Here is a 72,089-nt window from a genome sequence, read left to right on the forward strand (position 1 = left end):
AAAAGCAGAGGACGCTTATCCTACAGGTGCACCTACTCCATGTTCCCAGTTTCTAGTGGAGTCCGAGTTGTCCATGTACTGTTGTTACTTTGTATTTATCATTCTGGCTATTTTATGTTCTTTGTTGTGTGAGTCTGTTTTTCCTGTCTGACCTTAGTCCCTTCTTTCTTTTGAATTCCGCTAAAAACTTGTTTTCCTAGATTACCCTTTCATAGTCGCTGGTGAATTTAGAGTTGGATTTATGGAAAATAGATCAAAAGAGCAGTTTTTAGTTTATAAATGATAGACACTGACACATTCATCTGTAGGAATCATCCAATAATTCAAAAGAAGGAGTAATACTTTTCTAGTAAGTTTCTTTTGAGTCATATGGATACAAAATGGTTCGACTAAATTAAAAAAAAAACGTATAAATACCCATACGCACATTCAGCAGAATATGTCTGTTATTAAAAGTGGCAATCATTTACTGTCAGGACAGAAAATGTCTACTATTAGCAAATAAGATTTGTATATAAAACGATTTAGAGAAAGAGAAAATGAAGACAAAAATACCATTATAATGAATAATAGTGAAGAAAAGGTGGACAAACCATTATCTAGAAAACATTATGTAGCCACACTTTCCGCGGCCTATTGAGATATAAATACTGCCGATCATCTACAAGAGTACAACAACAGAGTATTTTTGGAAGGAATAATAGTGAAGAAAAGCTGGAAAAACTAAAATCTACAAGCATTATGCACGCTTTCGGCGACCTTTGAGGTATAAATACAACTATTACAAGAGTACAAACAGAGGGCAACAATTCGGGCGAAAATTAAATGAATAGTTTCCAATGATAAAGACTAGGCACGGCAAAGAGACTAACAAATTATAGAACATAAAATAAACAAAAATACACGCACAAAAAACACAGGAGCTATTCAACACATCTAACTCCATAAAAAGAACGGGAGCATGGACCATCCATACCGCTAGTGTAAACATCCCCTGTTTCTTTTTCTAAAAAACCCGCCGAGTTGCTCATAAAATGTCAATTGTCATGAAATTTATCCTTGACATTTTAATCCATATATTTACAGAGTTCCAAGTTTTCCATTTGAATTGATGATTGAAACTTTCGAAAATTTTAACTCAGTAAAATTTTACAGACAATAGCGGTCAGTGATCTAATATGAGGAACAATACTTACGATACAAAAAGAAGTTGGTCAATAGCTAGGAAAACATGATTAAATCTTAAACTACTTATAACAATGCCATAATTCTTGTTCTTCAATAGCAGAGCACACATAATTAAGTCAAAGGCTACAAATCATTGACGCAGTTCTAATATAGAAAATGTTAAAAACCCTACCGAAGTAGTTTAAACCAATTATCCAAAATAATCCACTATAAAAGAGGCATTTTGTATTTTGTACTTCAAGTTTTACAAACCCATTCATAACTGATTGCTACCAAATAGTAAGTCTTCATAAAGGTTAATGCTTTATTGTTGTAGTCTGCGAAACATCCGTTTTTCTTCTTTTTTGATTATTTTGAAAGCTCTCTGAACTGGAGTAATTATCCTAATTTAACAAGTGATTTTCGCAATGCGACGAGAAGGGTTTGGAGAAGTGATACTCAATTACGCCCCGTCCAAGCTTGTCTTTTTATTCTAAATTAAAATGAGACTCTCGAAATCAATTCAAATCTGATTTGTTAAAAAGCTGTGTCCTAATGGCCTAATGCTGGATAATATTTTAATATAATTACTAGACTAATAGATATTTCGGGTGCATTAATTTTGTGACACAAATCAAGGACAAAATACTTGATTGGCTAATTTCATAATTTATTATCATTTTAACATTAGTTTATCTTGTACCATAGTCAGCTATATCGTCTATTGGGTCTAATAACTAGCGAAGTAATATAGCAGAACCTTAACACACAACACACTGAAGAATTGATTTCCTATTACTTTCCGTTTACCGGAAATAACTTGTTTGATTTTTTTTTATAAAACCCTCGAAGTGTGTTCTACGTGTGTTTCTTGCTTGTACGAGAACGGGAAGTTTACATGAAATGATTACCTTTGAACATTACCCATTTTTCGATTCAGGCACAGGGGTTCGTTACAAGACCAATAGTGCATATACATTAGCAGGGTCCGATATCCATCAATATTCATTGCTAGTTGTTTAATGATGCACATGTCGAGGTATGTTTTTGCTTGTATGAGAACGGTAGTTTACATTAAACTATGAAATGATTGGTTGAATTTAGGTAACATTACCAAGTTTCCGGTTCAAAAACAGAGGCTCGTTAAAATTGACCATATTGGACATAAACATTATTAGGGCCCCGATATCTATATATAGCCATTGTTTAATCTGGTTCCTGGCACTCTACACGTTGACGTACTCCCAAAGTGTTGGATTGGGGAAACGCTCTCGGACCCACGTGGAGTCTGGGATTAGGCCAGAGCTTCAAAACAGCAGCCCAGCCTCTAGTAAGACATACTCTGATCACGTTCTTCGGTCAGGTCCCGAAGGCTCTCCCACCAACACCAGTTGGATCTACTAAACTACTTACATCGACCATGAGAGGACTGTATTGGTATTCAAGGTCGTTAAAAAAACCATCATCTGGTTCCTATAAACAGTAATCAGTTGTTTTGATTGAAAACATTCGGGTCATCACGGTTACTAAAAAGTAATCGTATCAAGAGATGTCAGGATAAGCAATAGCATAGCAAAGCACAGGATTCATGTAAAACGCGCTATTGAAAGGTTTTCAAACGGCACGATTCAATTGAAAATCAAATCATGTGTTAATCAAATTGTGGAAGTATGTGCCTTCTTCTGCAACTGATTGAAGCCACTCTTAGAAAATAATACTTCAATTCAGTACATTTCATCAACAAATTAGGTCTTATGAAATCTACAAATAAGTATAATCTTATTAATAGTTAATGTCCGGATTTTGGAATTTTGAAAAGCTATGAATCTTCATTAAATTTTGAATAGAAGTCTTTTTTTTTAAATCTATATTAGCATTTTTGGTACTATTTTATGAAAGCTTTGAAGATATTATAATATACAAAATTACAAAACATTATAGTAATCATACTTAATGTTAATATGTGTTGTAATTAACTCCTTCGGCCTTTACCACTTCTGGGATTTATGTTATGTAGGTGAAACATACAAGTTCACCATGATAAGTTACACGTCATGTGTACCCTTTTTCCGCTAAGATGATATTTACTTTGGATTTATTAAAACTCAAAGAAATCACAGTCTGGATTTTTAAACTACCATTCTGAGTAACAGAATTTAGAAGATAAATAAAAAGTCATTTGAAGAAATCTTTTAAATTTTATTTTTTTGCAATCTTTTTTAATGTCTGAAAAAAAACCCACTTTAATTCCGTTTTGATCAGGTTTGATCAAATTTACTTGAGTATCCAACATGGGGTCTCTTAAGTTAAGGTAGTACAATACAATTAGGTCATTTCTGAAAATTTGGTCTCATTTTGTTGAAATAAAGCTGTTTTGAGGCAGTATGCACAGAAATTTCTAGTGTTTTGTCATAAAAAAGTGCATATTTTTTTTAAATCCTTGTGTGTGGAGGTTCAAGTCATTTAAAAATAATTTAGTGATTGTTGTTATAAAATCAAGTAGCCATAGTAACATACTAAAAAAAAATTTATTACTGAGTTTTAGTACAAATCAGGGGTGTATTTTCAAAACTAACAGTCAAATACTATGTTTTATAAAATATCAGGCACTTAGACACTACAACAGGATGAAAGCATACATGGAGTAGGTGGAAAAAGGGTGAAAATAAAAAGAACCTTTTCGATTCATTCTCTCACAATTTTAGTTCCAAAAGTTCGTGGGAAATAAGGTATTTTGAAAATCAGCCATCTGATGCTGAGGAGAGAATCTAATACGACAGGGGACTGAAACGTTCCGGATACCATTATTCATTTAAATTACACCTGTTTACCATTACATATATTACATCTGTCTATGTATAAATACTTAACTACATTTAAACAATATAACCACCAAATTCAACTTTTAATTTTAAATTTTACAAAATTTGACGGGGGTAACTTGGTGTGCGAAATAGTGCGCCTTAATGAAACTGTATTGTGCACCCTTACCTGAATATGCAAAAGAAAGTTATCAATTTTTTATTTGTAATGCATTTCATAAATATATCAATTTCATTCATATCCCAACTAGCATCATAAGAAGATACTTTTAGCTACATGTGTCTATATTTGGCTGGGTAAGTGTTAGGTTTAGATAGAAATGTATACCAACAACTTCCCTTCAAAAATAATAGCGGTAGGAGGTCTACGGTCACTACGTGTACTTTCTAAATTTTCCTTAAGGTTCCCCAATATACTAACAAAAAAAAGTCATGTCCCGAAAGTAACAAAAAGTGACTGACCTTACGGAGAAAATTCATCATCATTTCAAATATAGGTTAAGATTATGTTTCAGTAAAAATAAATTCATCTTTTCTGATAGTTTCCAAGACTTTTTCCATTTTTTTGCTTATTTAAAGAAGTGAATGTTATGTTTTTAAAAACTTCGGGAAACACGTGGAAGTGTACGTACGTGTATCTCCGCTGTTCCACTGTTGCTGTTTTCAAGAACCTAACCCGCCTTGAAAAAAATATAACTCCGATTGAATTATCAAAGTCGAAGCATACCTTTTCTAAGATAGGAAAGGCAATCATTTTCTTGTTTAGAATTTGCAGCTATCGTCTGCATTTTGTTTACGTCACATAATATGTGTAAAATATTCCCACCATCCACTGTGAACTATATCTGTACAGATTGATCTGACAGGCCAAAACTGAAATGGATATTGCTAGAGATGCCCTTAATGGATAAAAAATGTACAGTATTGGGAAGTGCTATAAACTTATCGACCATCTTGAGAGTGAGGGGAAAGGGGGTATGGGGTTGGAATTTTGGGAAGAAAATTGTACAAATTATACATTTATTAAAAAAGATTCTCAAATAGAAATATTGATTTTGCTTGCTGCTTAAATATATACAAAAATATTGCCCTTGCGAAACAAAAATTTTCGTCCGGGTTGACCCCCCTTCACCTCTATGTAATTTCTGTGTATGCCTACCCCATATTAATACATGTAGTCATGATAGTGTAGTACGTACATGTAAGTTATTATCTATGTATGATCAATTACTATTACGATGCAGGGTGTTGTAATGATTTTGCTTTTGGGCAGAGAGCAAGAGAAAAATGAGTTTTCTAAAATCATAAAATGGCTTTTTTTAATATAACAAATTTGATTTCTAATTTTACAAAACCCCTTTATATTATTAGAAAATTCATTTTCTAATATCACAAACCATTTTTTAATATAAGAAATAATTGAATATATATTATTGAAAAAAAAACAATTTTTTCATATTATAAATTAAAATATTAGAAAATGGATTTGTTTATTCAGTTACGATTTTTTAATATAAGAAATCATTTTGTTATGTCAAAAATGTTACTGATTTTGCAATAAGCAGTTTTTAATATTAGAAATTCATTTTTCTAATATTACAAATTCAATTTGTGATATTTCAAAATTTGTGATATTTTATAATATTACTAAATAAATGAAATTTTAATATTACAAAATCAATTTCTAATAGTACAAAATCAATTTCTAATATTACAAAATGAATTTCTAATACTACAAAATGAATTCCAATATTAAAAAATGAATTTCTAATATTAAAAATATTTTGTAACATTAAAATAATGATTTTGTAATATTAAACATTTAATTTCTGATATTACAAAATGTTGATTTGTGTCCAATTTGACTTGCCATATATTGCAAAATATTACTATAATTCGATCCCTTATTGTTGACAAAAGTAGGGAAAAGGGACGGGGAATGGTATATTGTTCTGTATTGTGTTAATCTTATGTTTTACTCGGTCTTAGATCAGTAAAATGGTTAAAGTGAATTTCTTATATAGTTTAACAAGTTAACACGAACATTCTTACACAACACACGAACTACCTGCAGAAACAACACTGCCCGACTTCTCAATTATCAGCCGTACTGTGTAATGGTCTGCATTTTGTCTTGTCACTGGAACACATGATGCTAATTAAATAACACTATAACAATAAAGTTGAAAATGATAGCATTTTCCATATATCCGTAACATCCTTCATTTCGTGCATTATAAAACTGAAACATCGTTGCTTCTATGGGATAATTTAACCGTCTTTGTAGATATTAACCACTAAAATCTCCAAACATCTTTCGTAACACAGTGTTAGCTAATCATTTGCACGATATTAGTGACGGTGACAATCAGCTGACTGTTCCTATACTTGGTTTAATTTTCATTTTCGTGCTAACAAATCAACTCAATAGTGATAGACCCGGTTTGCACTCATATGTGTAATACATGACGGACTGAGGTGTTTTTTTAACATCCTTGGCTATCGTATGGGTCTCTCATGGACGATGTAGAGCTTCAGAGCGTTTACACAGCCCCTGGACATAGTGAAACTCGTGAATGTGGGTTATTGTGTATTCTGGGAAATTAGTTGTCATGTGACCACGTTCATTCTTTATTTTCATTAAAATAAGTGCATTATCACGTGATTTAATGCCGATCGGTGAGCTAGTGATTCAATTTGTAATATGCACGCTATGTATAGCGTTGCATATCCTACAAAAGCATTTGCTGAATCTTTGACCCAGCAATATATTTTTTGGGATATAATATATGCATGTAAGACAGATATTTGTGCTTGCCATTTATTTTCGTTTGATATATTTTGAAAGGAAATAAGTCATAAAGGTACAATGAAAACCAAATATGCAAAGACTAAACTTTAATAGACTTAGTCCACTGCCTAATCCCATTTGTGATCCGGCACTTGAGTACTTTTTTTGTATTGACGGAGGTGGTAAAAAAACCAACAAAAAAAAAAAAAAAAAAAAAAAATATCTCAAGTGCCGGATTTCAAAAAGGAATTATCCATGACCAAGAACACACTCATGGCATGTGTACTTTCAATTTTCTTCTTTTTTTCCTGAAGACAATTGGCAGAATTTTTACGTTATTTCTTTTTTTCTTACTCTAGTAGTGCTAGGGATTGTCTGGCAGGCTTTTTGTCTAACTTGACTTGGTTATGAAGTGCTGAATGTACATACACGTTATGTTGGTTCTGAAACCAAATGATACTGGGAGTGCCTCTTGATATATTTTATACAACTGCAAAACAAGTAAAATTTTTTTTTGTTCGAGGAAATATTTTCAGGCTACAAATGTATGTGACTATTTAGAATTAGATAAAATAGCTTGATACAAGATTTAGTTGAAATATTGGTTTTTGAAGTGGTACTTGTGAGTCAGTACCGATGGGTTTAGCCTTAAAGTCCTTTAGATACCAGTATTGTATTTTTGTTTCATAAGAATTTCGAATGCTCCCATTTTTAAGTGGAGTTTTTCATTTACTTTTGTTACTTTGTATGTAATATGTTTGTTACTTCATGTTCATTGTTGCGTTTGTCTGTTTCCCATGTCTGGTCTTTGTTCCTTGATTACATTCTTTTCATTTCCGGTAGAATCTTGTTTCCATTGGTTACTTTTTCAAGACAAAACGTATATATGTTCAAATTTGCTTTTTGGGCAATACCAGTCTGTGTCAATACTTGCCCCTCGATCAATACCAGTCTGTGTCCACACTTGTACATAATAAAAATAATGTGTACCAGGTATAAGAGACAGCTTCACATCAGACACATGACCGGAACAAAACAAAGCATATCCATTGTCGTTTTCTTGTAAAATTTAAGACGTTCGTGCTTCCAATCACATTTCTTCAGTAGGTATATGATATCACATTGTTCAACATCTGGAAACAGTTTTAAGTCGGTAGTCCACGCTGACACCTGCCCGATCTCACAAACAACCTGTGTAATACCATCTTCCGTTATTGTTCTCCTGTTAACTTGTGAGAGTTCGTAGGCATTTGTTGACGTTATTTTCTCCAAATCTAAGTCATGGGCAAGTTCACACAATTTAACCAAGTCAGGTATCTATACAAGAGTAATCAAGGGAACCAAGGTTATAGCGGTAATCAAAGGAATGTAATCCAGGGACAAAGAACAGACACGGAAAACAGATATACACAACAAAGAACATAAAGTAACTAAAGTCATACATACAAAGTAACAAAAGTAAATGAGCAACTCGGACTCCACTAAAAATGGGAGCATCGACCAAGTGCACCGGTAGGGTAAGCGTCCTCTGCTTTTTTAGAACACCTGCCGAGTTGCTCATAAAAAGTCAAGTCCGGGGTAGACAAACGAGGAAAGGAAAACTATGACCCGTTGAATAAATCAGTTTTCATGGTGTTGATGGATACACCATAACGATCCACGAGTTCATGATGACGACCATAAAACTTCTGTAGTGATGACTTCAATCTTGTAGCAATATAACCCTGTCCCAGAAGCCTATTTGTTAGAGTTCTAGCGCGATACAAAAAGTCTGCGTAGTTTCGGCAAGCTCTGGCATAACGCATGAGTTGTGATATGAACACTCCATACGTAGGAGCCGAAGGGATGTTGCCACAGATGAAAGGAAAGTTGACAATTCTGAATGAAAAGTCATCACGTTTGTCGTAAAGTTTGGTCAATTGTTTTCCTTTACTATAGATTTCTAAGTGTAGGTCAAGATATGAGGCTGACTTAGGTACTGTTTATGTTAAATTAAGTGTTTTTACCTCCTTTAATTTATAATTGAGAATTTAATTTTTTTAAATCAAACTTAGCAAATTTGGTAGCAAAGACTCATTTTTTTAACGAAAAACAAACTGCTGCTACTGTATGTTTATTATGGACTTGTATGCATTTTTTGGTCTGTAATGAGCACCCATTATGGGGATATTAGTTAGTAGATGTAGGCGGAGCAAGCCTTCGTGAGACCTTGTCAAAGAACTGTCCATATGACAAAATATGACTTATCCTACTACATGTTCAGGTGCGATCACTTCTCACCTCTCTTCGACTTGCGATCACTTCTAACCTCTCTTCGACTCTGTCAGGATTCGCTGTCATAGAACAGTTCTAAACTGTCAGAAACTGTTCTGACCCGCGACACTCATTGTCAGAGTCTGTCAGGGTTCAGGACAAGCTCTGTCATGGGTCATGACACTCTCCTGTCAGGAACTGTTCTTGGTAGAACAGACACGTATATTAGAAGAGTTCCTGACAGATTCTGACAGTCACTTGCTTGAGAATACTTCTCTGACTGAATTACATTCAGAACATGTACTCGATTCCGAAAAAAAGTCGTAGCACCCGAATCCCAATTCGTACGACGGGAAGGAAGCATTGCTATGTTTGATCTTGACTTTTTTCATTTTTTGAACTGACTTAATTTTGTCGGGTAAGAGTCATCTGGTAAAGAGATGCTATATTGTTAAGCACTTTTTAATAGTAAAATGAAACTTTCTTTGTCTAACTCCGCAAAATAGAAAAAAGAAACAGATATAGATATGGTGAAACGCAACAAAAGCACCATCATATAACCCCTATAAAGAGTAACCAAGGGAACTTAAATAAAAACAAATCTAATTCAGGGGCAGAGATCAGACAAGGGAAAAAGACACACACAACAAAGAACATAAAATAATCCAAATAATACAAAGTCACGAAAAATAAATCAGCAACTCGGACTCCAGTAAAAACTGGGAAAAAAGGGTATTCAAATGCATAACTTTAGAAGTATTTTTTGAAATCAGTCCATGCAATTATTTCACACATATCGTTTTAATCACTTATTTCTTGCTTGTATTATGTGTGAGTTGACATATAACAGCGACTTAATTTTTTTTGTTTTTGAGAAAATATGCAGAATGTGATACTTCATGAGCAACTCAAAGTATTTCTAGACAAAAAGTAGAGGACTCTTACTCTACTTACTTTACCTGTTCAATGATCCCAGGTTTAAGTGGAGTCGGGTTACTCATTCACTTATGCTCCTATGTGCGCTTAATGTAGATTTTTTTCGAGTTCTTACTTGTATGTATTTTTTCTTCGTAATGTCGTTATTCCTGGAAGTTGTTCTTTCCAATAACCTTTTGGATCTTTGATTTTTCTTTCAAAAAGCATTGACGCAACTTATTTACTTTAAAATTGTTTTTTGTGGCTGCTCAAAGAAGAATACAATTTGCTCAATCCATTTCTGTTTTTTTAATTGCTTTATGAAAGAATTCCATTATTTCTGTTTATTTTGTACTAAATATAATTTCTTTTAATGCATATACAATGTTTCTTGATCTTCTGTATTGGATATTTTCACGAGTGACTTAAGTTTAAACAAATAAACTCTTTGTGTGAACTATTTTGTATATAGGAAAAATGAAATGATAGGTAGTTCGAACTGCGTTTTCATGCTAAACATATTGTTAATAATTGTTCTTTTTGTAATAATATAATTGAAATAAATGAACTTTTATAACATTTCATTTTTCAAATAAATCACTTGAATGGAACTAGTAGTTTTGTTGTTGTTGTTGTTTTTGAGCGAACATCTACTAACAAACAATATGAATAGAAAAAACGTTTTGAGTCCGAGTTGCTCATTTATTTTTGTTACTTTGTATGTATGATTTTAGTTACTTTATGTTCTTTGTTGTGTATGTCTGTTTTCCATGTCTGGTCTTTGTCCCTGGATTACATTCTTTTGATTACCACTATAACCTTGGTTCCCTTGATTACTCTTTGATAACCCCTGTAAAACGATCACAGAACATTGTTTCCAAGTTTTTGGCAATTTGTTTGTATTTGTCGAATTTTTACGTACAAAGTTTTTTACGTTCGAAACGAATTGCAACGATCTTTAACAAATGACAATAAATAAGAACAAACGCAGAACGGATGTTCGCATTGGATTGTGTGTACCATTGACGTTCTCTGACGTCTAACAAAATTGCAGTTTGTCGGCCAATTCGTTATAGTGTAAAAGCTCCTTAAAACCAGATACTCGATTATTAAAAAAAACCATTATTTACATTTTGATGAATGATTAATATAGGGGCAATCCTGACATGGTTTGCATCTTTAACTCAAGTCAAATAAGTTTGTCTTATACATTCGCCAATATATCTACATTTCGTTTTTTGTTTACAATAATTGTGTGTAAATAAATAATTAATCTTGTAAAATTAGTCAACCGAGCTGACGCTTAGAAATGACCTAATACGTGATTTTGATATGTTTGTGGATAGAAAAAGTTTCATGTCATCACAATTATTTAACACTTATATTATACTTGTGGGTTGGTGTCTACTACCTTCATGAAGTGAAACAGTGAACAATACTCTTAAATATGTTGAAGTACACTGGAATTCTTAAAATCAGTATATCAATTGCAGATCATCTGAATACGTGATTAGACCTTTGTGAGATTCCGTATGAAATACTGATTCCTTTCCAAACATTTCATGCTATAAAATTTGATTTCTCCAACCCCTACTTAATATCCTAATGGTTCCGACGAGCGAATAACACGAACTTCGAATTTAGGGTACCATCTTGAATCTATACGGTTGTCGGAAACGAATAAGCACTCAGTTGAAATTTACTTAAAAATTGATTGAGGACATTTAAAATTCTGGAACTAGCAAATATCAGTAATTGTGCTGTAGTTAATTAAATAATTAATTTGATAAATGCAATAATAAAGTACAGTAGCGTTTTAAAAATTTTGTTTAGATTGTTAAGTGTTGTGGACAAATGACTCAGTCCTGTCTCTTTTATGTTATAACAATGTCGTGCAAATATATCGGCCACTAGTGATTGAAAATGAAACCGAAACGGAAAATAGAAAGGGGGCTTTAAATGTTGCAAGTATACGGGACTTTATTTTCTTTCATTAAACATTTATTTCCGTCTTATTGAAAAAAGGTAGGATAGGATTAAATGCCAGTATTAACTATGGATTAGAACGTGAAGCTTAGTAAGATAAATTCGGGCACAAATAAATTATTGTATCAGTAAAATTGGAAAGAGATCTGAGCTTTTTGCATGGTATAATTGTGTTGTATTGGTTTTGTATGTCCCAATATTCTCATTGTATGAATATATTGTCCCTGTATGGGATAAATTTCCCACTTACCCCATAGTGTATGTTCCAAAAATTCAGGGGTCTGTTGTTCAACTTGCCATTAAAAATATCGGGTAATTAATTTTAATAAGTCATTAAGACTTTATTGAGTGATTAGAAATCAAATGATTAAATTTTGTTGTTCAATTTAATTTAATCATTGTTAATAAAAATTTTGGTTAATCATTTTGTTAATAATTGTTTTAAATTTTAATTGCATGATTAAAATGCAAGTGCATCTCATAATGCACTTTAAATAGCAACATCTGATTTTGTTAAAAGTCTGCGTAGTTTTGGCATGCTCTGGCATAACGTTTGAGTTGTGATATGAACACTCCATACGCAGGTGACGAAGGAATGTTGTCACTGATGAAAGGAAAGTTGCCAATTCTGAATGAAAAGTCATCGCGTTTGTCGTAAAGTTTGGTCAATAGTTTTTCTTTACCATCGATTTCTAAGTGTAGGTCAAGATATGAGGCTGACTTCACAGTGTCTGTAGTATCCTTTATCTCAAGTTCTTTTTGGTAGATGCGATATATCAAATCCCCGAAATTAGGAATAAGACAATAGCATATCATATTGTGGCTCAGTACATGTAATTGAGATTACATTCACTTTAACTTATTAAAAGTAAAATTATAACTTTTCAAACTTTATTCACATTGTTTCAAGGCCAATGGGAGATTGTTGGTTGGTTGTTGGGGTTTAACGCCCGAGCAGCAATATTTCAGCTATATTCAGGGGATGAACATGAAATGGATGATAAAATGAACATGAAAAATAGGGGTGGGGCACAAGGATAATAGGGTCGAAAAATTTTGATAGCCACAAGATAAAAGGAAGGGTTGGGTAGCGTCGGGCAATTTAGCCTTCTGTGGCGGAGCGCGAAGGTTCCTACTCCTATTGAATACCACAGCATCTTTCTCAACACGGTGCACAACTATGGTTTGCGGTAAGGTTTTCCGTATTATAGCCTGACATCCCCAGCAAGTATCACGCCAGGGGTACCCCATTCCACCACCTAGGGCACATATCCCAGTTGTTCTGTGGGCAGAGCGATTTGCCCCCGGCTACGTTTCTGAGCACTATTTAGTCGCCATTACGGAAAGCTTAGCGCTGCTGCAGGCCAATTCTTTTGATACCCGGACCTGCTCGGGGCTCATTGGGAGATAACTCTTTATCCAGGTTCTCCTAGAAAACATGACTTTGACCCTGATTTATTATCACTCAGGTCCAGTGAGTGAATTAAATTTAAAGACATGATTAGCTTTTTTAACGATGCATTAAAATTAATGACAAGTTCAACAACAAGTTAAGTACATAATTTATTTTAACCAATTGATTAAGATATTTTTATTCCTAATTAAGATTAATAACAAGTTGAAGAAGAGACCCCAGGAAAATTATAAATTCTCTGAAAAAATGTTTAAGAGTTGAGGGCAAAAACGGAAATAGATAAGTAACAATAAACAAAAACTGTTTAATCAAGGGATGGTTTTGTTTTAAGGCATTACATAACAAAATTTGCCTCTTGGCGGGTGATTACAAGATAAAACAGAAAGATTTTATTACTAATTGTTATTCTTGATAAAAACTAGTTTTTTTTCATCAATGACGAAAATGCTCACAAATCATAAGTATAGCTGTTTTTTTTTTCTGTAGGCCTGTATAATCTTGTTCGCATCAAAATTCATGATATCATTTTTATACAATGCTGTATAACATGTATGGACACATGTTAATAGTCACGTTATAGACAATATTTGAAATTTGGAGAAGAAAAATCATTAATTAATATAATGAGGGTCAAATATACGTAGCAGCAACAAGGACTTGGCACACAGTGAGAAACAGAAACAGCAAGAAAGGATATGTGTCTATACATGATTATGCTTTCGACTGCTACCCTGACTATTTATGTGGAGGCGCAATTATAATGACACCGGATGTCATCAAAGAAATATCGTTTGTATTCTCCTATATAAAATCATTTCACATCGATGATGCATACATAGCGTTATTTCAAATTTGACGGATATGAAACTTATAAATGAAAACCGTATAACATCATTCTATATTTATTACAAAACAAACAGTTGAATCAATATTTATGTGTTCATCTATATAATGATACAAGCTTTTTGATTGTATGTCGGTTTATATCAGGTTCTTGAGATCTTGAGAATGTTATGCCAAAAAACAAAAGAATGGTCTTAAATTTAACATTGAAGTATTTTAAATGCAAATTAATTGCTGAAAGCCCGGGTAATATTTTCGTTCCACAAGTTTCTCTGTGGGGTCGCTTATGATACTTACCAGGGAACCAGATTGGAAAAGGGGGGGGGGTGTTGTTGGAAAAGACAACAAAAACCTTCATGATTTATTTGCATAAATATTTGATTCGTTGAGATATGAACTTACTTTTAATTAATGTGAAATCATATGTATTGATAATGGATTCTGACTATGTCCTGAAATAATATTGGTTTATAAAAGTATCAATGCATGACATTTTCCATATTTGCCCTTTCACATGCCATAGGTATTAAGATTGTCCTCGGATGGCTGTAATTGCCCTCGGCGTTGCCTCGGTCCTACAGTCATCCTTGGCCATTATTAATACTAAGGGCATTGAAAAAATGTCAGCTCAAAGTATGTGAATCAAAATTCCCTTTTTTGTAAACATGAACATTCTGGATCTATGGACATTTACTATCTGTCTAATTACGTATAACTCATCATTATGTATGAGCCAATTTGTTTTTAACACATAATTAACAACCTCGAAGCGTGATTTTATTGTATTGCGTTTCCATGGAAAGGCATTTTTGCACAAAAGAAAGCAAACGTTTCTGATGATATATCTGTATTATATATGTATCACTAATAAATAAAAAAAAACAAACCTTGTCCATTCAAATGATCCTTTTTTATCAATCTAAAATATTTGAAACATTTTATTAGGTTTATAATCATGGGTCTTCTGAAAGACATTGAGTGCTTTGTTTACATTTAGTAGTAGCATATAATTAATACTAGATATTATGTTCTATAATTTCTTTTGGTGAATTGGAATACATTGGACGTGTGTTTTCAGCAACAACAATGGATCCCATTTCTTTTACTACACCCCGTTCTAAAATCCAGAAGGCACCCAATAGCAGATTAGTATTAAAGATTCAGCGCTCGCAAATATGATTTCACCAAACGAAATTAATAAAAACACACGTTGCTCATAAAAAGTCAAGTCAGGGATAGACAAACGAGCAAAGGAAAACTATGACCCGTTGAATAAATCAGTTTTCACGGTGCAGATGGATACACCATAACGATCCACGAGTTCATGATGACGACCATAAAGCGTCTGTATTGATGACTTCAATTTTGTAGCAACATAACCCTGTTTCAGAAACCTATATGAAAGAGTAATCAAGGGAACCAATGTTATAGCGGTAATCAAAAGAGTGTAATCCAGGGACAAAGGCAAGACATGGAAAACAGATATACACAACAAAGAACATGAAGTAACTGAAATCATATATACAAAGTAACAAAATCAAAAGAGCAAATAGGACTCCACTAAAAACTGGGAGCATGGACCAGGCGCACCTGTAGGGTAAGCGTCCTCTACTTTTCTAGAAACACCCGTCGAGTTGCTCATAAAAAGTCAAGTACGGGATAGACGAAAGAGGAAAGGAAAACTATGACACGTTGAACAAATCAGTATTCGTGGCGCAGATGGCCACACCGTAACCATGAATTCTTGATGACGACCATAAAACTTCTGTAGTGATGACTTCAATCTTGTATCAACATAACGCTGTCCAAGAAGCCTATTTGTTAGAAATCTAGCGCGATACAAAAAGTCTACGTAGTTTCGGCAAGCTCTGTCACAACGTATGAGGTACGGGTTGTGATATGTAATATTATCTATTTAAAATTGTTATTTCATTTAATGTGAATTTTATACTTTACTTTGTAAATTATGTACATAATGGAGGACCATATTGTCAAGTAGTTTTCGGACTAAATGTATAATTCTGAGGAAATAAAGGACTTTATTATTATTATTATTAAATTGACCTACTTAAAACTTTTCGTTTCAAAATTAAAGACCTCACGGGCTTTCACTTCTCTGACAGAGGATTAATGTATTTTTGTTTTTGTTTTATACATTTTCTTGCTTAGTCCTCCACGGCATCCATAAGAACTAAAAATCATAAGAAGTTATAATTCCAATTTAAGAAGCGCGGTTCACGGTACTTAGGACATTTAGAAAGGATATTACGCTTTCGTTTTCGATGATGGACAAATCTCCCGAAACGACGTGACCGGAAGGACAATTTTTGAATGGAGATTTTTTTTGCAAGAACAGTCGTGTGGTTTAGCCTTGAAGTCCTCAATTTCGATGTTCTTCTATAGCCTTTTGTAACTGAAAATTTCGGATGCAATTGGTGAAGTATAGGAATATGAAATAATGGGTATGGATTTATCTTTATAATATTGGGGAATTGTGTTGGTAACGTTTTTGTGATGGAAGATGTTAGTCAGATTAATTACATCTATATCTTTGTTGATAAACGGTACAAACTGTTCAAAGACCAGACATGGAAAACAGACATACACAACATAGAACATAAAGTAACTAAAATCATACGTACAAAGTAACAAAAGCAAATGAGCAACTCGGACTCCACTAAAAACTGGGAGCATGGACCAGGTGCACCGGCAGGGTAAGCGTCCTCTGCTTTTATGGAAAAAGATCAAAAGAGCAGTTTTGTTTATTAAATAATTTTTCATTTATATATGATAGACACTGACACAGTCATCTGTAGGAAGCATCCAATAATTCAAAAGAAGGGGTAAAAGTTTTCTAGTAAGTTTCTTTTGAATCATATGGATACAAAATAGTTCGACTAAATTAAATAAACCGGATAAATATCTATACGTTCATTCAGCAGAACATGTCTGTTATTAAAAGTTGCAATCATTAACTGTCAATACAGAAAATGTCTATTAATATCAAATAAGATTTTGTTTTTTTATTAAAGATAAAGAGATAGAAAAAGTAAAGACAAAGATACCATTATATTGAATAATAGTGAAGAAAAGGTGGACAAACCATTATATAGAAAACATTATGTAGCAACGCTTTCCGCGGCCTATTGAGATATAAATAATGCCGATCCTTTACATGACTACAAAAACATTTTTTTTGGTATTTTTGGAATAATAGTGAAGAAAAGCTGGAAAAACTATTATCTATAAAACATTACGTACGCTTTCGGCGACCTTTGAGGTATATACACTACCTATTACAAGAGTACAAACAGAGGGCAACAATTCGGGTGAAAATTAAGAGAATATTTCCCAATGATAAAGACTAAGCACGGCAAACAGACTAATAAATTATAGGACATAAAATAAACAAAAATACACGCACAAAACAAAGGAGCAACTATACAAACTTAACTCCATATAAAGAACGGAAGCATAGACCAGCTATAACGCTAGTGTAAGCATCCCATGTTTCTTTTTTTTTTAAACCCGCCGAGTTGCTCATAAAATGTCAATTGTCATGAAATGTATCCTTGATATTTACATTTTGATCCATATTTTTACAGAGTTCCAAGTTTTCCATTTGAATTGATGATTGAAATTTTCGAAAATGTTAACTTAGTAAAATTTTACAGACAATAGCGGTCAGTGATCTAATATGAGGAACAATATTTACGATACAAAACAGAAGTTGGTGAAAGCCAAGAATAATTAAGTCTTAAACTACTTATAACAATACCATAATTCTTGCTCTTCAATAGCAGAGCACACATAATTAAGTGATAGACTACAAATCATTAACGCAGTTCTAATATAGAAAATGTTAAAAACCGAAGTAGTTTAAACCAATTATCCAAAATGATCCACTATAAATGGGGCGTTTTGTATTTTGTAGTTCATGTTTTACAAACTCATTCATAACTGATTTCTACCAAAGAGTAAGTCTTCATAAAGATCAATGCTTCATTGTTGTTGTCTGCCAAACATCAGTTTTTCTTCTTTCTTTTTTTTTTGATTATTTTGAAAGCTCTGTGAACTGGAGTAATTATCCTAATTTAACAAGTGATTTTCGCAATGCGACTAGAAGGGTTCGGAGAAGTGATACTCAATTACGCCCCGTCAACGCTTGTCTTTTATTCTATTTTAAAATAAAACTCTCGAAATCAATTTAGATCTGATTTATTAAAAAGCTGTATCCTAATGCTGGATATATTTAAATATAATTACTTGACTAATAAATATTTCTGGTGCGTTAATTTGGGACAAATCAATTACAAAATACTTGATTGACAAAATTCATAATTTATTATCATATTAACATTAGTTTATCTTATACCATAGTCACCTATATCGCCTATTGGATCAAATAAGAAGTCAAGTAATATAGGAGAATCTTAACACACAACACTCTGCATAATGGATTCCCATTACTTTCCGTTTACCTGCAATAACTTGTTTGATTTTTTTGTATAAAACCTTCGAAGTGTGTTTTACGTGTGTTTCTTGCTTGTACGAGAACGGGCAGTTTACATGAAATGATCGGTTAGCTTTGAACATTACCCAGTTTCCGATTCAGGCACAGGGGCTCGTTACAAGACAAATAGTTCATATACATAAGCAGGACCTGATATCTATCAATATCCATTGCTAGTTGTTTAATCTGGTTCCTAATCTGGTTCCCTGCATGGTCAATATCATAAGCGACCCAAAGATGTAGAATGTACATCTTTTTTTTTTTAAAAATATACATGTCTATGTATGTTTTTGCTTGTATGAGAACAGTATTTTACATTCAAGATGTAATTAATATCGGTTAGCATTGAATTTATGTACTATTACCAAGTTTCCGATTCAAAAACAGAGGCTCGTTATAATTGATTATATAGGACATAAACATTATTAGGTCAGGTATCCCGAAGGCTGGACTCCACCACCACCACCAGTTGGTTCTACTAACCCACTAACATCGACCGTGAGAGGCCTGTATTGGTATTAAAGGTCGTTAAAAAACCCCAATCATCATCTGGTTCCAAATATTGGAGACCAAAAGAGGATAGCACAGATTTATGGTTTTCCACAATCTCCTCTTTGGAGAGAGTGGTATTAGTATATGTCTTATCATTTCTATTATTTTCTACGGGTACCTCTGATAATAAACATTGGAAGTAAAACGTTTTGAAGACAAAAACATTGTTGCTTTGGGCTTTGTCTTCTTGTACATATTTGTCTTGTATAGTAGACAATGTTTTTGCTACATAGTGGTCTTTGGAAACTAATGTAGCATTGGCACTCATTGTCGACCAATAACTAGACGTTATGTAGTGAATTCCTATCATATACATGTAATATTATCTATTTAAAATAGTTATTTCACTTAATGTATATCTTATACTTTATGTTGTAAATTATGTATATAATGCAGGACCATGTTGTAAACTAGTTTTCGGACTAAATATTTAATTCCGTTGAAATAAAGGACTTTATTATTATTATATTGACCTATTTAAAACTTTCATTCGTTTCAAAATTAAAGACCTCACGGCCTTTAACTACTTTGACAGAAAATCAATGTCCTCTTGTTTCCGTTTGATCCATTTTCTTGCGTAATCTTCCATGGCATCCATAAGAATTTTAAAGTTATAATTCCAATTCATGGAGCGTGGTTCACGGTACTTAGACCCTTTAGAAAGGATGTTGCGCAGAGATTCGTTTTCGATGATGGACAAATCTCCCGAAATGACATGACCGGAAGGACAATATTTGAGTGGAGAATTTTTGCAAGAACAGTCAGGTGGTTTAGCCTTGAAGTCCTCAATCTCGAGGTTCTTCTATGGCCTTTTATAATTGAAAATTTTGGATGCAATCGGTGAAGTATAGGAGTATGAAATAGGTGGTATGGTTTTTCTTTAAAATATTGGGAAATTTTGTTGGTAACGTTTTTGTGATGGAGGATGTACGCCAAATTAATTACATCTATATCTTTGTTGATAAACGGTAGTGGAACAAATCATCTTTCTTCTTCATCTTGACTTTTCACACAAACTGGTTTAAAGAGTCTGTGGAAACCAATATCTAAAATGATGGCAAAAAGTCTGTATAATGATGAGGTACCGTCAGAAACAGGAGTGTCAAGACTTGTTTTGTAAAGGGAGTGTAGTAGAGTGAGAGGTATAGAATTGAGTTTGGTTCTAATGTGATGAAGTCCAAGAGGATTTTGTATGAAAGGAGGAAGACCATCTATTGAGACACCATGTAACTTAGGTGACATATAACGGCAATGGTCATGACTCCTTTCCCGTCTTGGAGTTTTATCAAATAAATTCATCACATTTATGATATTGTTCTAATGGCTTGAAAGGTTTCCTATACTTTTGATGTTGTCATTGCATTCGTAAGGTATTGCAGTGCCTGATCTGCGTATCCAGTACTCCTCTCTGTCACTATGATAGTTTTTACGTAGAACGAGACTGTTTGTAGGACGATATTTTTTTTAAATACGAAATTTCATGGAGAGGATTGAATGATCTTGTTGATTAAAATGTTGATAAACTGTCGGGAATTTCGTGGTATTTATTCCCGAACGATGACCGCACATTCTTTGAACAGACTCACACAAAAAAGAACATAAAATAGTTAAAATGATAAATACAAAGTACATGGACAACTAGGACTCCACTAGAAACCAGCAACATGTAGTAAGTATACCGGTAGGGTAAGCGTTCTCTGCTTTTCTAGAAACACCCACCGGGTTGTTCATAAATAGTCAAGTCCGGGGTAGACGAAAGTGGAAAGAAAAACTATGTCACATTGAGCAAATAAGTTCTCATGGCGCAGATGAATACAACATTCTACGAGTTCATGATGACGACCATGAAACTTCTGTAGTGATAACTTCAATCTTGAAGCAGCATGACCCTGTTCCAGAAGCCTAATAGTAGGTCTGGTATAACGCATAAGTTATGATATAAAAACCTCCATGCATTGGTGCTGAAGGGATGTTGCCACAGATGAAAGGGAAGTTGACAATACGGAATGAAAAGTCGTTGCGTTTGTCGTATAGTTTGGTTAATTGTTTTCCTTTACCGTCGATCTCTGAGTGAAGGTCAAAGAATAAGGCTGACTTCATAGTGTCTGTAGTATCCTTCATCTCAAGTTCTTTGTGTATTTTGTGACATATAAAATCCTTTTAATCTGAACTAAACATTTGAACAAATTTTCTGAAATAACCAAATTTTGTATAATCGGCAATTGTTTATTTGATTTCGTACATTCGACAAAACGTAATCAAGGGAACCCAAATCCCAAGAATAACTACTATATGAGGACCAGACTAACACATCAAAACTTGAAATTACATGAAATAAATAAACTAATACCTACAAAACCATAAGGATCCTTCAGAACAAAATTAATCTCCACCTGTAAATTGTATGGTCTGTCAATTGACCACCACTATGATAGTTTATCAATTAAATATTAAGTACTTTAATTCCTTTCACAAGCGAATTGTACTGATACTTTAGCTATGTTTTGTAAAGGCTTTGAGAGAAACTCTTTGTACCCAATGACTCTTGATTTTCGTATAAATAGTTTTGAACCAAAACCACGTCTTAACATACGCCCTTTACACATTATCTAACTGTCAAACTGTTTTAATTATTATAACTCCAATACAACAAGTACTTTCATTAAATGAAGGAAAGACCTAACAATACGCTACTTTTCTATTCAATCAAGGCCTTTTGTAAATAAGTTTGTTTCGATGAACAAAAACGTAGCGATGAAATGTCATTCATCAGGGATGTCTTTTGAATCATGAGAAAAATCCGTCTAATATTAAAGGCATTCTATAATTTGTTATCATAACATTTTTACTAATTGAGAAGTACTTCATGTTAAAAATGCTTGTGTAATGACACTTTCAATACGTTGCAAATTTCGATAAACTGTTGAAAAAATACAATGGGCCACCGTGTGCTTGAAGCTACCGTTGAATCGTTGGATTATGGAATGGATGGTTACGAATGCCATTGGTATTATCTAATCGGTGCTCTGCATGACGGAGACGTAAGCGTAGGCGTGACTATGTTATTGGTAGGTAAACAATTCAATTTGAACACGTTAAATGTACAAAATCCGAAAAATACCTGCATTTCAACGTTACTTTTAAAACTGTGCACTGTGATTTTCCTTGTGTTCAAAGTTGCTTCAGAATTATATTAAGATTTGTATACAGGTAAGTTCAACTTTTTGTTTTGTCCATTTTGTCACATAACACTAAAAATCATTACATTTCAAATTTTAACTGAAAAATTTATAATGTGACGAAATATTTTAATGTGACTAGAAATTACAGAGACGACTACTGATATAATATAAGACTTTCATCTCAAATTGGACGACAGTAGTTATTTCAGTTCAAAAAATATATGACCAAAGGGTCGATTTCGACCTGAACATTATAAATGTTCTTGTGTAGTAAATACCACCTTGCCCTAGCGCCTGTATATGGTGTTTTTTTTATAATGTCTACAAATACATATTTTGAATTTTTAAAAAATTTTTTATATTTTTTTCTTGAACTTGACACATATTCCACACACAGTCCAAGACATTCTGAAACTACTGGCTTGAATTTACATAATTTTTATCATACTTACTTCTTTTTATTTTCACGTATTTATTGCTCATATCTTTTGTAATGCTTTGACTACTGGTTTAATGACTTTGACTGGTGGATATTCTATACTGCCCTTTTATGCCCTTTTGTGTTGATATATACCAGTGGGATGTGTAGCGCAAATATAAATCCTTGCCTATTCCACTTTTCATTTTGATTAAGGTAGATTCATTTTTTTGTTTTCTGTTTTGTTTTTACCCTGAAATTGCCATTTCTTATACCGTTCTACCGTTTAGACTTTTCAATTTAACTACTGCCTAGCTCATTTCAGTTCGGTAATTTTGTTATTACACTTAAACAAGTGACTTACTGACACTGGTGTAAGCAACTTTGGAACTAATACCGTTCTCAGTCACTTACTTACTATCACTGGGCAATAGGTGACTTACTTACTATCATTGGGCCAGGCGACATACTTTAATTAGGCTAGGCGACTTACTTACTTTCATTGGGCTAGGCGACTTGACCTAGATGACTTTGTGACTATAATTGGCCTCTGTGACTTAGTGACCATCAATAGTTTAGATGACTTATCTGTTATCATCGGCCTAGGTGACTCAATGACTACCATTGGCTAGGTGATTATCCAAGTGGCTATCGTTGGTGCAGGCCTTCTTGGTTACCTTCAAGATTTTCATGCATTAATTCTAAGCAGTAGTTTTCTATTTGTTTTAGAAATTGTAATTGCTATCTATAAAAAGGGAAAACGAAGTGTGGTTTAGTCTGCAAAATAGTAAACAAGGGAACCAAGATTCTAGCAAAATTCAAACGAATGTTATCCAGGAACAAATAACAGATAGAGAAAAAAGGCACTGCAAAGAACATAAAATAACCAAAATAAAACGTACAACGAAACAGAAGTAAATGAGCAACACTGACTCCACTAAAAACTGGGTACAAGGATCGGGTGCACCGCTAGGATAAGCTTCCTCTGCTCTTCTAGAAACACTTGCCGAGTTGCTCACAAAAAGTCAGGGCCGGGGTTAGCGAAAGTTGAAAAGAAAACTATGACACATTGAACAAATCGATTATCATGGTACAGATCGATACTCCGTAACGATTTACGAATGCATGATCCAGAAGCCCAATTCTCTTGTGCGGTACAAAAGATCTTCGTATTTTAGGGCAAACTAGGGCAGAACGTTTGAGTTGTGATAAGAAAATTACTAACGCAGGTGCTGAAAGTATGTTGCCGCAGGTTGTTTTTAATATATTTTGTAAAGAATACGGTAGAGTCAAGCACATATTAGGCCCCTGTACGACTGGGTATTAGATTTCTCTGTTATTTAGAATGTTAAATGAATGAACCACATTCATAAGCATATCATATCTCAATGATTGAAAACATGATATGCCAAATTTGTAAATATGCAGAATGCTGTTAAATATTCGACAATTCGTCACTACATTTTTGCAGTTTTTGAGTGCTTCAACCAATCTGACCCCAAATTAGTGCTTATGATTTCTAAATGCCACTATGATAGGATTCAAAATAAGTCAAAGTATCCATGGGCCACTTTGGTGGAGATCTTTGAAAGAGTAATCAAGGGAACCAAGTTTATAGCGGTAATCAAAAGAATGTAATCCAGGGTCAAAGACCAGACATGGAAAACAGACATTCACAACAAAGAACATAAAGTAACTAAAATCATACATACAAAGTAACAAAAGTAAATGAGCAACTCGGACTCCACTAAAAACTGGGAGCATGGACCAGGTGCACCGGTAGAGTAAGCGTCCTCTGCTTTTCTATAAACACCCGCCGAGTTGCTCATAAAAAGTTAAGTCCGGGGTAGACAAACGAGGAAAGGAAAACTATGAACCGTTGAATACATCAGTTTTCATGGTGCTGATGGATACACCATAACGATCCACGAGTTCATGATGACGACTATAAAAAATAACAATAGTAGCATTGAAAATTGGCATTTTCCCATTTTTGTTTTTGGCAGAAATCAGGTTTTAATACTACTGACAATTAATATAACTGTTAAAATTTAAAACTATTTAATCATCAATTAATCAATGCTTATCGGGTTTTGTCATTTACTTCAAACTTATAGTTTCTGAAAATGGGCCTAATATGGTCCTTATCTACCTTATTCAATAATAATAGGACAATAATAATAATAAAAACAATAATAATAATAATATAAACCATTGTTCTGCAAATATTACTAATTATCAAATTTACCATTAGGTGAATCGGATAATCAGGTCTAATATTGCTCTTTTTGTGTTGGATTGATCGATTTCAGGCGTAATTTAATAAAAAGACTGAACAAATAAAGAATACCTTCTATAACTGGAATTAATCCACATTATAATCAGATCTTAGTTGATTTTATGAATCAAAACATATAAAACCATTTTATTTTTTTGCTTAATATTTTTATAAGATAAGATAGAAATCTTCAACATCATTACATATAAAATACCCTTTGTGTACCAGTCTGGATAAAAAAAAACAGATCTGTTACCAACTTTCACTTTTTCGTTAAACCATATAGGGCTACTTTAAAAATATCCCCGAATGTAGCCCATCTCTTTCTCAATTACAGTTTCCCAAACCTTGAATACATCTTGCCAAAATTTGTAAACAGTGTTTGAATTAAGAAAATTTGTACACCCAGCTCCAAAATTAAAAAGTTTCTCCTTTTCTAAACCTGCACTGGCATATAAAACATTTTGCCATGTGTAATTTTGTCTAAATATTTTTTCGAATCCAAGCGGTTTTTAATTCCAAAATAAATGCAGACAAGTTGATCATTTTCATACCTCCATCAATATGAGAATTTTGTAATACTTCCTTCTTTACTCTGTGAACAGTTGAATTCCAAATAAAGAGTAGATAAGGTTGTCAATCTTTTTTTATCATATCATTAGTGGGATTCGGCAATGTCAAAATTAGATTAGGTTAACAATCGGTAGAATAAGGGTTTTAACAACTGATATTCGCCCAATAGCTGTCAAATTCCTCTTTGACCAAGTATTGATCATTTTTTTTATCTGGCCCTGTTTTTTTCTGAATATCTATCATATTATCAAGATCAACATCAAAATTGATTCCAAGAAGTTTAAACTTTGTAGTTCCCCATCATAGAAATCTATCATGACAAAGATTGTCATTTCTGAATAGTTGATATCTATCATATTATCAAGATCAACATCAAAATTGATTCCAAGAAGTTTAAACTTTGTAGTTCCCCATCATAGAAATCTATCATGACAAAGATTGTCATTTCTGAATAGTTGATATCTATCATATTATCAAGATCAACACCAAAATTGATTCCAAGAAGTTTAAACTTTGTAGTTCCCCATCATAGAAATCTATCATGACAAAGATTGTCATTTCTGAATGGTTGATATCTATCATATTATCAAGATCAACACCAAAATTGATTCCAAGAAGTTTAAACTTTGTAGTTCCCCATGATAGATTTCTATCATGACAAAGATTGTCATTTCTGAATAGTTGATATCTATCATATTATCAAGATCAACACCAAAATTGATTCCAAGAAGTTTAAACTTTGTAGTTCCCCATGATAGATTTCTATCATGACAAAGATTGTCATTTCTGAATAGTTGATATCTATCATATTATCAAGATCAACACCAAAATTGATTCCAAGAAGTTTAAACTTTGTAGTTCCCCATGATAGATTTCTATCATGACAAAGATTGTCATTTCTGAATAGTTGATATCTATCATATTATCAAGATCAACACCAAAATTGATTCCAAGAAGTTTAAACTTTGTAGTTCCCCATGATAGATTTCTATCATGACAAAGATTGTCATTACTATACTTCTTGATTCCAATCCAAACCACATGGGTTTTAGAAAAAATAATTTTTAATCCAGAAATAATTGCATACTAGTCTAGGAGTAATCAAGGGAACCAAGGTTATAGCGGTAATCAAAAGAATGTAATCCAGGGACAACGACCAGACATGGAAAACAAACATACACAACAAAGGACATAAAGTAACTAAAATCATACATACAAAGTAACAAAAGTAAATGAGCAACTCGGACTCCATAATTCTATAAGTGTCTCTCTAAGTAATGTTTAACTTCCATCTAAAATTAACGATGTTTCTTCTGCAAACTGTGATAACTTATGTTCAACATTATTGTGATATTAATACCACTTATATTCTCATTGCCTCTAACTTTGATTGCCAGAATATCTGCACATGAAATAAAACAGATAGGTATCTCCTTGTCTACATCCTCTCTCAATGTTAAAAAAAATTTGGATAAATTGCCCCTTGTATTATAGCAGAGGTAATGTTGGTACAAAAATGTTTACCCAATTGATACAGGATTCTCCAAAAATTGAAGAACTTTAAAGCACTAGTAGGAAAGTCCCATGAAATAGAATCAAAGGCTAGCATAATGCTTGCTCATAGTGTTGGTCTCTCTTGGTTGGTCGTCAATTTAACTAGAATACTTACTGTTTTTTTATGTATAAGTTATTGGATCCTTACAAGCAGGAAAAGTAAAAAAAGGTAAGTCCGTAAATAAATGACCACATTTTCCTGACATGGTACAGGCCATTTTCACTTGGTACAAGTGTTATTCACTTGGTACTCATGGAACAGAAACGACATAAAAAACTGATAATAAGGAAAACACTTTTACTTTAGCAATATGAACTCAATCAGATGTCCAAGAAGGGTAGCATGTCCTTCTCAGTCAAAGACATCCGCCATAATGCAATTCTTCCACAAGTCTCAATGGCATTAGCGTGTTATCATTTATTTTTACTTGTAGTATCATGTTGTAAGCGTAATAGATATTTGGTAAAGTGGACAAATATCCGAAATGGACACAAAATAACCATAAAACATTCGCTTTTATCAGTAATTTTTTTTTAAATTTGAGAAATCGATTTGAACTTGATATAAAAATCAATGAATCATGCAATGAAAGTTAACATAGAGCCAAAAATTTACAAAACAGATTTCAAAATAAATGAAATGTTTATCTCTCAACCGGTCAATAATCATAAGCAATTTAAACATTTAATTTTACTTTTAACAGTGTCATCCAAGAGAATTGTATGTTAAAATAAAGAAGTCCATATTCGGTTGAATATGATATATTTGAGTTAGTATCGACTGATGCAATGTTTACATTGTTTTTGACGCTTAGAATATAATTGTGTTTCCCTTTAAACAACTATGTAGAGTAGCATGATAACAGAAGGTAAGACCGTACACTAAATGGCGACATCAAGATAAAAGCCGTAAAGTTTGAAACTATCACATTTTCCTGACTCGGTACAGGCCGTTTTCACTTGGTACAGGTGATATTCACTTGGTACTCATGAAACAGAAACAACATAAAAACTGATAATAAGGACAGGAGTGACATCAGATGTCCAAGAAGGGTAGCATGTCCTTCTCAGTCAAAGGCATCCGCCATAATGCAATTCTTCCACAAGTCTCAATGGCATTAGCGTGTTATCATTTATTTTTACTTAATTAAAGAATAATCATAATACATACGCATTTATCAGTTATTTTTTTAAATTGGAGAGATTGATTTTGAACTCGATATCATAAAGCAATGAATCATGCAATGTAAGTTAACATACAGCCAAAAATAAAAAAAAATTAAAAATAAATGAAATGTGTATCGCTCAACCGGTCAATAATCATTCTGATGCCGTTTCTTGTATCAATTACGTATCTTAATATAACAATATAACAATAGCATAAATGTGATGAATTTATTTGACAAAAATCCAAGACGGGAAAGGAGTCATGGCCATCGCCACTATACGTCACCTAAGTAAATGATGTCTCCATAGACGGTCTCCTTCCTTTCATACAAAAACCTCTTGGACTTCATCATTACAACCAAACTTTATTCTATACCTCTCACTCTACTACAATCCCTTTACAAAACAAGTCTTGACACTCCTGTTTCTGACCTTACCTCAGCTCAGCATTATACAGACTTGTTGCCATCATTTTGGATATTGGTTTTCACAGACACTTTTAAAAAAAGTTTGTGTGAAAAGTCAAGATGAAGAAAAACGATCATTTCTTCCACAACCGTTTGTCAACAAAGGTATAGATGCAATTAATTTGGCTAACATCCTCCATCACAAAAACGTTACCAACAAAATTCCCCAATATTTCAAAGACAAATCCATAACATTTTTCTTATATTCCTATACTTGACCCATTGTAAGATTGTGAAAAACCATAAATATGTGCTTTCCTCTTTTGGTCTCTCTACCAAGGACGATGATTGTGATTCACCGTCTATGTACTGGATCACAAACTCCACAAGAATTCATACAAACAACGTTTCATAGCTTGATCTACAAAATATACCACCAAACCTTTTTCAAAACCTTTAACATCTATACTCGCAACTGTCAAAGGAGGTATACAGTCCTACCACAAGACTTGTTACTCCCGTAGTGGTATTAATTCAATGTGGATCCTAAAAAATTCGAAAGATCTTTTGGAGACAATCAATTCAAGACTATTATCTGAATATAATAGCATTAAAACGTACGGTTTTTCGACACTGTATACTTCTATTCTCCATATTCAGTTAAAATCCTGACTTAAAAAAAGTTATACATCGTTGTTTTTCCAAACATGATCGTACACCCAGATACCAATATATAGTTCTTGGTAGAGATTTCTCATAATTTGCGAGAAATAATTCCAAATCATCTTCCAAATATACAGAGGAGGATGTTTACAAAATGCTGGAATTTTTAATCGACAACTTATTTGTCCAGTGTGGTGGACGTGTTTTGCAACAAACGGTCGGCATTCCAATGGGAACAAATTGTGCTCCTTTACTTGCTGACCTATTCCTTCACTCTCATGAAGCTGATTTTATAGCTGATCTGATCCGAAAAAAAGAATATCGTTTGGCTAGATCCTTTAATCTCAGTTTCCACTATATAGATGACGTATTATCTTTAAACAATCCTAATTTCGGGGATTCGATACATCGCATCTACCCAAAAGAACTTGAGATAAAGGATACTACAGATACTGTGAGGTTAGCCTCATATCTTGACCTACACTTAGAAAAAGATGGTAAAGATAAACTATTGACCAAATTTTACGACAAACGTGATGACTTTTCATTCAAAATTGTCAACTTTCCTTCCATCTGTGGCAACATCCCTTCAGCACCTGCGTATGGTGTGTTCATATCACAACTCATACATTTGTGCCAGACTTGCCGAAATTACGCAGACTTTTTGTATCGCGATAGAACTCTAACAAATAGGCTCTGGTAGAGGGGTATGTTGCTACAAGATTGAAGTCATCACCACAGAAGTTTAATGGTCGTCATCATGAACTCGTGAATCGTTATGGTGTATCCATCTGCACCATGAAAACTGATTTATTCAACGAGTCATAGTTTTCCTTTCCTCGTTTGTCTTCCCCGGTTTGGCTTTTTATGAGCAAGTCGGCGGGTATTTCTAGAACAGCAGAAGACGCTTACCCTACCGGTGCACCTGGTCGATGCTCCCAGTTTTTTTTTTGAGTCGGAGTTGCTCATTTACTTTTGTTACTTTTGCTTTCTTTTGATTACCGCTATAACATCTCCGGTACGATCAACATATCGTACATTGAATTCAATTCGGTAAAAGCTTGTTGATTATTTTGCTGAGAGTATTTACATTCAGTTTAATTGTTATTACATTTTAGAACTATCATTACCCTAAAAACTAAAAATGTAAATAAATGGAATGATTCATCAATAGGTATAAGTGGTGTCTAGATCATCAAGATACTGTATATATCTAAAAATGTAGATTAAGAAATTCAAATAATCATAGCAGTGAAGTGTGTGTGCCATATGTTGATTGATATGTGAAGGCACATAAGAATTTCAAAAGGATTTTTTTATTCACATAACACCGTATTCAATTATCATTTGTATAATGTAAACTTGATTCAAAATGCTACATGTGGAAGTAGGCTTGACTCTATTCTGATTTGATAAAATAATGTTATACTTGAAAAGATATAGATGTATATAATACACCGAATTATTCACTTTTTGTACTGTTTACGTATTCTCATTATAAAGTGGTGTACATAAAATTGAATAATGCCCACGTTGCCTTTTCCACGAGAGGTTGTGGTCAATTCTTGTTGTAAATATATTAATTATATCTAACAAAGGATCATTTTGTTCTAGTAGAAACGGTAACACAAACTACTTCTTAATTATACAACTGACCATTCGAGAGGAGTTTAGGATCCATGGAAGGTATTTATTTTTTTCACAACGTCGACTTACTTCGGAAAATGATTTTGCTTCTATTTAGTTGTAATTTATCAAATCCATATATTTAATGTTTTAACGGAGATGACGACACAATACTTGTAGTTAATCCATTCTTTGTGAACTATCTCAATGAAATACAAACTCTTGTGAAACAATTCGAAGTCTTTCAATATTGTTATCTTGGTGGGATTATTAGCAAATCAATTGATTTATGCTGATGCATTTTTCCAAAAAGCTTTTTCAAGGGTCTTCAGCACATTGTAATAGAGTTTAACACATTATTCTTAAGCATTACTTTATATTGATATTTTTTTTGTAGATAATGTTTCTGCTATCTCTTGAAGAAAACAATGGATGGAAAAGTCGATATTCCATCATCGTATACAAGTCTTTGAATATTATGTCTGTTGTGCTATAAATGAATGTTCGAGGAAAACAATCGTTATGATTGTTTTACTGTTTGTGCGTGTTGATTGTGAAGTTAAACGCCATAGTAGTGAAATAAATTAATTGGTGCGTTCAATTAATAAGGTGTGAATATATGAGTTATTCCCTATCTTATTCTTGTGCCAGTATTCAAACTTTGTAGTGAAATGCCAGCATGTGAACCGTTCAAACTAATTAGGAAAAAAATGTTAGACATAAGACATTCTTCTGAATACAAGATCATTTTTGTTCGCTCGCTTAACGTTGGTGTTTGCAGCTAACTGAAAAGTAAAAATGAATAATATTGTTTTTGTTGGTGTGTAAATGTGCGCTATCATCAATATGTTTTTATTTGAATTCGGAAATGGATCAGAAACCAATTAAGCGATCCAACTAAATAGATAAATCAGACTTGCTACAGATACAAGGCAATTTCCTCCTTGCACCATATCAGTTTATAAAGATACAAAGAAGGTAAATATAATTAGTGTAGTCAGAAACTAAAATTCTTCTGAATATGATTATTCTTAAGTTATCAACATTAATTTTAAAAAAATGTTGCGCGATATGTCTGGCGCTTTTGAGATTGGCGTACATCTTGAAGATACGATTGCTCTTTTTAGAGGGCGCAATCACAAAAAAATGCAAAATCATTCTGATTTTATGGAAATAAATGCTACTTTATGACTATTAATTACTATCCGATAGCTGAAAAAGCAGAGCTTACTATTTAAAACGGTTCAAAAAGATTCGAGGTTTCCGTGTTTATACAATTTTGGTGGCTAAAACAACGATGTTGGTTGGTAATTGAAGCTTCCAATCTGTTTGAACCGTTAAAAGCGGTTCGTAGAACGTTATTTTCATCCCAATAAAATGATTGAGTCGTAGGTAACAAAATTCTTGCATATGGAGTTTTTGAAACAAGGCTTACAAATAACGATTTTGCAGTATTTTACTTGTTTAAGTCGACAGGATACGTACAAGAATATTATTTAATTCCTGATTCCAAATATTTAAAAACTGAATGATTTAGTTCAAAGAGTAATTAAGTTTTTGTGTTTATCACTGAATTCTTATATTGTTGCTGACTATGACAAATTATTCGAATGGTCTTCTTACAGAATGAAATTCAATGGATGTATTGAAATATGGTTGGACAAGTAACTGTCATGGATACAAAACAATAAGTATATATTAAGGGACATTAGCATATTTTGTAATTAATTGCTATAATATACAGCTCATCATATGCATGAAGAAAAGGTACACGTAAAAAAATATTGCATACATACAATTGATAAAAGTAGTGTGTTCAGCAGCCAATCATGAATTCCTCCCATTTTTTTGTTTAAAACCTCACAGGCTGGTCTGCACGTTTTCGAAAATATTTTTCGTCTAATTTTCATAATTGGACACACAGTAGTCTACATAAAATCATTTCATAATGATATCTAAATAAAACTCTTTAATGGATTTTTTTTATCAACACCTAAATTGTATTCATATTTTTTGAAAGCATTAGTGACTAATGTGCACTTAATTAATATAGGGGAATATAAACTAACTGTTCTTCTCATACCAATTTAATCAGTATGAATTAGTTTATATTATCACCTTTTAACATATTTTGTATTTAGTTCATTTTTACTTCTGTAAATGTGGTTATTATTCACTTATCTATTTTTCATCTGTGTGCTCAACTAAGTCACCTTGCATGTTATATTTTTCATTCACTTGTGGCCGATTGTATATCTTAATATACATGAAACACAATTTCAGAATCTGTTTGCATCTGTGACGTTTTTTCATAAAATTACCTTCTAGTACACTAAATGCCCTAATTGGTGACTTTTACCTCTTATTTCATCACAAATGGATACAAACATAGACTCTAATGTCCTTTAGATATCTTTTTTCCTACGATACTTAAAAGTTCTACCTTTGTATATCAGAACATTTTAATTGGTGATTTACACACAAACCTACAATTTATGCAATAGATTGTCTTTCTTTGGTAAATTATGTTTTCTATTGAAAGACATCCACTCAGAACAACAGAAAGTGAAATATATTTTAGGGAAATCTTCAATGAACAGCCTTCCGTTTACTAGATGAGTCCTTACATAAGGATTGATGTTGCTCATTTACATTTGTTACTTTATATGTACTATTATTTTTTTTTTTCATGTTCTTTGTTTTGTTGGTCGGTTTTCCATGACTCGTTTTTGTCCCTGGATTACATTCTTTTGATTTCCGTTGAAATCTTGGTTCCCTTGATTACTCTTTAATTAAATTGATCGATGAAGTGAAAACGTAATTAAAAAAATACAAACAAACAAACAAAACGAAACAAAACAAAACAAAACAAAACAAAAACAAAAAAGGAAACTAAAAATCAATCATATAAATTTTGCAAGAGTAATCAAGGGAACCACGGTTATAGCGGTAATCAAAGTAATGCAATCCAGGGACAAAGGCCAGACATGGAAAACAGACATACACAACAAAGAACATAAAGTAACTAAAATCATACATACAAAGTAACAAAAGTAAATGAGCAAAAACTTAAAACTGTTGCGAAATGCTGTAAGTGACTTCTCATTAGGAGCATTAGTAAAAAATACTTCGAAATTCACGACAAGAAATAAAAATGTAAGCGATTAGAATATTTGTCCTAATTAGGAATAGCGTTAGGTATCTGCCTACAATTAACATTTTTAAGGAAAACTGTCAAGATATAAACTGTCGTAAAGTCATGCTAGATGATACTAAGTTATTCGATGTAATAAACAATATTTTTTATTTTGTATCCCTTGTTTAATCTGTGAGTTCTTTTTTTCAGCGTCAAAGAAATCAGATTGACACAGATAGCAAATGGCTAGAACAGAAACAAACAAACAAGACAAAAACACACACAAAGAAAAAAACAAAAAAAAAAAAAAAACGCAAAAAGCACCGTATAAAAAAAAAAAAGAAAATGCAAATAACAATAGTTATAAAAAAAGAAAATTTGACACCGAGGCTGAAAAGCCATTTTATACATCCCTTTTGATTTAAACATTGACATCAACGACATATCTCAATATGTTGATAATACAGTATCAGTTATGTATGAATACTGGTACATATACCATAATATTAACACAGCTATATTATAATATGGCCATTTATTACATAAAAATGTTAAATATCACATCCATGTACACACACGAATATTTACAACATAAGTTTTGAAAAGACTACAAAAATAACTTTTGGATAATAAAAAGAAACAGTCGATCTAACACAAACCATATTACTAAGATGTGTATTTGAACGGGGCATAGTTTGTCCCTGGATTACATTCTTTTGATTACCACTATAACCTTGGTGCCCTTGATTACTCTTAAATATGCTCCATTACGCCATAGCAAGAGAGTTGAACTTAATATGTTAATATGTGAATTACTGATTAGCTTTGAAATGTAAGATGTAGCCATATTACTTTCAAATTATGATTGAACAATAAATAAACAAAAGTCAAAGACAAATTATAATTGTAATAAAAAGTACCGACACGCTATGATACTCAGGAATCACGAAGAATATTTAAATCATTTAATAAATAGTATTATCAACTAAAAACACAACTTAATTGCAGCATCTTGTTTTTGTTGAATGACCACATTGTATACATTAATACAACACCGGTGTGTGTTTAGAAACAAAGAGTTTTCAATTCTATATCCTGAAAAGATGAGTTGTTGTAAAATCGGTAAAATTCTTAATAATCTTTAATTATTGTTTCAGAAGGTTTAAAGGTACTTACTTAGATTATATTTTCTATCAATACGAAGTAACCTTTAAGTATGCACATCGTATTTGTGTATTTATCTGCTGATGAATGCAAAAATGTAAACAAATAAACACATTTTTTTTGCTATTTCAACAATAAAGTGAGTAACGATAAATCTCTTTTTTGCAATCATGTCGAATAAATTATGTTCACTCTTGTTTATAATATCCATATGTTCCTATTTCTGAACACTGAAATCTTATATACGAAATATCATATGTACGGACATTCGACTCGAATTGAAAACTTGCATCAAAGTCCATATTCAAATCCTGAATTGAACACTTGATTTTTAAACAGTAATGTTCAGGTCGGTATCAGTCGGAACAAGCAATTAATTGTGTACTTTTGTGTGGCTCTACCATAAAGCATAACTCATTGGAGATTAGTGGTAAGGCAGTATTGTTTCCTTTGTTATCCAAAGTGATTGCTGTAGCTTCCTTACCAACAATGTTGTTAATATTCGTCAATTTACATGGATGTTTTGTGTGTTTATTAAAGATTACCTAAATTTTCCCCAAATGATCTAATCAAATGGTTTGAAGTTGTAACGATGTGTTAAAGAAACATCTGATCATTATTTCAAGGAACTCATTTTAGTGCGTTATATTTCATTAGGAAGCTTATAATCTTTGCATCCATTTGCAGACCAATATCAATAACATAAAATAACATGCTCTAATTAAAATGAAACTTCTTCAGATACATCAACATTCTTGCTTTCTTCAAATTTTTGAATTAAAAAAAAAGATAAATTCAAAAGAAAATATGAATAAGATAAAGGTTAGACTAGGGATTCTTGAACGAAAAAAAACTCTTGACACTATATGTGTATATGATAAATAACACCATATGTTAAGTGTATCATAATTGATATTCCATTTTTTTATGTGAATAAAAAAAAAACACAATTCATGAAAGAAATAGAAATTGATATGGTGGATTTCAACAAATGCACCAGAGTTTAACCTTCATAAAAATAGTTAATACTTACAACGATTACCAAAAGGTCTAAAGAGCTTTTAAGCTCTAAAAGGCTCCGACAACAAAAGTAATAAAATCGATGTTAACAGAACGATGACACCTCTGCTTTTTCTTTAAACGTCAGGTTAGGACACGAAGACAAATTAATAACAAACATAATCAAACAATATTGACATTAGGGCGAAATAATTCATTTCTAATCAAGTATCATGCTGCAAGCGCAGCAGACAACTTAAGATGGCGACAGTAGACAAACATCCGAAATCGATAAAAATTATATTAAGGCAACGAAAAATCACTATAAAACACGCGTAATTTATCAATAATTTGTTGAAAACTAAATTTGATCTTGAACTTGATATCACAAGTGATAAAAAGAACGCTGACCTAAAACTTTACCTGAAGGTTTTAAAAGAAACAGAATGTATTTCTCGGTGAAAGAACTAATACGATAGCACGACGTTTCCAAATTATAGAAAAAATGAGTTAAATCGAAAAAAGTAACTTTTAATATAGCCTATAAGTCATATAAGCATAAGCATATTGAAGTCTGTTATGATTAGAAAAAAAGAAAATATCAACGCACCTCGTATTGGGCCTTTCAGAGCTAACTTGAAGGTGTTTTCACTTATTGTAGACCTTTTGGTGAATTCTGTAAGAATAAACTATTTTTATGAAGGTTAAACGCTGGTGCATTTGTTGCAATTCACCATATCTATTATTTTTCTACCATGAATGGTGTTTTTTCTTCACGCCACAAAATGGAACATCAATTAAAATACACATAGCATATGGTGTAATTTATCATATAAACATATAGTGCCAAGAGTTTTGTTTCTTTCAAGAAGCCCTAGTCTAATCAACATAATATTTACATTTTCTTTTTAATTTAACTTAATTTGATGAAAGCTGTAATGTTGCTTAATCTCAGGAAGTTTCATTTTAATTTAGAGCATGTTATTTTATGATATTGATATGGGTCTGCAAATGGATGCAAAGATTATAAGCTTCCTAATGAAATATAACGCACTAAAATGAGCTCCTGGAAAAAAACGATCAGATGTTTCTTTAACACATCGTTACAGCTTTAACCAATTTGATTAGATCAACTGGGGAAAATCTAGATAGTGTTCAATAATCACATAAAACATCCATGTTAATTAACGAATAGTAACAACATTATTGATAAGGAAAGCTACAACAATCACTTTGTATTACAAAAGGAAACAGTAGTTCTAACATTCCCTTACCACTAATCTCTAATTAGTCATGCTTTATGGTAGAGTCACATAAAAATTACACGATTAATAGTTGTCCTGTTTTTTCCGACTAATACAGAGCTGAACATAACTGTTAAAAAATCATGTGTTAAATTCATCATCTGAATATGGACTTTGCTGAAGTTTCGATTCGAATCAAATGTCCGTAAATACGATATTTCATATATAAAATTTCAGCGTTCAGGAGTAGGAACATTTGGATATATAAGAAACAAGAGTGGACATAATTTATTCGACATGATTGTCACAAAGAGATGTATTTTCACTATCTTTAATGATTTTGCTATTTACACAGGGTTGTCGTTGTCCTCAGATGCACTTCCATTGAAATTGAAATAGCAAAAATGCGTTTATTTTTTAACATTTTTGCATTCACCAGCAGCAGAATAAACAAATACGATGTGCATACTTAAAAGTTACTTCGTATTGTTAGAAAGAGTAATCAAGGTTATAGCGGTAATCAAAAGAATGCAATCCAGGGACAAAGACCAGACATGGAAAACAGACATTCACAACAAAGAACATAAAGTAACCAAAATCATAAATACAAAGTAATAAAAAGCAAATGAGCAACTTGGACTCCACTAAAAACTGGGAGTAGGGACAAGGCGCACTGGTAGGGTAAGCGTCCTCTGTTTTTCTAGAAACAACCGCCGAGTTGCTCATAAAAAGTCAAGTCTGGGGTAGACAAACGAGGAAAGGAAAACCATGACCCGTTGAATAAATCAGTTTTCATGGTGCTGATGGATACACCACAACAATCCATGAGTTTATGATGACGACCATAAAACTTCTGTAGTGATGATATCAATCTTGTAGCAACATAACCCTGTTCCAGAAGCCTATTTGTTAGAGTTCTAGCGCGATACAAAAAAGTACAAAAGTAGTTTCGGCAAGCTCTGGCATAACGTATGAGTTGTAAAAAAAGTACATCTATTTCCATCTACATGCTGTATGAATACAATTAATGTCCTAAGGTGATATTCTGACATATTAAGTCGACTCAAAACATGTAATTATGTATGTTTTTGTGGCTCTACTACCATAAGACTAACTAATTAGTGGTTCAGACTTTAGTGGTATATATATATACTATTTTTTCATAATGTTGGGATTATGAGCTTTGTGAAAATTTCAGTCAACAAATGACCTTCTTCAGTGCCTTAAATAAACTGAGTATGTATGAAAGTAAATTGTCTGTGAACGCAACTCAAAGTTTTGATATAAATTAAAGCTGAATGATGAATTGTTTAGGTCATACAATAAGTCTTAAATGACTTGTTTTTATATGAGTTAATTTGATTGTTAATTGTTTGTTTGTTTGTTGGGGTTTAACGTCCGAGCAGCAATATTTCAGCTATATTCAGACGATGAACATGAAATTGATGATAAAATGAACATGAAATGATGATGAAATGAAAAAAAGGATGGGACACAAGGACAATGGGGTCGACAAAGTTTGATTGCCACTGGAAATAGGGAGAGATGGGTATGGTTGGGCAATTTAGCCTCCTGTGGCGGAACCCTAAGGTTCCTACTCCGGGAGAATACCACAGCAGAGTTTTTAGCGTGAGAGGAACGTTGCATCTTTCCCAACACGGTGCACCACTATGGTTTGCGGTCAGGTTTTCCGTATTATAGTCTGACAACCCCAGCATGTAACACGCCAGGGGTACCTCATACACCACCTGGGGCACACATCCCAGTTGCTCTATGGGCAGAGCATCCTAGCCCCCGGCTAGGGTTCTGGATACTATTTAGTATACGACAAGCTTAGCGCTGCTGCAGGCCTATTCTTTTAACACCCGGACCTGCGCGGGGCGATTGTTAATTAATTTATCTATATATTTATTTAGTGAATGAAATAAATTTGAGGGATAAATAACACCGCTGAATCCGTAAGCTCTATGAAAATCTGAACGAATGCGTTTTGTAAATTATGAAATAATGATGATTTAAAATATGAATGTCTTCCATTTTGTTCATTGTTATAAATAAATGTTAACTAAAAGAAAGAGTAATCAAGGGAACAATGTTTCGACCTAAACTTAAATAAATATATTCTAAGGATGAAGATTATACAGGCAAACAGACACATATTATAAATAACATGAAATAATAAAAAATAGCGCGTACAAAGAAACAGAGGTATATAAACAAATCGGATCTCATTGTGCAGATTGATGCACCATAACGATCCTAGAGTTAATGATTACGACCACTAAATATCTGAATTGATGACTTTAATCTTGTAGTTTTATAACCCTGTTTGTAAAATTTCTTTAGTATTGAAATATACTTGTTCACGCATCAGTGGTTTATCATCAATATATTTTGATTGATTTTGTTGATGTTATTGTTTATAACAAAGGGAATGTATAAAATTGTTTTCTAGCCTCGGTGTGAAATTGTCTTCTTTAATAATTTTAATATTTGCATTTTTCTCAATTTGTTTTATCAAATGTATTTTGGTTTCTTTTTGTTTTTTTTGCTTTGTTCGTTTGTTTTTGTTTTTATTATTATTGTTTGGACTTTTGTTCTTATTTTCTTTTTTAATTTTGTTTTGGTGGTAACACATAGATGAACCTATCTGCTCTAATCACTATATTTTGCGGTTTGCTTTGTCGTTTGTTTTGTTTATTTGTACTTTTGGATGGCTCAAATCTGATATGCGTATACTTTTCTTCGATACATCTCTTTCAATCTGTTTTCTTTGATACAGAATTATGCAGATCAAACAATTTATTTTTGTTATTGTTTTGTTTTGTTTTGTTTTTGTTTTTGTTTGTGTTTCATTTTCATTTATTTAGGCTTTCACTTCATCGAATTAAAGAGTAAGCAATGGAACTAAAATTCTAAAGGAAATCAAAAGAATGTAATCCGGGGACAAAGACCAGACGTTGAAAACAGACACACAACACAAAAAACATAAAATAACCTACCTAATTAATACATACAAAGTAACAAATTTAAATGAGCAACCACAATCCTTATGTGAGCACTTCTAGTAAAAGTAAGGCTGTTTATTTAAAATTATCCTTAAAATATATTTCACTTTCTGTTATTCTGAGTGGATGCCTTTAAATGAAAACATACATTACAAAAGAAAGATTTATTAGAAAGCCAATAAATACAAATTCCAAACTTTGCATAAATTGTAGATTTGTGTGTAAATCAGAAATAAATAAGGATTCCAATAAAACAAAAGTAGAACGTTTAAGTGTCTAATGAAGTAGGATATCTAAAAGACATTAGATTCTACGTTTGTATCCTTTTGTGGTGAAATTAGAGGTGAAAGTCACCTTATTAGGGCATTTAGTTTACTAGAATGTCATTTTATCAAGAAAAGTCACAAATGCAAACATTTTTTGGAATTATGTTATATTAAGATTTGGCCACTCAAAAAAAAAAAGATGTAAATCGTGAAGTGGCTTACTGATTAGTGATTCACACATATGAAAAATAGATAAATGAATAATAGCCACATTTAAAGAGATTAAAAAGAACTACAGACAAAATATTTTAAAAGGTAAAAAATGAAATAATTTATACTGATTGACTTCGTATAAGAGGCACAGTTAAATTATATAACCTTTGGTATAACTAGAGCCTGACAACAAAAAAACTGAATGTAACTGCTCTCAGAACAGTAAACAACAAGCGTTCACGAAGTTAAATCAATGGATGATATGTTGATCATAGTGGCTTTAAACTTAGTTATTATTCTTTGTCACATTGTACACTTTGTTGAACAAAATAACAATAATACACACAAAAAAACTTTTGTAAACAGAATTGAACTCAAAATCGAGATTTCTGTAATTCATGTTTATCTTTCAAATTCTTTTATGAGTTTGCAGTGCTCTATTTGCAATTGGTCAAGACCGCTATATAATATAGTATAGGTATAATTTGCGGAAAAATATCTTCCTTTCAACGTACATCTGTTCTTTTTAGGAACTTTTGAAAATTTAATATTTTTGCATTTGAATATTTAAAATTTCAATACTTCAGTTTCAATGTTCATTAAACTGTTTAAAAGAACTCATTTTCTAAACGATTATATAAAAACAAGTCGAATTTAACTTAATATATAAAGGAGATGTGGTATGATTGGCAATGAGACAGTCAACCATCAAGACCATTAAACTCCTAAATTGATCATATACACAGATACACTTTAAACAGATGGGTATCTGTTATCCCTGTCTGACTATCTTTTTTTTTCTTTTTTACCATTAAAAACCAGGTTCTTGGCACTTAAAAATATTAGTCAGGTTACACAAAGCTATTTACAACTTAAATACCAATCGAAAATCAAATGGGAAAAGGCAGAAAAAAATGAATTTTAAATGGAGGCCAAATACGGAAATGTACATGAGGAGATAAACAAATTTTTGCTTCAAACGAATAAAAATACCTTTATTTTCTTACTTCATTCAAGAAACTAAGGATCCGACGATTGGATCTTACGTGTAGATAAAGCAATGACACGTGTTTAAAAGGTCTCATAATAAACAAAGCAGAATAAGATTGTTTTTTATTTTAAAAACTATCCTTTTTCACATGCAAATTTTAGCTTTTTTTATATATGATTTATGTTATTTTTATTATGTTTGACGTTTTTATTTATAACACTTTTGAATTGTGTGCGCATTTGAATCATCCACCTGCTGACGCAACAATTACAACCAAAAGGAGACTTCCCGTTCTTCATCAAACCAAATACCTGCAAAAGATTTGGTTGAAGACATAAATTAGACTTACAGTAAGATTTGATATCTCCAGAAATTCCAGGTAATATCTAAAAAAAAAAAAAAACAACAGTTGCAATAGTACAAGGTAGCACAACACACCTGACCTCTCCTTCCTGCCATACCTATCTCCTGAAAACAATTTTCTCGGAGGCCTTACAAGTGTGATATTTACAACAGAAAAGAGGTAAAATCCCACATATACCTAAAACAGGGGTGATAAACAGTAACCTAAATGATGTTAAACTATCGCGTTGATGCTTGAATGTTCTCTCATGTGTGCATCTGTTTTTGTCTTTCTAGTTTTACTTGTCAATACCAACTACCTACAATCTGACAAGGTAACTTCATACAACCTGTCATGAATTAACTCTGTTTAAATGAAAAAAAAATATTTGCGAAATCGAGAGAATAATTTGTTAGGGAGTGAGGGGTTGAAAGATATATTTGTGTAGCAAACAGTAACTTAATATTCATATCCAGGGCTGTTTCCATCACGGCTGTCGTGACAAACACAAAACATTAACCTTTAATAACCTATACTAGATGGTAATCAAATAAAGGGTAATGTTGTACTAATAGGAAATATATGCTGACGCATCTTATACAATGTTGCCGTAATACCAAATTCCAATAATCCAAGGCATCTTAGATGTCAACAATTTAATTAACATTTTTTATGCACGCTTAAAACAAATTATCTCTGCACACATATATTTAAAATTCACCAAACTCTACAAATGTGTAAATTTACTCACGTATGTATAGTATCGTTATATGAATGAGGCTTTAGACATATTGAAGATGCCAAAACAAAATCAATTATAAACAAACAAAAGTAACATCAAAGATAGTGTTAAACGGTAATGTTTGTTTGTTGTTACCTGGCTGTTGCATACAGTGTTATCAAAGTTTTTTAATTGATCTGAATCAACAAGCAGAAAAAGCATTGAAAAAACTTACATCACAAGTTAATTGAAAAAAAATGCTATTTCCACGATAAAACGACTGACGTATATCGGGAAAAAGAAAAAATGCATTCGTTAAGAATTTCATTACGATTAAGCAAAGCATGTGATAAGGGAACAGGTAACCAACTACATTTAAAACACAGAATGACATACCAGAATGAATGTCCATCCGCAAAAATAACAATGAAATTTTGAATATTTAAAGTTGCAGATTCCCTATGTTCCAATATACAAAGAATTTGCGCTTATATGTTTGTTGAGGATCATAAATGAAACATGTTAGTAACTTGCATCATATATATTTCAACTGTAAATTGTCTGTAATAAATATTAAAAGAAATTTGGCCATTAGCATGTAACTTATATTTGTACTATGCCGACAAGAAAAATTACAATTCGTAAGATTTCGGCTAGTTTTGAAGGGTATTAATGTTAAAACTAATAACATAGTCTTTCTTGTATCTACCGAGCATGCTAAGTTGTTTCAATTTGTATTAAAAACTCGCTATGAAGTGAAAAAGAATAGAGAGTCGATTGCTGCAAAAGAAGCCCATTTGTATCTTATCAGCCATTATTTATATTTTACGCATCGATAATATGTTATTAGCCGTCTTTCAACGTTTTCATCCCGGTTGGGGTGTTGTGCCTTTGACAAAAAAACAATACATATTCTGGTTATATTTTCTGTGCGATGTAATTTAGACCATTCAAAATTTTAAAATGTGCAATGAATCAATACAATTTCACGATATAGCACTCATCGCTCAAGTTTCAATGATCATCACCATCTAGATATATATACATATATATATATATAAAGAACTGCACCTTCCATCTGTAGAAATGATGTAGAGTCTAATGGCAATCTAAAAGATGAAAAGGAAAGTGAAAATTAACGTAGTCATAGATTAAGAAACATAAGAAGTACATTAAAAAAAGTTGTTGCAAGTTAATTGGTTACTGTAGAACTTGCAATCATTAACTAAAAAAAAAAACCAGTTTTACAAAAGCTCAATTACTCGTTATGGTGTATCCATCTGCACCATGAAAACTGATTTATTCAACGGGTCATAGTTTTCCTTTCCTCGTTTGTCTACCCCGGACTTCACTTTTTATGAGCAACTCGGCGGATGTTTCTAAAAAAGCAGAGGACGCTTGCCCAACCGGTGCACCTGGTCCATGCTCCCAGTTTTTTTAGTGGAATCCAAGCTGCTCATTTGCTTTTGTTACTTTATATGTATGATTTTAGTTACTTTGTGTTCTTTATTATGTATATCTATTTTTCATGTCTGGTCTTTGTCCCTGGATTGCATTCTTTTGATTGCCGTTATAACCTTGGTGCCCTTGATTACTCTTTCAAAAGTACTAGGGAGATGGAGAATTGGGCAGGGGTTCTCCTGCAGATAAAACATTTACAGAGTTCCATCTTAAAGGGTATGATAAATGCCTTGAGAATCACGGCACAATGATATAATGGAATGTCTTTGAATGAAAAAAAATATTTAGGCTTCTCCCTATAGAGATGCTTAATGTTAAGTATACATCATTTCAATTGAAATCAGTAAAAGCTTACTAAGTTATGTTACGACAATGGAAACGTTGACGGTCAGAATGATTATTATAGCGCCCCGCAGTATCTATTGGATGACCGAAACAAGGACAAAGATGAGCGTAGCAATTCCTTGCCTGTCAACAAATTAAGTTAAACCCTGTAAGGGGGGTCAAAAATGGTGACTGTTGGAGTTCTATGGATTTTTGAAATGTATTGAACCGCATATCATGAATTGGGACAGCCTAGATATCCTAGATATCAATTATCACTAAAATCAGACAACTTTGAATATTTGACCATGTTGGCGGCCATTTTCTTAATGGCTGCATACAAGCACAATTTTTTTTCATTTATTCGTTTAAAACCATGATCTGAACATACATACCAAATTTGGTCAATTCTTAACAACAGTATTCGAGATATATGAGTTAAAAAATTATTTTATGTAAAAAAATGGGTAAAAAAGGTAGCTATTAGAATTATTTTATTCAAAGTCCTGCATCCTTCGAAGAGAAGATCTCAGTTCCTCTACAGTTTCATCGCTATCTGATGATCCACTTTCGTGAAGACGTGCTGTCACTAGTACTTTCCAGAATTTGTATGACTGGAGAGTTAAAACAATAAAAGAAAACATAGTAAAGTTCTGGAAAAACCTCGCGGAAAGCGACATGATTAATTGTGGTCTCGTTACTTCTGGACCATTTCGCTTTACATTTCTTTTCAAATAAACTTTAATTCAAGTCTGAAAGTTCAACAATACAACACAAACTCTTAAAGTTCAACAATACAACATAAACTCTTAAAGTTCAACAATACAACATAAACTTTTATTTCACCACATACAGAAATAGCTATACCCAAATCTTTATTTGATGTATTTTTACTAGAAAGGTACGATAAAATTAAATTATAGGCTTCCTGAAGCCATATGAGGACAGTTTACAGATCAAAATATCATGCGGGAAACAGTCAAACGCTTTTAATACGAATAGCAGCCGAACATCTACCAATAGCAAGGCAAACCATAAGGTTTATATAAAACACTGAATTTAACATAGAAAGTGATGGGGACATAAAAATTGAAAAAAAGGTATGTTACATATTCAAGAGCTACATTTCTACTGAGGAGTTCAATGGAAAACCACGTATAAAGGTTTAAACCTGTAATTCAGTCCTGGTCTCATTAAGAATCAAATTATATGATCAAGGAAATAATGATTATCACAGGAAACAATAACACTAACATTCTGAAGATGCCTTGTAATGTCATATTAAACTGTTTAGAAACAAAAATATGAGGCAAAATAGTACTTCAATTTTCAAAACTTCAAGGGTAACACACGAACAATTTTTTTTGCAAGTTTTAAGAAAATCCATTTATATCCAGCTTCCAAATGATAGAAAATGCAACAATTAATTTTTATGATTTTGTTAGCACTAAAATATTACACGCCATTATATTGCCAAACACTTTTTATTACTAAAAAAACATTCCTACGTCTTACGTCAAAATAGATAAAAAGGAACAGAAATGGTGAATCGCAACAAACGCACCATCCTATAACTCATATCAAGAGTAATTAAGGGAACCAAGATTCTAGCGGAAATAAACATAAAATGTAATCTAGGGACAAACACTAGACATGGAAAACACACACTGAACATGGAAAATAAAATAACCGACATAATACATACAAAGTCAATAAAGTATACGGGCAACTCGAACTCCTCTAAAAACTGGGACAATGTGCACTGATAGGGTCTAGCTTTTCTAAAACACCCGCGGAGTTGCCCAAGAAAAATCAAGTCCAAGGTAGACAAAAGAGGAAAAGAACCTGTGACTTGTTGAACAAATCAGTTCTCATGGTGCAGTGATCTACGAGTTCATGATGACGACCATAAAACGTCTGTAGTGACGACTTCAATCTTGTAGCAACATAACCCTAGCGCAATACAGAAAGTCTGCATAGTAACGGCAAGCTCTGGTATAACGTATGAGTTGTGATATGAAAACTCTATACGATGGGGATGAAAGAATGTTCCCACAGATGAAAGGTTAATACTTACATAGATACCAAAATCTCCATAAATTGTAAACACACACCTTAAAGTAAGCTCTGGAAGGCAAAGTCATCTAACCAACATAACAAGGAAACTGATTTCTCGCGAAAGAGTGGATTAGTCGAGGATACAGGTAACCAACGGGTAATTGTTAACTTACAATGGTCAAAAACCTAAAATGCACTTTCAATAATCCTCCGAACTGTAGTTGATTATTTAAGTTTAGGTTCATTATTTTCAAATAACACAACCAAAACTAATTTGATCACAAAAAAATGCTTCTTTCAAGAAACCTTTTTATCAGATTAATTATTATTACATATAATTATTGTAAATAAAAATACGAAATGTAGATATATATTAGGGAATGTATAAGGCAAACTTATTTGACTTGAGTTAGAGATGCCAGGAATGTCCTTATTTGTTGCTCATACATATTCCCATTAAAACACCCGTAACGGTTCAAACTGTAAATATGGATTTTTTTAAATAATCGAGTACTTGCCTTTAAGATGCTTCTACACTATGACAAACTAGAAACGAAAACTACAATTTTGTTAGACATCACAGAACGTCAAGGTTACACACAAGCCCATTCAAAAATATGTTTGGCGTTCGTTTTTAATTGTTGCCCTTCGTTTAAAATTTTTGTAATTCGTTTCGAACGTAAATAACTTTTGTACATAAATATTCTCGACGAACGCAAATAAATTGCCCAAAAAATGTTCTGTGATCGTTTGTAAGTGTTATAAAAACGTGTCCGTTAGGTGTTCGTTAAAAAACAACAACAAGAAGAAAAAAAAAGAAAAGAAAAAAATGAGATTGGGGTGGCAATAGACTATCAAACCCCATGGTGACTATTAAAAATGAACCTAACTATCTTCAAAATAAACAAATTAACTTTGAATTAGTTCGACCAGTTTCCGATGATTGATTCGTCCATTCGAAATCGTACACTGTTCAAGGCGTGGGCAAGTAGTGCAGCACTTGGCTAATTAAAGTCTTGATCAAACACAGTCTGATTTACATGTATGTAAGAGTTGGAACAGAAATATTCTTTAAGGGAGTCAGGCTAAAGTAATAAAAAACCCTCTCGCAATCAAGTCCTAACAACAGAATTCTAACAAATAGGCTTCTGGAGCAGGGCTATGTTGCTACAATATTGGAGTCATCTCTACAAACGTTTTATGGTCGTTATCATTAACTTGAGATTCGTTATGGTCTATCCATCTGCGCCATGAAAGCTAATTTGTTCAACGTGTCATAGTTTCCCTTTCCTCTTTTGTTTACCCCAGACATGACTTTTTATGAGCAACTCGGCGGATGTTTCTAGAAAGCAGAGGACGTTTACCCTACCAGTGCACCTGGTCCATGCTCCCAGTTTTTAGTGGAGTCCGAGTTGCTCATTTACTTTTGTTACTTTGTATGTATGATTTTAGTTACTTTATGTTCTTTGTTGTGTATGTCTGTTTTCCATGTTTAGTCTTTGTCCCTGAATTACATTCTTTTGATTACGGCTATAACCTTGGTTCCCTTGATTACTCTTTCAGATAGAAATGTCCTAAATAACTTTTTGTTTGTTTTCAGATGTTTCAAAAATGCTGGAAATTTAATTCGACAACATATTTATCCAGTGTTTATATGTCTCTGTTTTCCATGTCTGGTCTTTATCCCTGGAATACATTCTTTTGATTACCGCTATAACCTTGGTTCCCTTGATTACTCTTTCAAAGAAAACAAGGTTATTTCTAAGTAAGTATGGTATATGCTGTTGGTTGTATGGACATTTTAATTCCAAATTACCATGAATACAGAGGTCAATGACAACACTGTCATAATAACAAATACGAAAGTTAGTATATTTCAAAAATGAAACTGTTCATCTTCGTCTACCCCAGACTTGACTTTTATGACTCGGCGGGAGTTTTTAGGAAAGCCGAATACGGTTACCCTACCGGTGCACCTGGTCCATGCTCCCAGTTTTTAGTGGGGTCCAAGTTGCTCATATACTATTGTTTCTTTGTATGTATTATTTTGTTTGTTTTTCTTTGTTGTATTTGTCTGGCCCTCCAACTTTCCTTTGATTTCTCCTAGAATATTGGTTCCATTGATTACTCTTTCTGGAAACTATATTTCAGGATTTTTTTTCATTCTTGTTTATTATATCTAAATGCTCTTCATGATGGTCAATACACCTTATTGGTGTATCATATTTTATGGCAAATTTGACTCAAATTGAAAAAGTAGATCTACTTCCATCTACATACTGTAAAAATACTCAATTTCCTAAAGTTATAATCAGGTCCGATTTTGTCGGCACAAAACAATTGGTATGTTTCTGTGGCTCTACTACCATAAAACCAACTTATTAATGGTTCAGATTTTAGTGGTATGGTTGTATTAGATCGATTGTTTCTTTTCATTATTCAAAGGTTATTTTTGCAGCCTTCTCACAAATTATGTTGTTAATATTCATGTTTGTACATGGATGTGATATTTCAACATTTTTTACAAATGATATTGTTCTATTTCTTGAACTTTTATCTACCATGAATTAGAAATACGTCTTATTGAAATTCCCGAAACACATGTAGTAAATGGCCGTATTATTATATATCTGTGTTTAGTTTTTATATTGTAATAATGATGTATAATAAACAAACAACACAGAGGTATAGTATACATACGAGTATTCATATATAATTGATATTGTATTATCAATATATTGAGATATGTCGTTGATGTTAATAATTAAATCAAACGGGATGTATAGAATAGCTTTCAGCCTCGGTGTCAAATGTTCTTATTTTCTAACTTTTGATATTTGCATTTTCTTAATTTTTTTTTATATACGGTGCTTTTTCTTTTTTGTGTTTTTGTTTTGTTTGTTTGTTTCTGTTCGGTTTGTTTTTGTTTTTCTTATGGTGTTTTCTTTCTGTATATTATGTATATTGATGTATGTATCTGTTATAATAATTCGCCATTTTTCTCTGGGTTTTTGTCGTTTATTTTGTGTTTATTTGTTTGTACTTTAGGATGCCCTTCAATCTGATATGCGAATAATTTTCTCAGGAATATCTGTGTCAATCTGTTTTCCTTGATGCTGAAAAAAAAAAGAATTTCTGAGTATCATGTAATATGACTTTACGACAGTTTATATCTTGACATTTCTCCTTAGAAATGTTAATTTTATGCAGATACCTAATGCTATTCCTGATTAAGACAAATATTCTAATCGCTTACATTTTTATTTCTTGAATTTCGAAGTATTTTTTCAAATGCTAATGGTGAGAAGTCACTTAAAACATAGCGCAACATTTGCAATATTTATATCATTTGTTTTTGATTATGTTTTGTATTTTTTTTCAATTTTATTTACTTATGTTTTCACTTCATCGATCAATTTAGTTAAAGAGTAATCAGTGGAACCAAGATCAGACATGAAAAACCGACACACAACACAAAGAACATGAAAAAAAATAAAATAAAATAATACATATAAAGTAACAAATTTAAATGAGCAACATAAATCATTATGTAGGCACTTCTAGTAAAAGTAAGGCTGTTCATTGAAAATTTTCCTAAAATATATTTCACTTTCTGTTGTTCTGAGTAGAGTCTTTCAATAGAAAACATAAACTACCAAAGAAAGACGATCTATTGCATAAATTGTAGGTTTGTGTGTAAATCACCAATTAAAAATGTTCTGATCATACAAAGGTAGAACTTTTAAGTATTGTAAGAAAAAAGGATATCTAAATGACATTAGAGTCTATGTTTGTATCCATTTGTGGTGAAATGAAAGGTAAATTCACCAAATAGTGTATTTAGTGTACCAGAATGTAATTTTATGAAGAAAAGTCAGAAATTCAAACTGATTCTCTGTGTTACATGTATATTAAGATATACAAGTCAAGGAAAAATATAACATCCGAGGTGACTTAGTTAAGCACACATATGAAAAATAGATAAGTGACTAATAACCATATTTACAAAAGTAAAAATAAACTAAATACAAAATATGTAAAAAGGTAAAAAAAAATAACTAATTTATACTGATTGAACTGCTATGAGAAGAACAGTTAATTCATTTACCCTATATTAATTAAGTACACAATCGTCACTAATGCCTTCAAAAAATATAAATACAATGTTGGTGTTGCTAAGATAAACAAGATCCATTAAAGAGTTTTATGTAGATGTCATTATGAAAATGATTATATGTAGACAACTGTGTGTCCAATTATGAAACTTAGACGAGAAACATTTTCGAAGACGTACAGATCAGCTTGTGTGGTTTTAAACAAAAACGGAATTTGATCGACAGCTTGACTGCTGAACACACTAATTTTAATTATTGTATGTATGCATTTTATTTACTTGTACCTTCTTTGCATGCATATGAAGGGGACACGTTATTTAAGTTTTGTTATGATTTTAGAATACATTTTAATTTCTCTTCCATTTTTAAGGTTGACATTTGTCAAAAGCAATTTGCATCTGTTAATAACATCATAAAACATTAGATAAATTATCTGATTCAAAATCAAACATTTGATAATTTACTTAGTAATCACAACCTACTGGCCAAGTACATATATTAATTTGTGTTTATCAATAATAGTTACACCATAGTGGTGTTTGTTTTCTCATTTTTGTTTAAATAATAAGATGTAAATGATTTAATTGATCTTGTACATAAATAGAAAGACTTTCAGCTCCCTTTTAGGCATTATTTTGAAGTTGCAAGTGATATTTTGATAAAACAGCTGCATATTGAAGCAATTAATCACAAAACATGCTAATGTCCCTTAATATATACTTATTCTTTTGTATGCTTGACAGTTACTTGTCCAACCATATTTCAAAACATCCAGTGAATTTCATTCTGTAAAAAGAACATTAGAATAACTTATCATAGTCAGCAACAATTTAAGATTTCAGTTATAAACACAAAAACTTAATTACTCTTTGAACTAAATCATTCAGTTTTTAAATATTTGGAATCAGGAATTAAAGAATATATAAAGGAGACCTCGAATCTTTTTGAACCATTTTACATAGTTAGCTCTCCTTTTTGCAGCTATCGGATAGCAATTAATAGTCATAACAATAGCTTTTATTTTCATAATATCAGAATGATTTTGCTTTTTAGTGATGGCGCCCTCTAAAAAGAGTAATCGTATATTCAAAATGTATGCCAATCTCAAAAGCGCAAGATATATCTCGCAACATGTTTATAATTAATGTTGATAACTTGATAATAATAATATTCAGAAAAATATCAGTTTCTGATTACAACTGGAATACTCTAATTATATTTACCTTCTTTGTATCTTTAAGAACTTTGATAGGGCTCTAGGATGGAATGGCCTTGTATTTGTAGCAAATCTGATTTATCTAGCTTTTTGGATCGCGTAATTGATTCCTGATCCAATTCCAAATTCGAATATAAACATATTGATGATAGCGTATATTTACACACCAACACAAAGCGTATTTTTTTTCTTTTTACTTTTCAGTTGGCTGCAAACACCCATGTTAAGCTAACAAAAATGATCTTGTATCCAGAAGAATGTCTTATGTGTCTAATTGGTTTGAATGGTTCACATGCTGGCATTTCACAACAAATTTGAATACTGGCACAAGAATAAAATATAGAATAATTAATAATAGAGAATTAATTAAACACACTAATTAATCTATTTCACTACTATGGCGTTTAACTTTACAATCAACACGCACAAACAGTAACTAAATAATGATTTTTTTCTCGAACATTCACTTAAAGCACAGTAGACATAATATTACAAGGCTTGTATACGATGATGGAATATCGACTTTTCCATCCATTGTTTTCTTCAAGAGATAGCAGAAACATTATCTACAAAAAAAATATCAATATAAAGTAATGCTTAAGAATAATGTGTTAAATTCTATTACAATGAGTTGAAGACAAATGAAAAAAGCTTTTTGGAAAAATGCATCAGCATAAATTAATTGATTTGCGAATAATCCTACCAAGAGAAAATTATTAGGAAACTTCGAATTGTTTTACAAGAGTTTGCATTTCATAAAGAATGGATTAACTAAAAGTATTGCGTCGTCATCTCCGTTAAAACATTAAATATATGCATTTGATAAATAACAACTAAATAGAAGCAAAATCATTTTCCGAAGTAAGTCGACGTTGTGAAAAACGATAAATACCTTCCATGGATCCTAAACACCTCTTGAATGGTCACTTGTATGATTAAGAAGTAGTTTGTGTTACCGTTTCTACTAGAATTAAATGATTCTTTGTTAGATATAATTAATAAATTTACAACAAGAATTGACCACAATCTATCGTGGCAAAGGTAGAGTGGGCATTATTCAATTTTATGTACATCACTTTATAATTAGAATACGTAATCAGTACAAAAAGTGAATTATTCCGTGTCTTATATACATATATATCTTATCAAATATAACATTATTTAATCAAATTAGAATAGAGTCAAACCTACTTCCACATGTAGCATTTTGAATCAAGTTTACATTATACAAATTATAATTGAATATGATATTTTGAGCAAATTTTTAAAATATTTTATTTTTAAAAATATCCTTTTTCACATGCCAATTTTACTTATTGTTTTTTTTTATGTTATGTATGATTTTGGTCATATTTATTATTTTTGACGTTTTTATTTAACACACTTTCGGAGTTTGTGCTGCCTATTTTAATCATACAACTGCTAACGCATTGGTATTTTCGCCGATATTTGTGAACATGTTTTGTCTTAGATGCTACAATAATTTTCATAAATATCTCTTATTTGTTTTACATGCTGTAATATTATTGCCTCAATGTCGATGATAACAATTCTACAACATATGTTACTTATCTTATATTATCTATAGTGAAATGTCGGACACATTCATTTACCTAAGGTTCTTCATTTCACTGCAAAACGAAAAGACTCATTTAATATGTCTATACATATTAAATGGATTTTAATGCTTACTTCGATTCTTGGTTTTTTTAAAATATAAAATGAAGTTTGCCTTTGTCACATGTCAATGTTAAACCCGCACTTTTGATTACTATGGCTCCGAAAAATTTCTGATAGACATCCGCCTTTTTATAGCACTTAATATTTTCATTTCGAATTTCGTGGCAAGTTAATAAATATAATTAACTGTATGTAAATGTTGTATAACATTTAATTTGAATTTTAGCCTTTAAATTGTTGTATATATAATTAAAATTATATTTTTTAAAATGTTCATTTTCCCCATTTAAGGTTTGTTGATCATTTACAGAACGTTGTCTTTGATACGTAATTGATACAAGATACGGCATCATAATGATTATTGACCGTTTGAGAGATAAACATTTCATTTATTTTGAATTTTTTTTGGTAAATTTTTGGCTCTATGTTAACTTTCATTGCATGATTCATTGATTTTTTTTATATCAAGTTCAAATCAATTTCTCCAATTTAAAAAAAATTACTGATAAACGCGTATGTTTTATGGTTATTTTGTGTCAATTTCGGATATTTGTCCACTTTATAAAATATCTATTACGCTTTCAACATGATACTGCGAGTAATAATAAAGAGACTTGTGAAAAAATTCCCTTATGGCGGATGCCTTTGACTGAGAAGTACATGCTACCTTTCTGGGGCATCTGATGTCACTCTTGTCCTTATTATCAGTTTTTATGTTGTTTCTGTTTCATGAGTACCAAGTGAATATCACCTGTACCAAGTGAAAATGGCCTGTACCAAGTCAGGAAAAATGTGATAGTTTCAAACTTTGCGGCTTTTATCTTGATGTCGCCATTTAGTGTACGGCTTACTTTTTGTTATCATGATACTCTAAATAGTTGTTTAAAGGGAAACACGATTATATTCTAAGCGTCATAAACAATGTAAACATTGCATCAGTTGATGCTAACTCAAATCCATCATATTCAACCGACTTTATTTTAACATTCAATTCTCTTGGATGACACTATTAAAAGTAAAATCAAATGTTTAAATTGCTTATTCAAAGATACAAGCAATCTTTATGAATTCTGATATATATAGAAGTCAGTGACGCAAAACCCATAGTAACTCAATCTTTCTTATTTAACCAGATTCTCCTGCATCAAAACTACCAGTGGTCGTATGATCAAAAACTACGGAACTTCAATAAACTCGCAAATCGTTCACTACAAAAACATCTCAAAACTCATTTTTAGCAGAATAATAAATGCCGTAGAAGAAATGTGGCACCATTAAAAACGGTAACATACAAAAATCAAATCAATTTTGCTTGCTTGCGATCATCTGTTTTCTCTGGTAATTCTACAAGAAAATTCAATTTTTCCATAGTATCGCATCTAATATGGATATAACGTAAATCATAATTTATTATAAAAGTATTTGATAGCCATATCCTTTGCATCCAAGAAAGAGTATTTAAAATAAAATGTTTTTATTCGTTTGGATTCTTAATTTCAAAACTTCATATTGTCATAACTATTCGTAAAATCAAGTAAGATATGATTATAATGTGAATGAATTCCGGTTATAGAAGGCATTCTTTGTTTGTTCAGTCTTTTTAAGAATTACACCTGAAATTGATCAATCCAACACAAAAAGAGCAATAATAGACCTGATTATCGAATTCACCTAATGGTAAATTTGATAATTAGTAATATTTGCAGAACAATGGTTTATATTATTATTATTATTATTATTATTATTATTATTATTATTGAATAAGGTAGATAAGGACCATATTAGGCCCATTTTCAGAAACTATAAGTTTGAAGTAAATGACAAAACGCGATATGCATTGATTAATTGATGATTAAATAGTTTTAAATTTTAACAGTTATATTAATTGTCAGTAGTAATAAAGCCTGATTACTGCCAAAAACAACAAAATGGGAAAAATGCCAATTTTAAATGCTACTATTGTTACTTTCAAAGATCTCCACCAAAGTGGCCCATGGATACTTTGACTTTTTTTGAGTCCTATCAAAGTGGCATTTAGAAATCATAAGCAATAATTTTGGGTCAGATTGGTTGAGGCACTCAAAAACTGCAAAAATTTAAGAGAATTTTGCATATTTACAAATTTGGGATATCATATACTAATCATTGAATGATATATGTATGGATGTGGTTTATTTAGCATTCTTAATAACAGAAATCTAATATCCAGTCGTACAGGGTCCTAATATGTGCATGACTCTACCGTATCCTTTACTAAATATATCAAAAAACAACCTGTGGCAACATCACCTTCAGCACCTGCGTTAGTAGTTTTCATTTTCATATCACATCAAACGTTATGCCCGAGTTTGCCCTAAATATGGGCATAATTACGGAGTATCGATCTGTACTATGATAATTGATTTGTTCAATGCGTCATAGTTTTAACTTTCGTCTACCCCGGCCCTTACTTTTTATGAGCAACTCGGCGAGTGTTTCTAGAATAGCAGAGGACACTTATCCTAGCGGTACACCTGGTCCTTGTACCCATTTTGTAGTGGATTCAGTGTTGATCATTTAATTCTGTTTCTTCGTACGTTTTAGTTCGGTTATTTTATGTTCTTTGCTGTATGTGCCTTTTTTCTCTATCTGTTATTTGTTCCTGGATAACATTCGTTTGAATTTTGCTAGAATCTTGGTTCCCTTGATTACTATTTTACAGACTAAACCACATTTCGTTTACACTTTTTATAGATAGCAATTGCAATTTCTAAAACAAATAGAAAAGTACTGCTTAGAATTAATGTATGAAAATCTTGAAAGGTAACCAACCAAGAAGGTCTAGACGAACGATAGCCACTTAGTCACCCAGCCAATGGTAGTCACAAAGTCATCTGGGCCGATGATAGCAAATAAGTCATTGAAACTATTGATGTCGCTAAGTCACAAAGGCCAGTGATAGTCACAAAGTCATCTAGGTCAAGTCGCCTAGCCCAATGAAAGTAAGTTATTCTCCTAGCCCAATTAAAGTAAGTATGTCGACTACCCCAAGGATAGAAGCACTCATCTAGTCCGGTGATAATAAGAAAGTCATCTATTGCCCAGTGATAGTAAGTAAATGACCGAGGCCAGTATTAGTTTCAAAGTGTAAGTCGCTTGTTTAAGTGTAATAACAAAATTACCGAACTGAAATGACCTAGGCAGTAGTTAAATTGAAAAGTCTAAAAGGTAGAACGGTATAACAAATGGTAATATCAGGGTACCCCCCCCAAAAAAAAAAAAAAAAAAGAATAAAAAATAAAAAAAAAGGAATCTACCTTAATCAAAATGAAAAGTGAATAGACATGGTTTTACATCGCGCTAAATATCCCAGTGGCATATATCAACACAAAAGAGCAGCACAGAATTGCCACCAGTCAAAGTCGTTAAACCAGTAGTCAAAACAGTAGAAAAAAGTTGGACAATAAAGACGTAAAATGAAAGGAAGTAAGTACGATAAAAATTATGCAAAATCAAGCCACTAGTTTCAGAATGACTTGGACTTTATGTGGAATATGTATCAAGTTCAAGAGAAAATTATAATAATTTGCAAGTAAAAACTACAGAATAAGTATTTGTAGACATTATACAAAACACCATATGTAGGCGCTAGAACCAGATGGTATATTACTACACAAGAATTTGTTTAATTTTCAGGTCGAAATCGACTCTTTGGTCATACATTTTTGAACTGAGATGACTGTTGTCGTCAATTTTGAGCTGAAAGTCTTATAATGACGCGGATATATTAGAAGTCTCTGTAATTTCTAGTCACCTAGGCCTCAGACAGCAACTTAGTCACGCGACAAATGATGGCCACTAAGTCAATATTATTTTTTAAAGAACGATTGTAAAAACTAAAATCTTTTGTTTTTCAAGGACTTTAGTATAATAAAATTTAAATTTAAAGTTAGAATTTGAAATGTAATGATTTTTAGTATTATATGACAAAATGGACGAAGCAAAAACTTACCTGTATACAAATCTTAGTATAATTCCGAAGCAACTTTGAACACACACACAAAAAAAAAAAAAAAAACATTATAGTGCACATTTTTAACACCATTGTTGAAATGCAGGTATTTGTCGGATTTTGTACATTCAAGGTGTTCAAATTGGACAGGTTATCTACCAATAACATAGTCACGCCTACGCTTACGTCTCCGTCATGCAGAGCACCAATCAGATAATATCTATGGAATTTGTAACCATCCATGCCACAATCTAACGATTCAACGGTAGCCTCAAGCACACGGTGGCCTATTGTATTTTTTCAACAGTTTATCGAAATTTGTAACGTATTGAAAGTGTCAGTACACAAGCCTTTTTAACATTAAGTACTTCTCAATTAGTAAAAATGTTATGATAACCAATTATAAAATGCATTTAATATTAGACTGATTTTTCTCACGATTCAAAAGACATCACTGATAAATGACATTTCATCGCTACGTTTTTGCTATCGAAAAAAACTTATTTACCAAAAAGGTCTTGATTAAATAGAAAAGTAAATTATTGGTGGGTCTTTCCTTCATTTAATGAAAGTACTTGTTGTATTGGAGTTATAATAATTAAAACAGTTTGACAGTTAGATAATGTGTAAAGGGCGTATGTTAAGACATGGTTTTAGTATAAAACCTCTTTAAACGACAAATAAGAATGATTGGATACAAAGAGTTTTTCTCAAAGCCTTCACAAAACATAGCTAAAGTATCAGTGCAATTCGCTTGTGCAAGATATTGAAGTACTTCATATTTAATTGACAAACTATCATAGTGGTGGTCAATTGATAGATCATACAATTTAGAGGTGGAGGTTAATTTTGTTCTGAAGAATTCTAATGGTTTTGTACGTGTTAGTTTTTTATTTCATGTTATTTCAAGTTTTATTCTTGGGATTAGGGTTCCTTTGATTACGTTTTGTCCATATCGTATTTCTTTTTATTTTGTCGAATGTTTTTTTTTCTGTTTTAGATAAAAATTACTAAACATACCGTAGCTTCGATTGCTTCTAGCCTCATAAACCAGTATTATGAACTCTCACAAAAAACAACATCAAATAGATGAATAAAATTTCAAAAGAAAATAAAATGTAATTTTGTAATTAGCCCTTATATGCTCAAATTGAGACGGAAGAACTGTTGGTGATTTCTGATAATATTTACTATTTGAAGGATATACGCTGTGCATTTGTTACGTTTTAACATATCCGTTCTTCTTATATTGAACATGAACAATTGCCGATGTTGGTTATTTCAGAAATTTGTGTAATTGTTTAGTTCAGATGAAAATGATATTATATGTCACAAAATACACAAAGAACTTGAGATGAAGGATACTACAGACACTGTGAAGTCAGCCTCATTTCTTGACCTTTACTTAGAGATCGACGGTAACAAAAAAAAAATTGTCCAAACTATACAACAAACGCGACGACGTTTCATTCCGTATTGTCAACTTCTCTTTCATCTGTGGCAACATCCCTTCAGCACCTATGCATTGAGGTTTTTATATCATATTATATTTGTTATGCCAGAGCTTGCCTTACGAATGCAGACTTTTTTGTAACGCACTAGACGTCCTACAAGTAGGCTTCTGGAACAGGGTTATGCTGCTACAAAATTGAAGTCATCACTACAGAATTTTCATGGTCGTCGTCATGAACTCGTAAATCGTTACGGGGTATCCATCTGCGCCATGAGAACTTATTTTGCTTAATGTGACATTATTTTTCTTAACAATTTCGTCTACTTTGGAGTTGACTATTTATGAGCAACTCGGTGGGTGTTTCTACCTTACAGGTGCACCTACTCCGTGTTCCCAGTTTCTAGTGATGTCCGAGTTGTCCATGTACTGTTGTTACTTTATATTTATCAGTTTAGCTATTTTATGTTCTTTGTTGTGTGAGTTTGTTTTCCCTGTCTGGCCTTAGTTTCTTCTTTCTTTTGAATTTCGCCAGAAACTTGTTTTCCTAGATTACTCTTTCATAGTCGCTGGTGAATTTTGAGTTGGATTTATGGAAAATAGATCAAAAGAGCAGCTTTTAGTTTATAAAAAAAATCTTTCATTTATATATGATAGACACTGACACATTCATCTGTAGGAATCATCCAATAATTCAAAAGAAGGAGTAGAACTTTTCTAGTAAGTTTGAGTCATGTGGATACAAAATAGTTCGACTAAATTAAATAAACCGTATAAATACCCATACGCACATTCAGCAGAATATGTCTGTTATTAAAAGTGGCAAGCATTAACTGTCAGGACAGAAAATGTCTACTATTAGCAAATAAGATTTGTTTATAAAAAGATTTAGAGAAAGAAAAAGTGAAGACAAAAATACCATTATAATGAATAATAGTGAAGAAAAGGTGGACAAACCATTATCTAGAAAACATTATGTAGCCACACTTTCCGCGACCTATTGAGATATAAATAATGCCGATCCTTTACAAGAGTACAGCAACAGAGTATTTTTGGAAGGGATAATAGTGAAGAAAAGCTGGAAAAACTATTATCTATAAACATTACGTACGCTTTCGGTGACCTTTGAGGTATATACACTAACTATTACAAGAGTACAAACAGAGTGCAATAATTCGGGCGAAAATTAAAAGAATAGTTTCCAATGATAAAGACTGGACATGGTTAACAGACTAACAAATTATAGAACATAAAATAAACAAAAATACATGCACAAAACAAAGGAGCAATTAAACACACCAAACTCCATAAAAAGAACGGGAGCATGGACTAGCTACAACGCTACAGTAAGCATCCCATGTTTTTTTTCTAAAAATCCTGCCGAGTTGCTCATAAAATGTCAATTGTCATAAAATGTATCCTTGACATTTAACATTTTAATCCATATATTTGCAGAGTTCCAAGTTTTCCATTTCAATTGATGATTGAAATTTTCGAAAATGTTAACTTAGTAAAATTTTACAGACAATAGCGGTCAGTGATCTAATATGAGGAACAATATTTACGATACAAAACAAAAGTTGGTTAATAGCCAAGAAAACATGATTAAGTCTTAAACTACTTATACCAATACCATAATTCTTGTTCTTCAATAGCAGAACACACATAATTAAGTCATAGACTACAAAGCAGTAACGCAGTTCTAATATAGAAAATGTTAAAAACCCTACCGAAGTAGTTTAAACCAATTATCCAAAATGATCCACTATAAAAGGGGCGTTTTGTATTTTGTACTTCATGTTTTACAAACCCATTCATAACTGCTTTCTACCAAAGAGTAAGTCTTCATAAAGGTTAATGCTTTATTGTTGTAGTCTGCGAAACATCCGTTTTTCTTCTTTTTTTCTGTTTTTGATTAGTTTGAAAGCTCTCTGAACTGGAGTAATTATCCTAATTTAACAGGTAATTTTCGCGATGCGACGAGAAGGGTTTGGAGAAGTGATACTCAATTACCCCCCGTCATTTATTCTTTTTTAAAATGAGACTCTCGAAATCAATTCAGATCTGATTTATTAAAAAGCTGCGTCCAAATGCTGGATAACATTTTAATATAATTACTTGACTAATAGATATATCTGGTGCATTAATTTTGTGACACAAATCAAGGACAAAATACTTGATTGGCTAATTTCATAATTTATTATCTTTTTAACATTAGTTTATCTTGTACCATAGTCACCTATATCGTCTATTGGGTCTAATAACTAGCCAAGTAATATAGCAGAACCTTAACACACAACACACTGAAGAATTGATTTCCTATTACTTTCCGTTTACCGGAAATAACTTGTTTAATTTTTTTCTATAAAACCCTCGAAGTGTGTTCTACGTGTATTTCTTGCTTGTACGAGAACGGGAAGTTTACATGAAATGATCGGTTAGCTTTGAACATTACCCAATTTCCGATCCAGGCACAGGGGTTCGTCATAGACCAATAGTTCATATACATTACCAGGGCCCGATATATATCAATATTCATTGCTAGTTGTTTAATCTGGTCCCTAATCTGGTTCCCTGCATGGTCAATATCATAAGCGACCCAAAGATGTAGAATGTACCTCTTTTAATAAAATATCATGCACATGTCTATGTATGTTTTTGCTTGTATGAGAACGGTACATGAAATGATTGGTTAGCATTGCATTTATGTACTATTACCAAGTTTTCGGTTCAAAAACAGAGGCTCGTTATAATTGACCATATAGGACATGAACATTATTAGGGTCCCGCTATCTATATATAGCCATTGTTTAATCTGGTTCCTGGCACTCTACACGTTGACGTACTCCCAAACAGTTGGAGTGGGGAAACCCTCTCGGTCCCACGTGGAGCCTGGAATTCGGACAGAGCTTCAACACAGCCGCCCAGCCTCTAGTAAGACATAATATGATCGAGTTCTTCGGTCAGGCCCCGAAAGCTCTCCAATCAACACCAGTTGGTTCTACTAATCTACTAACATCGACGATGAGAGGCCTGTATTGGTATTCAAGGTCGTTAAAAAAACAAAAAACAATCATCATCTGGTTTCTAGTAAAGAGTGATCAGTTGTTTTGATTGAAAACATTCGGGTCATCACGGTTACGAAAAAAGTAATCGTATCAAGAGATGTCAGGATAACCAAGAGCATGGCAAAGCTTAGGATTCATGTAGAACGCGGTATTAAAAGGTTGAAAAAATTTCGCATTTTAAACGGAACGATTCAATTGAAAATCAAATCATGTGTTAATCAAATTGTGAAAGTATGTGCCTTCTGCAACTGATTGAAGCCACTCGTTAGAAAATAATACTTCAATTCGGTACATTTCATCAACAAATTTGGTCTTATGAAATCTACAAATAACTATAATCTTTTTAAAAGTTAATGTCCGGATTTTAATTAATTTTAACACTTTAATTCCGTTTTGATCAGGTCCTTCTACATTCATTTCTCTTACGAACACATTTACTTGAGTATCCAACATGGGGACGCATGGTGTATATGAGCTTGCTCCCTAAAATTCTTTAATTTGCATAAACATAAAATCTCAAGTCTTAACTGTTAATATCTGTTGTTGAATGCATTGCTATATCCTTCAACTTTATTTTCTAGATTTACATAATATTTCTGAAAATTAAGGATATTTTACATGTAAAGGGTTCAAAAATTTTATGGGGCACTGAACTTTCCTGAACCAGCCTTATTAAAAACAACATACATGTACATGTAATTTTGGTTATTTGAAAGTAATTTATTAATTATATACTTGCTAAAGAATCTTATGGATTGTCAATAGCTATGTTAAACACATCCTCGTCAAAATATATTCTTTCACCACAAATGTCTTTTGTTGTATAAGAAACAAAGGCACACCATTTCATTTTTAAAACACCCATTATGACATTGGATCTGTATATATCAAGGTGAATTACATTTTAAGGAAACCTTATTGTTCTCATCTAAGTAAAGATGATAAGAGTTATCAGAGCACACATCACATGGATACTTGTCTTTATATTTGGAAGAACATTTGATCTCTAATAACCCTTTTTCACAACAATGACAAGAAACAATTCCATCAGGAGAAGCGCCTAGTATATGGTGTTTAGAATCAATAAATAAACCTGTCTGTGTTATATCTGCATCTTTGTGTGTTTTACAATACTTGTCAAAGTACAGACATCTAGCAAGTGGCTCATTGTCAACTCCAAACTGCATTGTAGGTGTGGTCAAATTGTATTCACATTCATTATCTGTTTTAGAATGTAAGTATCTGAGTTATCTGAAAATCCAAAACTTGCTACTGATGTAGTTATTCGACCTTTCATATAATTAGACAATTCTGGATTTTCTCTTTGGTCCGTTGTAATACCTTCTATTGTGTTCATAATATCAGCAGTATGAATGTTATTATTGTTTGTTTGAAACAAGTTTAAAGGTCTCTCAGTGTTTTTGACAGAGTTAGCTATGTCCATCATTGTTTCAGGTAGCTCAGCTTCCGTGTCACTCTCATCACTTGGGGGATAAAGGGTTTGAAGAAGATGTGTACCTGTATTTTTACACAACTTAAACATTTTTTTTCAATTTCATGTTTAGATTCCTTATTCATATCAGCTATGGCTTTATAATTTTTCGAAATTGCTGAGATTGGTGGTCTTGAAGTCTAGTCAATTCATATATCAATGTTGTCAATTTGCATTGGCTCACTTGTTTTCTTTGCATTATCCCACATACACTCTGAATCAGTACCAACATGTGTGTAACGATCTTTTCGTCTTTCATTGAAATTAGCCGATGCAAATAAGAGCACAACACAGTGTTTACATGTCCCATGAATGTTCCTTGAGATAACTGCTTAGAACTGGGGTTCAACAGTAGTTTTTTCCCCACATATATCTCCAAAACTGCTAGGATTAGCCAAATTTGGACTACGTAAAAGTGTTCTATCTGTGGTCCAATTTTCGTTTTAATATTTTAAGCCATGTTGGAGTTAATGCCCTATTTTGATGTTTATTGCGGTTTTTTTTTTATGTTATTTCTTCCAACATCATCTCCTCTGACACTATTTGACGAATTGTAACCAAAGTTGGTATGAATGTTTCTTTGGGTCTCCTGTATAGAACTTATTTGGGGATATTTGATCCTTCGAAAAACATGGCCGCCGTTACCAAAAATAGAACATACGGGTCAGACAGTAGTTTTTCGCATATATTTCCAAGATCGAAAAACGTTTAGCCAAATTATTTCAAAAGCTGTAATGATCCCTATTATAAGGCCTACAAACATCTTTAGTAATAAAAGTTGTCAGATGACTCCTTGTAAGAGTTATTGCCCTTGAAAGATGAAAAGTGACATGTTTTTTTTTACTGTTTCCATCTCGAAAACTATGATAGAAATAAACTTTCAATTGCTGAAATGATCCTTATGATAAGTCCTACCGAAGTCCTCCTAATTCAAAATTTATGACATCTTGTTGAATAAATCGCCTTTGAAAGGCAAAATTCAACCAGGTGAGCGATTCAGGCTCCTGGGAGCATATTGTTAAAATCTGATCCCAATTTAATTTATTGATAAAACGATATTGCGAACAAGTAATTGTTTGTCTCTTAAGTTAAGGTAGTACAATACAGTTAGGTCATTTCTGAAAATTTGGTCTCATTTTGTTGAAATAAATCTGTTTTGAGGCAGTATGCACAGAAATTTTTAGTATTTTGTCATAAAAAAGTGCATATTTTTTAAATCCTTGGTGTGTGGAGGTTCAAGTCATTAAAAAATAATTCAGTGATTATTATTATAAAATCAAGTAGCCATAGTAACATACTGAAAAAAATATATTACTGAATTTTAGTACAAATATTTCCAAAACTAACAGTCAAATACTATGTTTTATAAAATATCAGGCACTTAGACACTACCACAGGATGAAGGCATGTATGGAGTAAGGGGAAAAAGGGTAAAAATAAAAAGACCCTTTTCGATTCATTCTCTCACAATTTTAGTTCCAAAAGTTCGTGCGAAATAGGGTATTTTGAAAATCAGCCTTCTGATGCTGAGGAGAGAACCTAGTACAACAGGGGACTGAAACGTTCCGGATACCATTCTCCAGTTAAATTACACCTGTGTACCGTAACATATATTACATCTGTCTATGTATAAATACTTAACTACATTTAAACAATATATCCACCAAATTCAACTTTTAATTTTAAATTTTACAAATTTTGACGGGGGTAACTTGGTGTGCGAAACAGTGCGCCTTAATGAAGATGTATTGTGCACCCTAACCTGAATATGAAAAAAAAGTTATCATTTTTTTATTTGTAATTGCATTTCATAAATATATCAATTTCATTCATGTCCCAACTAGCATCATAAGCAGATACTTTTAGTTACATGTGTCTATATTTGATTGCGTAAGTGTTAGGTTTAGATTGAAATGTATACCAAAAACTGCCCTTCAAAAATAATGTAAGCGAGCGCCGCCTAGCGGAGTCACGTCTACGGTCATTGCGTGTACTTTCTAAATTTTCCTTAAGGTTCCCCAATATACTAACGAACAAAAAGTCATGACACGGAAGTAACAAAAAGTAACTGTCCTTACGGAAAAAAATTCATCGGTATTTCGTTCAGTGAAATAAATAAAAAATATAGGTTAAGATTATGTTTCAGTAAAAATAAATTCATCTTTTCTGATAGTTTTCAAGTCTTTTTCTATTTTATTTTACTTATTTAAAGAAGTGAATGTTAATTTAAAAAAAAAAACTTCGGGAAAGACGTGGAAGTGTATGTACGTGTATATCCGCTGTTCCACTGTTGCTGTTGTCAAGAACCTAACCCGCCTTGGAAAAAATATAACTCCGATTGAATTATCAAAATCGAAGCATAACTTTTATAAGATAGGAAAGGCAATCATTTTCTTGTTTAGAATTTGCAGTATCTGTACAGATTGATCTGACAGGCCAAAACTGAAATGGATAATGCTAGATTTTTTTCATTGATAAATTATTATTACGATGCACAGGTGTAGTAGTTATTTTGCTTTTGGGCAGAGAGCAAACTTCTACATGTTTAAAAGAGAAAAGCAATACTTGATATAAATGTAACTGATTTTGCAATATTGAAAAATGTAACTGATTTTGCAATATTGCAAAGTGATTTCTAATATTAAAAAATCATTTTCTAATATCACAAACCCTTTTTTTAATATGAAAAATAATTGAATTTCTAGTATTGAAATAAACGATTTTTTCATATTTTTCATATTATAGATTGATTTTCTAATATTAGAAAATGGAATTGTTTATTCAGTTACGATTTTTTAATATTAGAAAATCATTTTCTTATATCAAAAATGTGACTGATTTTGCAATATGCAAATTGAGTTTTAAAAATTAGAAATTCATTTTCTTATAATACTAATTCAATATGTGATATTACAAAATGAGTGATATTTTATAATATTACTAAATAAATGAATTTTTAATATTACTAAATAAATGAATTTTTAATATTACACTATGAATTTCTAATATTAAAAAAATATTTTGTAATGTTAAAAGAATGATTTTGTAATATTAACAATTTAATTTCTGATATTACAAAATATTGATTTTGTCCACTTTGGCTTGCCATATATTACTATAATGCGATCTCTTATTGTTGACAAAAGTAGGGAAAAAGGAGGGAGGAATGGTATATTGTTCTGTATTGTGTTATTATTATGTTTTAGTCTGCCTTAGATCAGTAAAAAAGGAAAAGTGAAATACTTATATAGTTTAACAAGTTAACACGAACATACTTACACAGCACACGAACAACCTTCAGAAACAACACTGCCCGAAGTTGAAAATGCTAGCACTTTCCGTATATCCATAACATCCTTCATTTCGTGCATTATAAAGCTGAAACATCGTTGCTTCCATGGGATAAATTTACTGTCTTTATGGATATAAACTACTAAAATCCCCAGAAATCGTTCGTAACACAGTGTTAACCAATCATACGATATTAGTGACGCTGACAATCAGCTGACTGTTTCTATACTTGGTTTGATTTCCGTTTTCGTGCTAACATATAAACTCAATAGTGATAGACCCGGTTTGCATTCATATGTGTAATACATGACGGACTGAGGTGTTTCTTAACATCCTTGGCTATCGTTTGGGTCTCTCATGGACGAAGTAGAGCATAAAAGCGTTTACACAGTCCCTGGACATAGTCAAACCCGTGAATGTGGGTCATTGTGTATTCGGGGAAATTAGTTGTCATGTGAACACGTTCATTCTTTAATTTCATTAAAATAAATACATTATTACGTGATTTAATGTCAATCGGTGACCTAGTGATTCAATTTGTAATATGCACGCTATGAACAGCGTTGCATATCCTACAACAGCATTTGCTGAATCTTTGACCCAGGAAAATAAATTTTTGGGATATATTCAGCACTTTCCAGTGCATGAAAGAGAGATATTTGTGCTTTCCATTTATTTTCGTTATATATATTATGAAAGGAAATAAGTCATAAAGGTACAAAGAAAATCAAATATGCAAAGACTAAACTTTAATAGATTTAGTCCACTGCCTAATCCCATATGTGATCCGGCACTTGAGTACTTTTTTTGTTTTGATGGAGGTGGTAAAAACAAAAACAAAACAAAAAACAAAAACAAAAACAAAAAAAACAAAAAAACAAAACAAAAACAAAACAAAAATAAACAAAAAAAACAAAAACAAATATCAAAAATTATCTCAAGTGCCGGATTCCAAAAAGGGATTATCCATGACCAAGTACACACTCATAACATGTGTACTTTCCCTTTTCTTCTTTTTTTTCAGAAAGACAATTGGCAGAATTTTTACGTTATTTTTTTCTTAAAAATTTCAAATAAACAGAAAGGTGACCGGACACGTTTTTGGCCTAAACGGATGGTATATTTATTACTCTAGTAGTGCTAGGGATTGTCTGTCAGGCTTTTTTCTGACTTGGCTAGGGTATGAAAGAACGGAATTCCAACCTCTTACATCTATTGTCTATATATATACAAATAAAGATTCTAAAGAAAAGTTAATGGCAGTGTTATGATATGCTGAATGTACATACACGTTATGTTGGTTCTGAAAACAAATGATGCTGGCAGTGCCTCTTGATGTAGTTTATACAGCTGCAAAACAAGTATAAATTTTTTGTCCAAGGAAATATTTTCAGGCTACAAATGTAAGTGACTATTTAGAATTAGATAAAATAGCTTAATACAAGATTTAGTTGAAATATTGGTTTTTTAAGTGGTACTTGTGAGTCAGTACCGATGGATTTAGCCTTAAAGTTCTTTATATACCAGTATTGTATTTTTGTTTCATAAGAATTTTGAATGCTTTTTCGTCGAGTACATGTCTGTGTCGTCGTCGTCCATATTCACTTGATTTTCGTGCGATAACGTTATGGTTATGGTTGATCAATTTTGATATGATTTTACTAACTACTAATTAATTATTGCTCCTATTTGATTTTTTAGTTCATGGCCGCCTACCACTTTAATACTAGGGCCATCCATGTAACTGACAGATACCACTTTGTTCGTTTCTGTTAATATGAAAAACTGAGAACCCAGAATTTTACCAAATAACCTGTGTCATACCATCTCCCGTTATTGTTATCTTGTTAACTTGTGAGAGTTCGTAGGCATTTGGTGACGTTATTTTCTCCAAATGTAAGTCATGGGCAAGTTCACACAATTTAACCAAGTCAGGCTTTCATACAAGTAACAGTTTATGCCTCTCTGTTGTAACAACTCCTTAAGATCGGGAACCTGCCATCGGTAGAAGTCTTAAATATCCATATCAGTAACACTATTTTCAAATGACGTTGAGATAGACGCTGTAGACCGGAAGAATCGATGCCTGTTGTTTAGTAAGATACGCCGATTGTACCTCCTAATTTAAAAACTGCCGTAACCCGAAAATGACGTATTGTTATGAAATTTTGATATGATTTTACTAACTTTTAATTAATGATTGCCTCTATTTATTTTTTTAGTTTATTTTCTCTACCATTATAGAATTAGGATCATCAATGTAACTGGCAGATACCACCATGTCGGTTTCTGTTAATCTAAAAAAAATGAGAACAATGTATGAATAATAGTGTATTATATACCTATACCCAGAGGTGTTACTTAGCACTCAAACCTCGTTTGATACGGCGAAAAGAGCATACTAGATACGGCGTACCAAATAAATATTGGCCCCATGCCCACCAGTCCTGCTGCTGCGTTCCTGCCAATACCTACAAACACTTGAAGCTACTTCAACCTCTAATAATTTGTATACCCACACGTATATATATCTCAATTGCATGAAGATGTATCGGAGTTTTTTGAAACTTTGCGTCATAATATATGTTAAGGGATTGGAAGTAGAGCAGTTCTGCATTTTTTCCCACTAGTGTTGCCGTCTGTATGTCCATTTTTAAATGCCATGTATGCATACAAACATTTAACGCTCCAATATTTCGCATACATTAATTTTACATATGTAATGGGATCATTTTACCGGTTTCGTGAAAAATTTCATACAAAAAAAAAAAAACACAAGTAGATGTATTAATGTCAGTGTAACGGACATGATTCCTTAAAACATGTGTAACCACATGCGAATTCGAATTTTAGTATTTTACCACACGGTCCGGGAAAGGGGATAACTTCCTGTATTTTACCGTTCGAGAATGTGCAAAAATTATGGGTATGGTTTTCCGATTTGGATATATATAATTTTGATAGTATAAATTATGATCAACTGGGATGGATGCCCTACATGGCTTTTCATAAGTTTATACTCATATAAAAATGTTATTGTGTACAACGGAGAAAAAATAGAAAAAAAAATCAAACTTTGCTTATTTATTTTTTACTAAGTGTATAAGATCATGGTGAGTTCACTTACATCCAGACATAAATCACGTCGGACCTCTGTTAATAGTTATGTTAATTAATTAATTAGACCATCAAACTATTAGACACGAGATCCTTCTCAAATTACTGACTGGTATCCTTATCAATATTTTCAAGTTTGAAGTATACAGTCTCAGCTTTGTTTGACTTTATTATATGCCACGTTCTATCGAATGATATCAATGATTTTTTTATAGCAGTGTACCATAAAAAGCATTGAGAAAACGCATCAACTCTTCAAAAATGGAACTGAATTGATTGCATATCGACCTAAGCCTTTACAATACATGTTACGTATAGTAAATATGAACATACTAAATTTATAAAAGTAGGATTTAAAAATAGTATCGAAAATACTCGAAAATTATTACTTTGTTTTAGGACTTTGATGAAAATTGAACTTATCCTGTTATTCATGCTACTAAAAACAATGAATAGTTTCAAAGCAATTCTCCATTCGTTTTCAAGTTATCATCGCTTAATAGTACGAAGACACTTGATATATGAACACACAAAAATTGCGAATGGTCCTTGTTTTGGTTTTGTTGATGATATAAACAGCGCACAATCCGATTTTGTTCAGTATTCATGCAGTACTAATGAATTTGAAATCTTGCATAGGGTTCAACTCGCAATACTAAATAAGCGCGGTCTAGGTTAATAATGATGTGGGGTGGGTACATTTATTTGTTTTCCTGAGTTAAAATATATCTTCAAACGTGGACTATTAAGACAGTATCACATAAGCTATGACATGTAGGTAATATAGGTACTGTTAATTTAAATGGAGTGTTTTTACCTCCTTTAATTTATAATTGAGAATTTATTTTTTTTAAATCAAACTTAGTACAATATGGTCATTTGGTAGGAAAGAATCATTTAAAAAAAAAGACAAACTGCTACTACTGTATGTTTTTATGGACTTGTATATATTTTTTGTTTGTAATGAGCACCCATTATGGGGATATTAGTTAGTAGATGTAGGCGGAGCAAGCCTTTGTGAAACCTTATCAAAGAACTGTCCATATGACAAAATATGACTTATTCTACTACATGTTCAGGTGCGATCACTTCTCACCTCTCTTCGACTTGCGATCACTTCTAACCTCTCTTCGACTCTGTCAGGATTCGCTGTCATAGAACAGTTCTAAACTGTCAGAAACTGTTCTGACCCGCGACACAGACACGTAGATTAGAAGAGTTCCTGACAGATTCTGACAGTCACTTGCGTGAGAATACTTCTCTGACTGAATTACATTCAGAACATGTATTCGATTCCGAAAAAAGTCGTAGCACCCGCATCCCAATTCGTACAACGGGAAGGAAGCATTGCTATGTTTAATCTTGACTTTTTTTCATTTTTTGAACTGACTTAATTTTGTTGGGTAAGAGTCATCTGGTAAAAGATGCCATAAATAATTGTAATGACTTTGTTAGCACTAAAATATCACAAACCATTATATTGTTAAGCACTTTTTAATAGTAAAATAAAATTTTCTTTGTCTAACTCCGCAAAATAGAAAAAAGAAACAGATCTAGATATGGTGAAACGCAACAAAAGCACCATCATATAACCCCTATAAAGAGTAACCAAGGGAA

General features: G+C 32.3%; 2 long non-coding RNA genes and 1 pseudogene across 5 annotated transcripts; 1 reads left to right on the forward strand and 2 right to left on the reverse strand.

Moving 5' to 3' along the window:
- The first annotated feature begins 22,138 nt into the window (after positions 1–22,138).
- Positions 22,139–34,520, forward strand: LOC148630282 (uncharacterized). 2 transcript variants are annotated; one of them, XR_015919283.1, is made up of 5 exons: positions 22,139–22,466; positions 31,113–31,184; positions 31,522–32,102; positions 32,750–32,815; positions 34,471–34,520. It is a non-coding gene; the product is annotated as an uncharacterized LOC148630282 (long non-coding RNA). The 2 variants fall into 2 exon arrangements; XR_015919282.1 differs by having other exon boundaries at positions 31,116–31,184.
- Positions 34,521–50,178: 15,658 nt separating this feature from the next.
- On the reverse strand, positions 50,179–53,840 carry LOC148630283 (uncharacterized). Of its 3 annotated transcripts, none has more exons than XR_015919286.1 (4): positions 53,768–53,840; positions 53,276–53,344; positions 52,391–52,949; positions 50,179–51,953 (listed from the first exon to the last, which is right to left on the reverse strand). It is a non-coding gene; the product is annotated as an uncharacterized LOC148630283 (long non-coding RNA). The 3 variants fall into 3 exon arrangements; XR_015919285.1 differs by having other exon boundaries at positions 53,276–53,347; positions 53,768–53,815; XR_015919284.1 differs by lacking the exon at positions 53,768–53,840 and having other exon boundaries at positions 53,276–53,724.
- A 7,593-nt stretch (positions 53,841–61,433) lies between these two features.
- LOC148630284 (uncharacterized) lies at positions 61,434–64,115 on the reverse strand (annotated as a pseudogene).
- Positions 64,116–72,089: the final 7,974 nt, after the last annotated feature.

This window comes from Perna viridis, chromosome 1 (genome assembly GCF_037379345.1).
Source record: "Perna viridis isolate PV_CMFRI_1.1 ecotype Kerala chromosome 1, ASM3737934v1, whole genome shotgun sequence".
In the NCBI taxonomy this organism is placed as follows: Eukaryota; Metazoa; Mollusca; class Bivalvia; order Mytilida; family Mytilidae; genus Perna; species Perna viridis.